Here is a 72,089-nt window from a genome sequence, read left to right on the forward strand (position 1 = left end):
AATAAATAAAGCATGCTTAATCTAGTATTCCTAGCATAGATTCCACCTATTTTATTTTTGCCATTCATCAGGAAATGTCTAGTTCTGAAAATATTCTCATAATTTTTTAGTCAAATGTATATTTAATTTATAAATGTATATTTTTATTTCTCATGTCATGCTTTGTCCCAACTCCATTGTTTATGCCCTCTTCCTAATGAGTCATCATAATAGCTGTGTTGGACAGTTTTTCATTTTATCCATTTGGGTTCTATTTCTTGCCACTTAGATACTGGTTTTGTGTCTAATTTCCTAGCTATTTCTCATCGTCAGATAGCATTCATGATAGTCTCTGTTTTTGTCCCTTCCCTTGTTTGAGTCTTTTGAGGACCCCCGAAGCTTATGTTCTTAAAGAGAATCCATTCCTGTGCCTGTCAACCTATTTATGTGGGACTTTTTGGTTAGATTTAATTAAGGATCCTTTTGATTAGATCAATTTTGACTAGATTGCTTCAGGTGGGGGTCTTTGATTGCACTATTTCAGTGAGGCATGACTCAGGGTGGGTCTCAGTCCTCTTGCTGGAGTCTTATATAAAAAGAGGAGACACAGAGAAAGAGAGTTGCCATTTTATCCTGCCATGTGAAAGAAGACTTCAGGATCATCTGCAGTCACACAGAGAAAACCCAAGAGGCTGAAAGAAGGGCTGGAGGCTAGAATCAACAGAGCAGCCAAAGTGGAAGCAGCAAAGCCTCGGTGAGAGAAAGAGATGAGCCATATGCCAGATCCCCATGGCTGAGCTTGGCGAGAAAGTAAACCTGGAGAATGAGGCAGAAACCAGCCACCATTTTATTTTGCCACATGGCAGGATTTCCAGGAACTGGCCTTTGGTGAGACAGCATATCTGATGATGTCTTTATTTGGACATTTTCAGAACCTGAGAATTGTAAGCTTTTACCCTAAAAAATTCTCATTCTAAAAGCCAACCCATATCTGGTATTTTGCATTGACAGCGTTTAGCAACCTAAAACACTTCCAACCCAGTTTTCCATAATAGTAACCAAGAGTTAGACTAAATATTTTGACTGATTTTGAAACAATTAAGAAAATGAGTCTGATTATGTGGATAATGCATTCTTTATCCTGGAATATAGAAAACTGAATAATAGGCATGTTCAGCTCAGAAATTTTCTAAGAATATTCTTACCACCCTCCATTCCCATAAAATAAAATTAACAAAATCAAGGTGAGCTTCCAATATTTATATCATGTATAACCATTTCATTGCTTTGCAGGTAAAGTCAGGCCCCATCCCATCTCAACAGCAAAACACTTCAAGTCTTTTCTCTTTTTACTAACCTCAATGATAGTCCTTCTGCTGTACCTTTTTTTCACCATCAGTTTGAGTGATCATCCAACTCTTTACAACTCAAAAATTTTTTGAGATGTATCATGATATCTTCACCAAATCCCTGTTGTCCAATCTATCCATATGGCTTTAGCAACCAATAATTACCCAAACACTCTAATGTGTTAGAAAATAAACTAGAGCTACTTGGTAAGCATCAAGGAAATTCACCCTACTACATCCTGGGCAAGATCAAAAACACTAGAGAACATGAGAGTTGAGTTGTTGTTGTTGTTGTTGTTTTTTCAAGAAGCAAAGAGGATAATAGATATTGTGTCTTCAAGATGGGGTCTCTTTGGAGGCACAGTCTTTGGTGGGGGGTTATTCTCTTTGGTGTCAATGAATATTTCTCAAGGATAAAATAATTAATAATTTCCAAGAATTGTGCTAGATGTTAAAATAGTCCTCTTTTAGGGCCTTTTAAAAAAATAATTTCCTACAAGCTATTCAAGAAGAAGCATATTTCTCTCTTAGAAGGGGCTCCTTGCTCCTAAACCTCAGAAAATATAACAAGTACCAAGGTTGAGGCTGAGAGAAAAGGAGGCATCTTACTCCACCTTCAGGTCTGCCTTCAATTACGATTTTAAAAGTGTCTCTGTAGCTAAAAGGCAGCCTGGCCCAGCTCAAAGTATTAGGGGTTCACATAGAGGTTAAAGGTCAAAGCCCAGCTGGTAATAAAGAACAGGTATTTGTCTCCTATATTTATACATCCTTTAGGATCCTAACTTAGGTATCTGCAGGCACAGGATGTGGCTGCTTGAGGATTTGAGATTTAAGCTCCTAATGCTAGTTCTTTCTTCCTTAGAAATCAAAACAAAAGTGAAACTGAATCTAGGTTGGGATAAGGGATATCATAAATAATATGCTATGAAGAAAAACAAGTTTGCCATAAGAAAGGATCCTCAGAGGTTCAACTAGCAGATGTAAGATAATGAATTTCTTCTGCTGTACATTTGTTAGCCACCACTGAACTGCAAAAGACAGGCAAAAAGATGATCAATAATGGTGAATTTACCTACCACTGTGTCCACTTAGCTAAAAAGCAAGAAAAACCAGAGGAATTCTGCAGGACTTCTGTGGCCTACAAAAAGCCATTTCACTTTCAAGATGATCTGAAAATCAATTGTTTGCAATGTAAGCTCTCTTGTTATGGGTTTCAAAAGCATTCCCTTAAAGAAACAATTTCCAATGGGGAAAATTCAACTGGATAATAAACATTTAAAATCTAGCAATCAATTCACCAATGATGATTAGAGTATGGTGAAAATGGATACTTTTTCATTAATACCTATGGGAAAATTATGTTGATATAGGGCAATTTACAATAAATATTAAGAGTTTCATATCTTTTGAACTATGACCCACTACTAGCCTTTTATTCTAAGGGAAAAAACAACGAACACACTTATGTATATTTGTATTTTTAAATTTAAAGAAATATTATTTATGTGTTTTCATTATTTTAAAAAGTACAGACTAAATATATATAATTCTAATAAGAAAAGTAAAAAAATACAGACTTGGAGAAGGATGTGAATTTATATTGGCCAAAGTGTCACTCTCCAGAAATAACCACTGTTAACATTTTCTTGCCTTTTTTCCAGATTTTCCCCAAGTAATAGAAACATAAATATATGGAAAAATAGGATACTATGCACATTCTTCCATATTACACTTTTTCCATTGTCTTTGTTATAATAAATCTTAATTGTATAGTATTACATATAAATTTATGTCATTCTATTTAGTAACTACATGGTTTTCTATTGTAAGATAATGCCAAAATATTTAAGAACTTAATGTTCTTGGACATTTAGATTGCTTTCAACTATTCATGGTAATATATAACACTGAGATGAATATCTGTGCACATACATCCATGAAAACTTATTTAATTACACCCTTAGAATAAATTCCAAGAAGTAAAATTTCTTCATAGATATTAGGGTCTTTGATAAACATTGCCAAAATATTTCCCCGGAAAATTTTACCTGTTCACAAATCCTGGGTTGGTATTTAGAAATGCCTGTTTCCCTAAAGTCATGATAGCTCTAGTGTTATTAGCTTTTTAAACTTTGTCAGTGTGATAGGTGAAAAGGACATATGATTTTAATTTATATGTCCTTTATTACTATTATATATGAACATTTTAAATGTCTGTCGTATATTTTTGCTGCAGTGAATCATATAAACATCGAGTTTAGACCATTTTTAGACATTTTGTTTGCCTTTTAAAATGATTACTGAGAGATTTTTAGATAATTTGGTTTGTCATTTTTCCTTTAACATTATGTTTATATGTATATAAGTATCTGCATCTATGTTTTTGGTATATAGCAGTTTTTAAATTCTATGCAGTTAAATCTACCAATTTCTTCCCTTGTGATTTTCTGCTTTATTTTCATGTTTAGAAAGACCCTTCTGCACAAGATTATATGTATTTATATGTATATTCACCAATATTCTTCTAGCCATTTTATGATGTAATGTTAAATATTAAATCATTAATCCATCTGGAATTTATTTAAGAATAAGGTAAGAAGTGGGATCTAATTATAGTTATCCAGTTTTTCAGCACCATTGCGGGGGTGGTGGGTGTTGGGTTTAAGCTTTTTATTCCATACCACTTTGAAATGCTATCTTTATCATATTCTAAATTTGAAGTAATTGAAAATAACACATATCCTACAGTAAAAGATAATTCAGTTCACAAGAATATTGTGCTACAATTAAATATAATATTTAGAGTGAATTATTGTGAAAAATCTTATGCTATCTTATGCTAAATGGGTAAAATCCAAGAAATTAAATTCTAAATATTATTGGGTTAGAACTACTTGTTTTCAAATAGTCAAAAATTTGAATCTTGGAAAATATGTACATATAAACAATGATTATTTGTTAAGAATATGGGGTTGGGAATTTCTCTGCTTCTTTTGGTCTATGCATTAAAATTTTTTATGAGTATGTACTCTTTTTGTAATGAGAAAAAATTTTTCTTTAAATATATGATACCTAATGGAATTGTCTGTCCTGATGCGAAACAATTAAGAAAATTGAAGTAAGGGTGAGGGAGTTTCCAGCAAATGAAAGAATTCAGGGATTTTGGTTTTCTTTATCACCACTAAGAGAATTTCCCTGATAACATACTATTGGTGAATGAGTTAGTCAGTATCTCCAATTCAGATCAGCACCACTGAACCTTCTCCCCCACCCACATTTATCCTAAGAACTCCCATTTTACTTCGTTATGGCAAGCTCCAAAGCTAGCCCAAGGTCTGAGAGGGTCAATTTGCTGTAGAAAATCAATTAGGCACCATCTCTACAGAGTACTGAAATTTCAAGGAAGTGGTAAACGAAGCTTGTATGAAATTGTTCTCAAGGGGCTTTGAAGGGGCATGCATTTTGAAGAATTGTCAGTACTGGAACGTATATTGATCTATGCTGAGCAACAATTCACTGAAATTGAGGAAGGTACTGTACAACTGAGAATGTGCTGAAGAAAAACAAAAATGTAGCTAGATCAGAGAGAAAGTACTTCTTAAAGGGGATATAGCATTCTACCCTAAACAGAAAGAGATTGTGATGAACGGCCCAATGCTATTTTGTAGAAGATTGCACTGACTGAGATGCTTTTCTTTTTCTTACTTCTTATTAACACCCTTTCTGAGCTTGGCTCTTTGTGGAAGAACAGTGAAATGGCCCACATTTCCTCCTGTTCATCAAATTCACCAGCTTCTTCACTCTCTTTCGAGAAGGACAGAGAGGTCTCTGTTTGCCCCGACCAATGGACATTCTCACTCCCAGAACTGTGTTGGCAAGTTGGCTCAGTAAACCTGAAATGTTTCCTTTGCTTTCTACATGAGTCACCCCATCCTGAACACATGGAATGGCAGGGTATGAATCTGACATTTTAAATAAATGATATCCTCAGTGATATAGAGTACAAAGTTAATTAGAATAATGATTGTTTAAAGGTGTAGATCTACAGTAATTATCAAAAAGGATTTTAAAAGGTCACTGCCTGTATCTACAAAATTAACACAGGTATTGATTGGCTCCTAATACTAGGCCATGCATAAAGGGGGAAAAATAAGAAGCATGAAACAGACTCCTGACTCCTGAGACTGTAACAACCTGGAAATAATGGAAACAAAAATCATGGAATCAGGTGGTCAGTACTGATGCTGTAATATTTGTTAAATATTTGGATTATCGTACCTGCCTTGAATATTCCAGAAACTCTGAAAAGTGCTTTTAATATCCAAGAAAGGTATCTCACTCATTGTTTTATAAGGTCTTAATACAGTCATGTCATATTCATGCTCAAAGACACACAGCTGTGAAAGTGTAGAACTATAAAATAAATCCAGGGGTTACAAGTAAAGATGGTAGATTAAATGTATACTTTCACCCCTTTCCAAGACTCCAGTGAACTGACTGGAGTAAAGGAATGTTTTAGGCATAAGCCAACCCAAAGGCTGAGAAGAAAAGTAGAGAGGACATTAGCAACAAACTTAAAGAATCTAAAAAGTGAAGGCTGAGAGAAATAAACACTAAGATTTGAGAATACTGAATCCTAAGCTGGCAGGGGCAAAACTTGATAAAAAAATTAATTGAGGCCTGCAGAATTCTGAAAAGGCTCAGGTCATGATAATGTCAGTAATCTGAGCAGGAGGTAAAAAAAGGGATTAAAAAGGAGGACTGGTTGAAATCCTGCTTAAGAATAAATCCAAGGCCACAAAGAAAGGCTTAATGAATTCAGAAAGATCGAAATCATACAAAACAATATCTCTGACCACAGTGGAGTGAAGCTGGAAATTCGCAAGGGACGGAGGCCCAGACTTCACACCACAATTTGGAAATTAAACAGCACACTATTAGAAAAAGAGTGGGTCAAAGAGGAAATCTCAAAAGAAATCAATGACTACCTTGAAACAAACGATAATGATAACATAACATACCAAAATTTATGGGATGCAGCAAAAGCAGTAATGAGAGGGAAATTTATAGCCATAAATTCACATATCAAAAAAGAAGAAAGAGCAAAAATTGAAGAACTGCACTTTTGACGGAATTAGAAAAACAACAACAAAGTAACCCAACAGGAAGAAGAAGGAAGGAAATAACAAAGATAAGAGCAGAACTAAATGAAATAGAAAATAAGAAAGCACTTGAAAAAATAAACAAGAACAAGAGCTTGTTTTTTGAGAAGATCAACAAAATTGACAAACCTTTAGCGAGACTAACAAAGAAAAAAAGAGAAAAGATGCAAATACACAAAATAAGAAATGAGAAAGGTGATATCACCACTGACCCCACAGAAATAAAGACTATCATAAGAGGATACTTTGAAAAACTATATTCCAACAAAAATGACAATTTAGAGGAAATGGACAAATTCCTAGAAACACATAAGCAGTCCATATTGATGAAAGAAGAAATTGATGATCTTAACAAACCAATCACAAGCAAAGAGATAGAATCAGTCATTAAAAATCTCCCAACTAAGAAGAGCCCAGGGCCAGACGGCTTCACAGGTGAATTCTACAAAACATTCCGGAAAGAACTAACACCAATCCTGTTGACACTATTCCAAAAAATCGAAACAGAAGGAACATTGCTGAACTCCTTCTATGATGCCAACGCTATCCTAGTACCAAAGCCAAACAAAGACACCACAAGAAAGGAAAATTACAGACCAATTTCTCTAATGAAACTAGACGCAAAAATACTTAACAAAATACTTGCTAATCGTATTCAACAACACATTAAACGAATTATACACCATGGCCAAGTGGGATTTATTCCAGGTATGCAAGGATGGTTCAACATAAGAAAATCAATCAATGTGATACACCATATAAACAGATTGAAGGAAAAAAATCACATGATTATATCTATAGATGCAGAAAAGGCATTTGACAAAATACAGCACCCCTTCTTGATAAACACATTCCAAAAGATTGGAATACAAGGAAACTTTTTGAACATGATAAAGAGTATATATGAAAAACCTACAGCCAAGATTGTTTACAATGGCGAAATCTTGAAAACCTTCCCTCTAAACTCAGGAACAAGACAAGGATGCCCATTGTCTCCACTCCTATTTAACATTGTCCTGCAAGTACTTGCTCGAGCACTGAGGCAAGAACCAGATATAAAAGGCATTCAAATTGGAAGGGAAGAAGTCAAAATTTCATTATTTTCAGATGACATGATCCTATACATAGAAAACCCTGAGAGATCTACAACAAAGCTTCTAGAACTCAAAAAGGGGTTCAGCAAAGTCGCAGGTTATAAGATCAATGTGCAAAAATCAGTAGCATTTCTGTACACCAATAATGAGCAAGATCAGGAGGAAATCAAGAAACAAATACCATTCACAATAGTAAATAAAAAAATCAAATACTTAGGAATAAATTTAACTAAAGAGGTAAAAAACTTATACACCGAGAACTATACAAGACTGTTCAAGGAAATCAAAGAAGACCTAAATAAAGGGAAGAATATTCCTTGTTCATGGATAGGAAGACTGAATATTATTAAGATGTCTATCCTACCAAAACTGATCTACACATTCAATGCAATCCCAATAAAAATCAACACAGCCTTCTTTAAGGAACTAGAAAAAATAACTATGAAATTTATTTGGAAAGGAAAGAGGCCCCGAATAGCCAAAGACATACTGAAAAAGAAAAACGAAATAGGAGGAATCACACTTCCTGACTTCAAAACATACTACAAAGCTACAGTAGTGAAAACAGTATGGTATTGGCATAAGGAGAGACACACAGACCAATGGAATCGAATTGAAAGTTCAGATATAGAACCTCATCTATATAGCCATATAATATTCAATAAAGCCATCAACTCTCCCTCTCAACTGGGAGAGAATGGCCTATTCAACAAATGGTGCCTGGAGAACTGGATAGCCATATGTAGAAGAATGAAAGAGGATTACCATCTCACACCTTATACAAAGATCAACTCAAGATGGATCAAAGACCTAAATATAAGAGCCAAGACCATAAAGATCTTGGAAAGCAGTGTAGGGAAACATCTACAGGACCTTGTAATAGGAAATGGCTTCATGAATATCACACCAAAAGCATGAGCAGCAAAAGAACAAATAGATAAATGGGACTTCCTCAAAATTAAAGCCTTCTACACCTCAAAGGAGTTTGTCAAGAAAGTAAAAAGGGAACCCACACAATGGGAGAAAATATTTGGCAACCATATATCTGATAAGAGACTTATAACTTGCATATATAAAGAACTCACATATCTTGAAAACAAAAAGATAAACAACCCATTTAAAAAAATGGAAAAAAGATTTAAACAGACACTTCTCCAAAGAAGAAATACAAATGGCTAAAAAGCACATGAAAAAATGCTCCAAATCTCTAGCTATCAGGGAAATGCAAATCAAAACTACAATGAGATACCATCTTACTCCCATAAGATTGGCAGCTATGAAAAAAAGAGAAGAATACAAATGCTGGAGAGGATGTGAAGAAAGGGAAACACTCATCCACTGCTGGTGGGAATGCAGAAGGATCCAACCATTCTGGAGGACAGTTTGGCGGTTTCTCAAAAAACTAACCATAGATTTGCCATATGACCCAGCAATACCACTGCTGGGTATATACCCAGCAGAACTGAAAACAAGGACACAAACCGATATATGTACACCAATGTTCATAGCAGCATTGTTCATTATCGCCAAAAGTTGGAATCAATCCAAATGCCCATCAACAGACGAGTGGATCAATAAAATGTGGTATATACACACAATGGAATACTACTCGGCTGTAAGAACAAATACACTATAATCACACGTGATAACATGGATGAACCTTGAGAATCTTATGTTGAGTGAAGCAACCCAGGCATTGAAGGACAAATACTACATGACCTCAATGATATGAAATAAGCAAACTGCCTCAGAGAGCTAGAGTCTGGAAAAGAGGCTTACAGGAAATCGGGGGGTGGAGGAAGGATGTGAGTTAACGTCTGAAGGGGTGGAATCTGTGATGAGCTGGCGGTAAGTATGAGCACAAAGAAGGGACAAAATGGGGGCAAGGGGTTGCCTTCGGGTGGGGCTTTGTGGGTTTGAGGGGGGCTGGGGATGGGAAGAGGGGTAATATTGTCCAAAAATTGGGGGGAGGGAGGGACAACATATGAACATGGGAGAGTGTCAGGTGTCCGTTGAGAACAAAATGTTGAGAAAATCGTATCAAAGTATAAGTAGGAGGAACACCTGGTTAGGATGCTCAGGGGGTATGGTCTGATGCGGGAAGGACTCCGGGGGAATAGCTGAAAGCTCATTTTGCCAAGGTGGGTTGTACCATTGGGAAGAGACCCAAGAAGTGAGAGTTGGGGTGGACCCACATCCTGGGGAGGACTAATGCCGTCAAATAGAGAGAACTGTATCTCTCGTGAGAAGGGATGGCTCCCAGGGCATTAGGACAGTTGAGAAAGTCAGGTCCTGAATACTGCTGCAAGTATCTCTGGACATGGCTTCTTGGGAAATGGAGATTGGCTGGCATTGTGGGCCCCACGGGGAGGGGAAAATGGATGTGCAATGGATGGAACCAAGGTAAATATGGGGGCAAGAGAGGAGTTCTGTGAGAGTACACGAGGACGAATATAAAACATGTAATATTACACCAGAAACATATAGGGGATGACAGACTAATAATGTAAACCATAAGGCAAAACATAGGATAACTAAAAAATTTAGAAAACTGTACAATCTAAAGTATGGACCACAATGTAAGCACAGATGTCACCTTGTTTGAAAGCTATTGTCTTGGAATCTGTACATCAGTTTCAGGAAATATGATATGAATAAGCTAAAAGATTATCACTGTGGAAGGGAAAAGGTTTTATGGTGGATCTGGGGAAGTACTGTATATTGTATATATGAATTTCGGTGATCTAAGACTCTTGTGAAGCTGACATTATGTTGGGATTCACTTTACAGGAAGTTTTGGATCACAGAGTGGTTCAACAATGGCAGCGGAGGAATACTGATATAGGATGTTATTGACAGGATATATATGGCTGATAGGGAGTTATACAGGGCATATGCACAGGGTATATAGTAATGTCTAGATATACTCATAGTGGAAACAATTAAAAACAACAGCTGGGGAGGTACTGGGCCCCTGCCCGGGGGGGTCACTGTCATGGACCCTGGGGGAGCAGCGGCAGTCTCCCAGGGGCAACGGCAAGAACCAGGAAGGAAGGAGGGCCCAAGAGTGGGTTCCTGATACTAATGGCTATGCTTTTGAGCCTATACACCTGCAATAAGAACAAGGCCTAGAGTAGCACTGTGCCTGGGAGTTTCCTCCTGACAGCCTTCATGTTACTCAAATGTGGCCACTCTCACAGCCAAACTCAGCATGTAGATGCAGTGCATTCCCCCCAACGTGGGACATGACACCCGGGGATGAGCCTCCCTGGCAACGAGGGATCACTACCACATACCAGCTGAAGATGCAACTAGAAAATGACCTTGAATTAAAGGTTCAATACGGATCAGCAGAATATCCCTGTCTACATATAATAACATGACTTCAAAATGCTGTTTGACCTAATGTAAGGGGGAAATGGAAAGGAAAAATGAGATTATAAGGCTATGAGTCTCTAAAAAAGAGTCTGGAGGTTGTCAGAAGGAATGCCCTTATGCACAACTGAGCAGAGTCTAAGAGACAGATAAAGTAGATACAACCCCAGGTATTGGTTCTTTTGAGGGATAAAGAGACCCACGGGTTCTATGGTCATGGCAGATAGGGTTCACTGCCATGTCAGATGGCCCCTCTTTGGAGCTGGTGTTTCTGCGTGATGAAACGGGACCCAGAGGGGATCTCTTTTCATAAGACTATCATGCTACTTTACTGGAATTGTAGTTGGTATTGGGGTTTCAGATATATTTAGGGGATTGAATCTCTGGACTGATAATAAGACACCCAGGCCCAGAGCCTCAACAGACTTCAGCTCCTACACTTTGATTTATTGGACTTACTCCACTCAGCTAACATGGAGTTGAAGAAGGTCAACCACCACACCATGGAGCCTAGAGTGCCTACAACTGAAAGCAGGAGGAGTGCATCCAATATCCATGTGGAATCTAAGCCCTTGACATAGATGTGCAATGGACACAACCAATCCAATGTCCACAGAGAAAATGTGGAATGGGTGTGGGAAGGGTAGCCATGGTGGCTGCTGGGTCTGGGGAATGGGAGGAAGAGATGAGATGTGGAGGCGTTTTCGGGACGTGGAGTTGTCCTGGGTGGTACTTCACGGACAATTACAGGACATTGTAGATCCCCCCAGGGCCCACTGGATGGAACGTGGGAGAGTGTGGGCTATGATGTGGACCATTGACTACAGGGTGCAGTGATGTTCAGAGATGTACTTACTGGGTACAATGAATGTCTCATGATGATGGGAGAGAGTGTTGCTGTGGGGGAAGGGGGGGTTGGGGGCTGTGGGGTTGATTGGGACCTCGTATTTTTTTAATGTAATTTTTAAAAATAAATAATTTTAATAAAAAATAAAAGATAAAAAAAAAAAGAATAAATCCAAGGGAAGCGGACTTGGCCCAGTGGATAGGGCGCCCGTCTACCACGTGGGAGGTCCACAGTTCAAACCCCGGGCCTCCTTGACCCATGTGGAGCTGGCCCATGTGCAGTGTGCTGATGCGTGCAAGGAGTGCCAAGCCACGCAGGGGTGTCCCCCACGTAGGGGAGCCCCACGCACAAGGAGTGCACCCCCATAAGGAGAGCCGCCCAGCGCAAAAGAAAGTGCAGCCTGCCCAGGAATGGTGCCACACACGGAAAGCTGACACAACAAGATGTCGCAACAGAAAGAAACACAGATTTCTGTGCCGCTGACAACAACAGAAGCGGACAAAGAAACAAGATGCAGCCAATAGACACAAAGAACAGACAAACCAGGGTGGGGGGGAATGGGAGAGAAATAAATAAATAAATCTTAAAAAAAAAAAAAAAAAAGCACTCCATTCTACCAGGTGACTACTCTTCCCTTGCTTTGGCAAGATTTTAACGGCGCATTTCCTGGTAATATAAATCAGAGATTCTTTGTAAGGTGACTTACAAGGTAGAATTGATGCATTGCCTTGTGAAAAAGAAAGTTAGCATGCATTTGAATACTGAAACTGCCCAGCCCAGGAGGAAAGGCTTAACATATTAACATCAAAGTATCCTCAACTGGATGGCCCAGTCAAGGCACTCTAGAGAAACTCACCATCAATAATGGCTACTTGTAAAAGTACAACCCTTTTTTTTTTTTTTTTTTTTTTTTTTTAATTTTTTTATTTTTTATTGACTTTGTAATAATATTACATTAAAAATATATATGTGAGGTCCCATTCAACCCCACCCCCCCACCCCCCCTCTCCCCCCCCCCCAACAACACTCGTTCCCATCATCATGACACATCCATTGGATTTGACAACCCTTAATCAGGCTTTTTAGTCAAATATTATCAGATGTCTGAAGAAAGTTCACATAGTCAAGGTACTTTTACATGAAATTTTAATCCCCAATGATATGTGAATATGTGTGTATTATTTGTGTGTTGTGTGTGTACTGGGTCCTGATGTAAGAATTACATTTTACTGTAGGTTACAAATGTATCTGAAATTCAGTGCTCCAGTTTGGATGAAAATAACCTGAATAAAAAAGCACACTGAAGAATCAGAGACTATGCAGGCAGAAGAAAACTAAAATTAATTATTAATAACAGATTCTTACTATTTTCAGAGATATCAGAGAAGATATTACATTAGTGAAGCAAGTTACAATTAAAAAGGAACACCAGAAAAAAAAAACAAAAAAGAACCCTTGGAAGTTAAGCAATAGCATCAAGGTGCAATAGTAACTTAAAACTCTATAGAACAAGGAAAAATAAAATAGGAGAAATTTCTCAGGAAGCAAAGCAAGACATTAGTTAGCCTTTTTTGAACACTTATTAACTTTACATATATTAAGCCATTTAATCCTCACAAGAATCCTATGAAGTAGTGTACTATTATTATTATTACCAGGTTAAAGATGAGTAATCTGAAGCATAGAGAGTTTAAATAACTTATCGTTGTTCACAGAGGTGATAAATGGTGGAACCAGGGCTTGAAACAACTTATTATAATTCTTTTTTGCAGATCAAAATTATATTATTTTTTCTGTTCTGGTCCAGATGTTCCATTTTATGAACGTACTCATTAAACATTTTGTAACTGCCTCAAATTCTTTTCAGAAAGAGAGAGACTATAAAAGTATCTAGTAAAAAATACACTGGACTAGACACCATGCTAGCCTGTGAAGATAAAATATGAATAAGGCATTATTTCAGTTGAATCACATACACCTGATGCTCTCACTGTATCTAATTCTGGAGGAAAGTAAGTTATTTTGACCATCCATATCTCACTGTACAACTCTTTGGCTATATTAGGTGCTCAGTAAATGTTTTTGGAAAGGAATTTATATTCACTTAAATCCACATTTTTAACCACTGGGTTAAGTTTGCAACAATAGCCAGAGAAGAATATTGATTACCTTGATCACCTTTCCCTCCTGCTAAAACTAGACAACACACTCTCCAAAGAGCCATGATTGTTTTTTGTGTGTGTGTTTTGTGTGTTTTTTGGGTTTTTTTTTTTTTTTGAGCCACAGGTAAATGGTGGCAAGTAGGACCACCTGACTAACAGGTGAGCCCCTCGCAGCAGTACTACATCTAGACACCTCCCACGCATCCACAGGCAGTGCTGCAGCCCTGCTGGCCTCCCTGGAGGACTGCATCCTCCTGAGCAGCAGGAAAGTGGACATAAATACTTTTTGCCCACTGGCAAACAGATTTGAGGAAGAAAAATGCTGAGCTGTCTTTTTCGTGAATGCACCTCTAGGGGAATTTCTCCCCTTCCCCTGGGACCTGAGAGTGAAGAAGCAGGAGGGGCTCTCCAAAGTCCCCCGTGGATCTCTGTCCTCCCAGGAAATCGAGTGGATTTTCCTTCCTTTCTAAGGAAATGAGAGGACTTGGGGATAAATTATACGTCCAACAACTTTTGAATGACTTTTTGGCTGAATTGAAAGTCTTCATTGTTCTGCACGCTCGTTCTCTTTCCTTGTCCTGTCTCGATGTTATTCCATTTCTCTCTGCCTGAATTTCTTCTTTCCACATCTGAACTTTTTTAAAAACTTACCCAGACTATTTTATTAGGTAGGTATTTGGAGATTAGAATGGAGGGCTTTATTTTTTAATCTACATATTTACAAATAGCTCCTTTAGCTCTCACCTATGGTTCACCTTCATAGCCTGAGCCAGATGTTGTAGTCAAAAGAGGTGTAATAATAATAATAATAAAACTGACAAGTTTTCACTTGAAGGGGACGGAGGAGATAGGTACCCATATTTATATCTTAATAAATCATAACATGCCTCTTGGTATTCTCAATTTTGCAGGCTCTCCCCAGAGCCCACTGGTGACAATCTTACCGGCCAAATGAAATAGGAAAGTAACTTATTTGAGAGGGATCCTTAGTACTCTGAAATTTTAAAAAGTATCATTATATCACACCTGTGCATGCCATTGCAAATGGCTACTGGATAAACTGATTTCTGGTTTTCACACAGCAGAGAACCTATTATTGCTATTCAAAGTGTGATCCACAGTTAGCACCAGGATGACAGGCAGCTATAAGCAGTGCAGAATCTTGGGTCCCATTCTAGACGTCGTGAACCAGAATCTGCATTTTCACAAGCTCCCCAGGTGATCTGTGTTCACATTGACTTTCGAGAAGTGCTGGCTTAGATAATTAGTGTCTGGTCCAATGTGGTCTGCTGAGGAGTCTCAGCCTTTCTCCACTGAGCTCTTGTTACTCAAACTGTTTTGGTCGTTGTGCAGCATAGGGGTCATGGGGCCTCATTATTTCCTCCTCAAGGTTACCAGGAAAAATCTTAGTTAATAGCTGCAACAATGGTTGAGCAGGGCCCTAAAAAATGCTGCATTACCACGAGCAGCAGCATCAGGGCATTTTGTTAAAATGTCAGTTTTATTGATACATATTAATAAAGCATAAATCCATCCAAAGTGTACAATCAATGGTATTCGGTATAATCTCATAGTTGTGTATTCACTACCAATCATTTTTAAAGCATTTTCATTTTTCCAATAATAATAACAATAAGCACTCATCATGTCTCAATCTCTTTTATGCTTCCCCTGCCATATATCATTGCTATTCTATTTCCATCTATCTAGTTTATTTATAGTTATATTTTGTAAAAACTGTCCTATATATGCAATATCACCTATATTCAAGTTTTACATGAGGTTTCACTATTTTATACAGTCCTACGTTACATTTTTTAGCTTTCATTCTAGTAATATACATGACCTTAGATCCTTTCAAGCACTGTTATACCCATATAATAGCTCTGCGATTTACAAACACTATGATGTGTTTTCACCATTTCTATTCATTTCCCAAGATTTACAAACAATTACTAATTCTGCACAGATTAACACTCAGCTTTCCATTCTCTACCCTCCTTCTATTCTCTGGCGATCTATATAATAATTATTAACTCATGAGTTTATACAATATATTTAGTTCATAATAGCACAATCATATAGTATTTGTCCTTTGTATCTGACTTGCTTCAGTCAACATAATGTCCTCCAGATTCATCCATGTTGTCATATGCTTCATGACTTCACTTTTTCTTACTGCTGCATAATATTCCATCAAGTATATACACCACAATCTGTTATTCCATTCATCGGTTGAAGGATACCTGGGTTGTTTCCAACATTTTGCAATCATGAATAATGCTGCTATGAACATTGGTGTGCAGATTTCTCACTGTTTTCAGTACTTCTAAGTATGTACCTAGTATTGGTATTGCTGGGTCATGTGGCAAATCCATACTCAACTTCTTTAGGAACTGTCAAACAGTCCTCCACAGTGACTGTACCATGCTACATTCCCAAAAACAGTGAATAAGCGTTCTTATCTCTCCAATCCTCTCCAAAATTTACAGTTTGCCACTTTTTTAATAGTGTCCAATCTAATAGGTGTGAAATGGTATCTCATAGTTTTGATGTACATTTCTCTAATCACTAGTGATGTTGGCCATGTTTTTGTTTGTTTCTTTACCATTTGTCTTTGGACAATTGTCTTTTCAAGTCTTTTGTCCATTTTTAATCAGGTAGTTTGCTTTTTTATTGTTGAGTTTTATGATCCCTTTATATATCATAGATATTAAATCTTTATTGGATATGTGATTGCCAAATATTTTCTCCCATTGAGTTAGCTGCCTTTTCACGATTTTGACAAAGTCCTTTAAGGTGCAAAAGTGTTCAGTTTTGAGGCGGTCCCATTTTTCTATTTTTCTTTTGTTGCTCCTGTTTTATTTGTAAGGTTTAAGAAACTACCATCTACCTCAAGATCTTAAAGATGTTTTCCTACATTTTCTTCTAGGAGTTTTATGGTTGTTGCTTTTTATATTTATCTCCTTGATCCATTTTGACTTAGTTTTTGTATAAGGTGTGAGATAGGGGTCCTCTTTTTTTTTTCATGGTTATCTAGTTCTCCCAGAACCATTTTTTGAATAGACTGTTCTGGCACAGATGGGTGGGCTTGACAGCCTTGTCAAAAATCACTTGACTATAGATGTGAGAGTTCATTTCTGTGTTCTCCATTGGGTTTCATTGTCCAATCTGTGTGTCTCTATGCCAGTACCATGCTGTTTTTACCACTGTAGCTAAGTAATATGCCTTAAAGACAGGAAGTGAAAGTCCTCCAAATTGCTCTTTTTTGAGACATTTAATGTGACACAGGACCATATTTCCATAGCAGTTTGATATTATTGATGAATTCCAAAAAGAAATATTGATTATGTTTTCCTCTGGGCATGTTAGATTATATTGGATTCATAGGTTTTCTTGATTAAGTAATTATGTAAACCTCTCTAGGCAGTAGGGTGTTGAGTTCCCACCCTTTGGTGGGTGGGGACTCACAGATAAAAGGCACGGCAAAGGAAAAAGTTGGAGGGTTTTTGATGTTGGAGTTTTGATGTTGGAGTTTGATGCTGAAACCTTAAGCTGAAACCCCAGGAAAAGAGGGACCCTGAACCCAGAGAGAAGAAAGACCCTGGAAGGGAGGAACCCAGTAAGCCTGAACCCTCACAGATGTCAGCAGCCATCTTGCTCTAACACGTGAACATAGACTTTGGAGAGGGAAGTAACTTATACTTTATGGCCTGGTATCTGTAAGCTCCTACTCCAAATAAATACTCTTTTTATAAAAAGCAACCAATTTCTGGTATTTTTCATTAGCACCCCTTTGGCTGACTAATACACCTTCCAAATAATTTGATAATAATTTCCATTTCTGAAAAAAAAGGCTTTGGGCATTTTTAATGGAATTGTGTTAAATCTGTAAATCAGTCTGGGTAGAACTGACATCTTAACTATATTCAGGCTTCCAATTCATGAACAAGGAATGTCTTTCCATTTATTTAAGTCTTCTTTTAGCAGGTTTTGTAGTTTCTGAATACAGGTTCTTTATGTCTTTGGTTAAGTTTATTACCAAATATCTGATTGGTTTAGTCACTATTATAAATAGAAACTTTTTCTGACTTTTCGGAGTGTACATCAATAGTATATTAATCTTAAATTTTGTATATTAATCTCGTACCCCTCTACCACTTTGGAGAATTTGCCTATTAGTTCTGGTGGCTTTGTTGTGGATTTCTCAGGATTTTCTAGATATAGAGTCATGTCATCAGTGAATAGTGAACGTTTTATTTTTTCCTTTTTATTTGGGTGCCTTTTATTTCTTTATCTAGCCTAATTGCTCTAGCCAGAACTTCTTGCACAATATGGAATAACAATGATGACCGTGAGCATCCTTGTCTTGTTCCTGATATCAGCAGGAAAGCTTTCAGTCTTCAGCGTTGAATACAATGCTAGTTGTGGCTTTTTCATATATACACTCTACCATATTGAGAAAGCTTCCTTCTATTCCTGTCTTTTGAGATGTTTTTATCAAGAGAGAGTGCTGTATTTTGTCAAATGCCTTTTATGCATCAATTGAGAGGATCATGTGATTTTGCTTCTTCAATTTATCAATGTGATTTATCACACTAATTTATTTTCTTGTGTTAAATGACCCTTCACACCTGCTCTAAAACCCACATGATTGTAGTATATAATTATTTTAATGTGCTATTGGAATTGGTTTTCAAGTATTTTGTTGAGATATTTTGCATCTATATTCATTGGAGATACTGATCTGTAAAATTCTTTTTCCATAGTATCTTTTTTTTCTTTTTTATTCATTGTATTTATTTATTTATTTTTATTATTTTTTAATTCATTTTTTAAAAAATATTACATTAAAAAAATATGAAGTCCCATTCAACCCCACCGCCCCCACCCCCCACTCCTCCCACAGGAACACTCTCTCTCTCATCATCATGACACATCCATTGCATTTGGTAAGTACATCTCTGGGCATCGTTGCTCCTCATGGTCAGTGGTCCACATCATAGCCCATACTCTCCCACGTTCCATCCAGTGGGCCCAGGGGGATCTACAATGTCCCGTAATTGTCCGTGAAGCACCACCCAGGACAACTCCAAGTCCCGAAAACGCATCCACATCTCATCTCTTCCTCCCATTCCCCGCACCCAGCAGCCACCATGGCCACTTTTCCCACACCAATGCCACATTTTCTCTGTGGACATTGGATTGGTTGTGTCCATTGCACTTCTATGTCAAGAGGGGGCTTAAATTCCACATGCATACTGGATGCAATCCTCCTGCTCTCAGTTGTAGGCACTCTAGGCTCCATGGTGTGGTGGTTGACATTCTTCAACTCCATGTTAGCTGAGTGGGGTAAGTCCAATAAATCAGAGTGTAGGAGTTGAAGTCTGTTGAGGTTCAGGGTGTGGCTATCATATTGTCAGTCCAGAGATTCAAATCCCCTAGATATATCTTAAACCCCAGCACCAACTACAATTCCAGTAAAGTAGCATGAAAGTCTTGTGAAAAGAGATCCCATCTGAGTCCAGTTCCATCATGCAGAAACACCAGCTCCAAAGAAGGGTCAACTGGCATGGCAGTGAACCCCATCTGCCATGACCATAGAACCCATGGGTCTCTTTAGCCCTCAAAAGAACCAATACCTGGGGTTGTATCTACTTTATCTGTCTCTGAGATTCTGCTCAGGTGTGCATAAGGACAATCCTTCTGACAACCTCCAGACTCCTTTTTGGAGACTCATAGCCATATAAACTCATTTCTCCTTTCCATTTCCCCCTTACATTAGGTCAAACAGCATTTTAAAGTCCTGTTATTATATGTAGACAGGGATATTCTGCTGATCCGTGTTGAACCTTTAATTCAAGGTCATTTTCTAGTTTCATCATCAGCTGGTCTTTGGTAGTGATCCCTCGTTGCCAGTGAGGCTCATCCCCGGTGTCATGTCCCACCCTGGGGGGAATGCACTGCATCTACATGCTGAGTTTGGCTTCGAGACTGGCCACATATGAGTAACATGAAGGCTGTCAGGAGGAAACTCCCAGACACGGTGCTGCTCTAGGCCTTATTCTTATTTCAGGCTTATAGGTTCACAAGCATAGTCATTAGTATCAGGGGCTCACTGTTGGACCCTCATTCCTTCCGGGTTCTTACCATTGCACCTGGGGGACTGCTGCTGCTCCCCTAGGGACCACGACAGAGCACCCCCGGCCAGGAACCCAGTACCCCCCTAGCTGTTGTTTTTAATTGTTTCCATTATGAGTATATCCATACATTATCATGCACCCTGGACATATGCCCTGTATAACTCCCTGTCAACCATATATCGCCTGTCAATAACATCCCACACCAGTATTCCTCCACCGCCATTGTTGAACCACTCTGTGATACAAAACTTCCCGAAAAGTGAAGCCCAATATAATGTCAGGTTCCCTTACTAGTAAAATGGAATATAGCGATGAGTTTAAAGGTTAGATCTAGAATACGTATTGATTTGGAAAAATTCTACATCCTATCTTTTTCTTTTCTTTTTTCCTATTAACTGAGCTTCTCTTCACAAGAGCCTTAGATTACAGTAATTCATATATACAATATACAGTACTCCCACACATCCACCATGAAACCTTTTCCCTTCCACAGCGATAATCTTATAACTTATTCATATCATATTTACTTAAACTGATGTACAGACTCTGAGACAATAGCTTTCAAACAAGGTGACATCTGTGCTTACATTGTGGTCCATACTTTAGGATATACAGTTTTCTAAATTTTTAGTTATCCTATGTTTTACATTATGGTTTACATTAATAGTCTGTCATCCCCTCTATGTTTTTGGTGTAATATTACATGGTTTATATCCATCCTTGTGTACTCTCGTGAAACTCCTGTCTTACCCCCACATTTACCTTGGTTCCATCCATTCAACATCCATTTTCCCCTCCCCGTGGGGCCCACAGCGACAGCCAATCTCCATTTCCCGAGGAGCCACATCCAGAGATACTTGCAACAGTGTTGAGGGCCTGACTTGCTCAACAGTCCTAATGCCCTGGGAGCCACCCTTTCTCTCTAGAGATACATTTCCCTCTATTTGATGGCATTAATCCTCCCCAGGATGTGGGTTCACCCCAACTCTCACTACTTGGGTCTCTACCCAATGGTACAACCCACCCTGGCAAAATGAGCATTCAGACATTCCCTAGGAGTTCGTCCCGCATCAGACCATCCCCTCCGAGCATCCTAAACAGGTAACCCTCCTAATTATATTTTGATACGATTTTCTCAGCATTTTACTCTCAACCAACACCTGACACTCCTATGTTTGTATGTTGTCTTTATCTGGTTTTGGTATTAGTGTGATGTTGGCTTCATAGAATGAGTTTGGTACTGTTCTTTTCTGGTCAATTTTCTGGAAGAGCTTGAACAAAATTGGTATTAGATTGACTTTGAAAGATTAGCAGAATTCACCTGTTAGGCCATATGATACTGAGCTTTTCATTTTCAGGAGGTTTTATTTTATTTGTTTATTTTTAATTTTTTAAAATATATTTTCTATTTATTTTTAAAAGAGACATAAATCACAAAAAAATGTTACATTAAAAAATATAGGAGATTCCCATATGCTCCACTCCCCACACCCCTCATTTTCCCCAATCAGCAACTTCTTTCATTAGTGTGGTACATTCATTGCATTTGATGAATACATTTTGTAGCACTGATACACAGCATGGATTATAGTTTACATTGTAGTTTACACTCTCTCCCAGTCCATTCAGTGAGTTATGGTAGGATATATAATGTCCTGCATCTGTCCCTGCAGTGTCATTCGGGACAGCTCCAAGTCCCAAAAATGCTCCATATCACAACTACTTTTCCCTCTCCCTGCATTCAGCAACTCCCGTGGCCACTGTCTCCACATTATGACTGTTCTAATCTCTTTAATTGTCATTGGTTTGTTGAGGTCTTCTATTTCTTCAAGGGTCAGTGTAGGTGGTTCATGTTTTTCTAGGAATTTGTCCATTCCTTCGACATTGTCTCATTTTTTGGTATAGTTATTCATAGTATCTTTTTATGAACTCTCTTATTTCTACATGATCAGTATTAATGTCCCTCCCTCTCATTTTCTGATTTTATTTGCATTCCCTCTTTTTTTCTTTGTTAGTCTAGCTAAGGATTTGTCAATTTTGTTGATCCTCTCAAAGAAATAACTTTTAGTTTTGTCGATTCTCTCACTTTTTTTTGTTGTTGTTCTCAATTTCATTTTAGTTCTGCTCAGTTCTTTACTATTTCTCCCCTAGTTCTTAGTTTGGGATTAGTTTGCTGTTCTTTTCAATTCCCTCCAGGTATGCAGTTAGAGCTTCACTTTTAACTCTTTTTTTCCTTTTTAACATAAGCATTGAGGGCTATAAATTTCCCTTTCAGTACTGCCTTTGTGGTGTCCCCTAGGTTTTGATACATTGTGCTCTCATTTTTATGTGACTCAAGGCATTTGCTGAGTTCTCTTGCAATTTCTTCTTTGACCCACTGATAATTTAAGTGTGTTGTTTAGTCTCTATATAATTATGAATTTTCCCTTAAAAATTATTAATTTCAAGCTTCGATTTCATTGTGATCAGATAAAGTGTTTTGTATAATTTCAATCTTTTTAAACTCAATGTCTTGTCCTATGACCCAACATATCATCTATCCTGGGGAAGGATCCATGAACACTTGAAAAGAATGGGGTGCAGAGTTCTCCAGATGTAGGTAAGGTCTAGTTCATTTATCATATTATTCACATTCTCTGTTTCTTTATTTATCCTCTGTCCAGATGTTCTATCTAATACCGAGAGCGGTATACTGAAGTCTTCAACTATTATTGTAGAGACTTTTATTTCTTCTTCAGTTTTCCAGTGTGTGCCTCATGTATCTTGAGGCACTCATATTAAGTGCTTAAATGTTTAGTATACTTATTTCTTCTTAGAGAATTGCCTCTTTAATTAATATATAATGACCTTCTTCATCCCTTATAAAAATTTTGCATTTAAAATCTATTTTTTCAATATTAGTATCACTACTCCAGCTCTTATTTGGTTACTTTTTGCATGATATATTTTTTCCAAGCTTTCAGTTTTAACCTGGTTGTGTTCTATGTCTGAGGTGACTCTCCTATAGACAGAATATAGATGGCTCATGATTTTTTATCCATTTTATCAGTGCATGTCTTTTAATTGAGGAGTTCAAGATATTAACATTAAAAGTTATTGCTGTAAAGGCATTACTTTGTCCATTTTTTCCTTTGGCTTTCTGTTTACATACCTTACTGTTGTCTATTCTTTTACCCTTTCATTTACCCTTCTTAATAATATTCATTTCTCCAAAATCATGCCCTTGTTTTTTTCCTTTCATCCTGCAGTACTCCTTTTAGTATCCCTTGTAATTCTGATCTTTTACTAACATATTCTATCAGTTTTTGTTTGCCTGTGAAGACTTCTGTGAAGACTCACCCTCATTTTTGAAGGACAGTTTTGCTGGATACAGAATTCTTGGCTGGCACTTTAAATACTAAATACATCATGCCATTTTCTTCTAACCCCTATGGTTTCTGATGAGAGGACAACACTTAATCTTATTGAGGTTCCCTTGAATATGATGCTTTGCTTTTCTCTTGCTGCTTTCAGAATTCTCTCTTTAGTTCTGATATTATTAACTTTGAATAGTAGATATCTCAGGGTAGCTCTATCATATTTATTCTGTTTGGGGTGCATTGCCCTTCTTGGATATAGATATTTATTTCTTTTATAAGGCTTGGGAAGGTTTTGGTCATTATTTCTTTGAATATTATTTCTGCCCCTTTTCTATTCCCTTCTCCTTCTTGGATACTCATTTTGCATATGTTTGTGTGCTTCTTGCTGTCATTCAATTCCCTGAGACTCTGTTCCTTTTTTACCATTATCTTCTCTTTCTGTTCTCCTGTCTTTTCCAGTTCAAATGTTCTGTCTTCAAAATCACTAATTCTGCCTTTGAGCAATTCAAATCTGCTCTTATGTGCCTCTAATATATTTTTTAACTGATAAATTTCACTATTTTTTTACTTTCATTTTTTGTCTATTTTTTATGTCTATTTTTTAATGTTACATTAAAAAAGTATGAGGTCCCCATATACCCCCCATGCCTCTCACCCCATTCCTCCCCCCATAACAACCCCCTCCATCATCATGAGCCATTCATTGCACTTGGTGAATATTCTAATATATTTTTAATCTCATTCATTATGTTTCTCATTCCCATAAGCTCTGTTAACTTTTCTTTGCTGTCTTTCAAATTGTTCTGTCTGCTCACCCAAGGTCTTCTTAATAAGCTTTATCTATTTAGTTTTTTTTTTTTCAATTCTTTGAATCAATTTAGGAAAGTTGTGTGATTATCACTGATTAATTGTCTTAAATTCTGTAACTCTTCAGGATATTTGGTTTGTTCCTTTGGCTGAACAATCTCTTCGTCTTTCCTAGTATAGCTTGTAATTTTTTGCAATGTCTAGTCTTATGAATATGTTGGTGAATTTTCTCTAATGGCCAATTGCACTCTCTTGCCTGTTGTTGTTGTTGTTGTTGTTTTTCTCAGCTCCCCTTTTATATTTGGTTCAACTTATTTTAAGTCTTTAAAATTGCACAGTTTAAGTTACCAAATTATGGCCAGGAACTCACTAATGCAGTACAGCTTTTCTCCCAAAAGTTTAGGTTAAGTGAGACCTAAAAGGAGTTTTTGTCCATGAAATTTCCAGACTGGACAACAGATGGTGATTGTTAGCACATCTTAACATGGAGGTATTTCTTTCAATATCCCACATTCCTGTGTTTTGGTCTGGCCAGAGCTGAGATTCAAAAAGGACTCTGTTGACCAAATTCACTGAAGAGAACCCCCTGTAGCAGTTTGAGATAATTTATGGAACCCTAAAAAGAGATTGTGTTTGTAAACTAATCTATTCCTCTGGGTGTGCTACCCTTTGAAGGCATTAGATTTAGCTGACTTGTATTGATTAAATTACCTGTTAAGATTGGGGCTTTGATTCGACCACATCAGAATGGCATAACTCAGATTGAGTCCCTGCCTCCTTGGTGGGCTTATATAAACCAACACTCACTCAAGAAGACACACAGGAAGAGGAGAAGACTTTGTCATTTTGTTCCTGCCATGTGACAAAAAGGAGACGTCTCAAACAGCTGAAGCCCTGGGAAGAGAGAGGAGCTATTCACCTGATAGTTTGTAGCTGAAGAGAACAAAGCAGATGAGCAGCTGAGAAGGCCTAAAAGGAAATGAACCTTATGCCAGTCTACAGCTGAGATTGGAAGAAGCTGGGACCACAGAGCTTTAAGAGGAAAAAGGAAGGAGAGACCAGGCAAAGATTGCCTACCATTTTGCTTCAATACATGGCAGCTGAATTTGGTGAGAAAGTACCTCTTATGGTATCTTGAGTTGGACCTTTAGGGCCTTGTAACTGTAAGCTTTTACCCCCAAAAAACATCCTTTATAAAAGCCAACATATTTCTGGGACTTTGCATCAGCAACCCTTTGGCTGACTAATACATCCCCCAAGTCCCCCTTCCTTTTCCCTTGTAACAGCTGACAGTGTGAGGAAGACATCTGTTCCCCTCTTAGTTAGCTTCAGTGAACCAGAGGTTTTACCCCAGCTTAATATCTAGGGGGTGGAATGGGAGCTCTTCCTAACCACCATGGGGATTTGGTAACCCATATTTGTTGTTTTGGGTTCTTCATTTCTCTGTCCATCACCCTCCTGAGAGTTGTGTAGCACTGTCCTGGTCTCCGGACCCCCAAAGCAGGTCCCTTAGACAGCTTTAGGCCCTTCCTCCATTGTTTTTGTAAGAGAGTTGAGCCCTGCCTGCCTATTCTAATGGCATCTTCACAGAACTTTCCTTGATTGTTTTATGAAGCCTTCCTGAGAATAACACAACTCAATACTCTCAATCTTCCTCCCCTGTGTACTCAATGATGGCTTTTGGAAAGCACCAAAATAACTTCAACATTAGCTCACTGGAGATGAACTGTGCTCCTTATGTCAGGGCTCCTAGATAACAAATTTCACTACTAGTGGGATTGTGTGTCACATCTCCACAGGGGAGACTTCTGCTTCTTGGCTGCCCTCTCAGAATTCACTCACTGAGCCCCAGCTCCGTGGCCAACTACCACTCTTACTTAATCAAAGTTGACAGGTGGCTAGTCAGTCCCCCAAATGTAACACTTTATAATAATTTTCTCATGGAGCTGTCAACCTCCTGGGGCTCTGCTTGGAGAAGGTAGGGCTGGAATTACATTCTAAAACTTTTCTTATTTTTATGGAACATTGGATGCAAAAATAAAATGGAAAGTTTGTTATTTTCTCAAACTGTAGGCTTAAAAGCTTAAAAGGTCCCTCCAACAAGAGCCCTGAAGCAGAAGTCCAGGTAGTGCTGTCACTCCCCAACAAGCTACTTATGTGAAACAGTTTCCCTTTCATTAAATGAATCAGTTGGAATAAAGCTATGATTACAAGCTGTTTTCATAGTGGTACTTCATTGCCTGCTTAAAGTAGAACTGGGGGAATCTAAAATGGCAGGCCTCAGAATCTCCCATCCTCATGTCAATCAGAGTATAAATATTTGTGTAAGATTTCATCTGCTGGAAGAAGGTTCTACTTCAAAAGAAAACAAAAGGGAAAATATCGGATTCCATAATCTCTAAACTCCCTATGAACTCCTTCTGTGATTCTGGTCACTAAGAAACACTAAGTATTTCTTAATTGTCCTTATTTTGAAATACTAAAGCAGAAATTACTTAGCCTGTTTTGACATTGTTAATCTATCTTTGTAAGTTACCTCTTTGTGTATAGCTGACCCATTTTAGGAATAGAAACTGTTCAGTTGTTGTTCTCAGATGCTATTTACCTGGGTACCAGGATAGTTATTTCAAATTATGGATACATTCCCTTGACAAAAATATCATTCTTATCAGTAAAGAACAAGTGTCTCTCAACTGGGAATTTTATAAAGACAAGAAGAGTTCATTGAGAATGACTGAACCCACAATAGGAAGGATGGGAAGGAGAGAAGAGTGCAAGAGAAAGAAATGCTGGACTTAGCATTACTGAGCACATATGCTTTGTAGCTTTGTGCCTGAAAGGATCTTGGGAGGTACGTATTACTATAACCTTACACACAAGAAAAGGGTAATTCAGCAAAATTAAGTACTTTTACAAAGTCCCATAACTTCTGACTTGCAGGGTCAGGATTTGAACCCAACTCTGGCTTATGCTAAAGCCCACATTCTTTCTTCTTCCCAGACATCAGTTTGTATATGTTATTAATAAGCATCACACCATTCAACCCAAAGGCTTCTCATCATTTTATGAATTCACGGTGATTTTGCTGGTTATCTTCTAGGACAGTATTTAATAGAGCTGTATTTAGGACTAACTGTTGACTCTACTTTTATTGTGAACCTGTCAGTTTTTTCTCCTAGGCACTTTCCTCACATGTTCACATTCTCTTGATACAGTCTCAGTTCTCTCATGATTTAACCAAGAACCCATATTCTTCCCATTCTCAGTTGTAACTCCAACTCATAACTTGCTCCTGTCTTTTAGACACATACAGGACTTCATCACTTGAGTGCCGTAAGGCATCTCACAGTCAAAAAATTCAAAACAAAATTCATTATGTCCCCCCAAATTTCCCCAAACTAACTTCTCTGTCATCCCCCATCTCAGTGAACAGCACCCCCATTCACCAATATAGAAACATCTAAGTCAGACTTGAATCTTGCCTTCTTCATTTTTCATATCCAGCTACTGTTAGTTCCTGACCAGGTTGCCTGTCAAATAGCTCTTTTCTCTCTTCATATCTCCATTTTCTATTGCTTGAATCTGATAATCTCCATTTTTCTCAGATTATTGTGTCGCAAGTTGACACTGCTACCGTTTTCCACCAGACTGAGGCATCCCCCAGGCCGGTGGGCTCGAACTAGTTGACCCCGGGGGAGTGAGGATGGATACGGAGACTATGCACACTCTGGGGACAGGGTTCTGGACCAAGTCTAACTTTATTACATAGGAACAGTAATTTATAGTTCAGGGCAATAGGGAAGGGGGGCTAGGTGGTATTGGGTTGGCGGGGGCGAATATATGCCCAAACAAGGAGAGGGTAAGCTATGGGGGATGGTTAGGTTGATCACGTAGGCTGAGCTTTTTCACGCCATATTGCCTGATTAGTGGGGATCAAACAAAGGGAGAGGGTTCGGAGAGGAGGAAGAAGACGTGGTGTAGCTGGACAGGGCTTGGTTGCCATTCTCTCTGACTTCGTGGTCAGCAGCCATTTTGTTCAGCTGTGTGGTTGCCTTAAAGACAGTGTGTCAGCAACTGATAAGCTATGCCTTGTCGGCTGTGCACAGGGTGCTCTTGGGCGCTTTTATTCCTCCTACATTATTGTGATAGCTTCCAGCATTCTTTCCTACCTCAAGTCTGACTTCCATTTAATTCCGTTTCTTAAAGCAAAATTGATTATATTCTATTCCTGTGAAGAACCCTTGAAATTGGTCATCACCTACTTCTTGAAATTCTCACCTCTCGTACCCTTCATACTACAAAACTTTCCTAATTCCAATTCCTGTCACAGTTCCTTTTTACTGTTATTCTTTGGCTTTATTTATTTTCTCACCTTATTTGTTCTTTTCTCTTTTTTTCTAGAATTTACCCTCTTTGTTCTTTAATCTTTTCCTTATATATCATCTTCTCCTTTTCCATGATGGCAACTTCCACCTTTATATTAATAACATCCTCATCTCTATTTCTAGCCCTGTCATCTGACCCAAGCACTAGATCCATATTTCTATCTACTTACTGTATTCATCATTTTCCCCACAAAACCCTCTCTTCTGGATTATCATTCTTTTTTAACAATGTCAAAAGTTCTTTATTCTCCAAAGCTAGGCACCTAGAAGAAAGTTTTAACCTCTTTTAATCCTTTAGTACCAAATCAATCTAGTCATCTAATACCTTCAAATATCCCTTAGGAAAGTCTTTGAAATCCATGCTTTTCTCTCATTATCTCTTCCGTTGTCTCAGTCTAGGTCTTGATGATTTCTTGCCTGAAGAGTGGCAACTGTTTTCCTGAACAGTACTCTCATGTTTATTCATTTTCCCTATTGAAGCAAATTATGCAGTTTAATTCCATTCTTTAAAAACCTCCAGTGACTCCCAGTTGTAAACAGCAAAAAAAAATCCAGTTAGTTATAGAGTGTCCTTCACAATTGTCCCATTACTGAACAAGGACCATCTGCTTCTGTCCATATTCCTTCATTAAACACCACCAACCAACACAAGAGTAGTTGCTGATAATGACAAATCAGTCTATGATAGTGATTGTGTTGTGCTGTGAGTGATTTCATAATGGGTCAATGGTTATTCTATTCCTACTTACTCTGCAGGTCCAATAAAATCTTGTGTTCCACCTCCTCTGGACTGGTAACTGAGTGGGTAAATTAAGGTAGATCCTGGTTTATAGAAACAACCATATTAGATTCAAGGGTGAGCAAGCAGGAGGCCTTAACTGTAGTCACTAAAGCAGATTTTCCAAGAGAATTCTGCACTAGAAGGTATCTGTCCCTTTCTAGCTATTTACACACACACACACACACACACACACACACACACACACACACTCTTCAGCCTGCCAGTTACTCCTGAAGAATTCAACAAAAACTTTTGTCTGAGTTCCCAGCTTGCAGCCTGCCCTACGGAATTTTGACTTGTTCATCTCACAGCCATGTGAGACAATTTTATAAAATCTCATAATTTTAGGAGGTCATTTTGGTTCTCTTTCCCTAGAGAATCCTTACTAATATATGTACTGTTTGTTCTGTCTAAAATTCTCTCCTTTCCTTTATCTATTTGTTTCCTATTCCTGCTCATTGGTCATACACAAATAAAAAACACCTTTTCCCTGGAGATTCCTACCAGCATTAGGCATGACACCATTTGACATTCTTAGTATTTTATTCCATTTAATCAAAATGGCACCATGGAATATTGTAATTGTGTCACTATGTGTCTACCTAACCCACTAAATTGAGATGTTATTAAGGACAGGAACTATATCTTATTAATTTTATGTCTTTTACCACAATTCCTGTCACATAGTTTTTAAACAAATGGTTGTTGAATGAATGACTTAGTATTCATAGCTCCATATAGTACCTCCTCTAAAAGGTTTCCCTGATTCCTTCACACAGGATTAATTCCCTATGTCGACAGTATCTTGTACATATTGAGTTTTTAAGAAATTGTACTGCAGGACCTTGTGTATGTATGTATCTTATCCACTAAATTATTAGAGTATCAAGGAAAAAATCTAGCTCTTGTTTTCTTTTCTTTCAGAATCTAATGCTACACTTAGCATGGTAGTGGTATCTGAATACATGTTTGATAAGGGAATGAACTATTTTGTTGAGATAGAAATAGCTAATATTTATCAAGTATGCATTGGATACTAAGCACTCTGCCAGGTGTCTTAAATGGAATATTTCACTAATTCTTATAGCAACTCTGTGAACAAAGATCCTATCCCCTTTTCGAAAATAAAAAGGCACTGAGGCCTAGTGAGGTTATGTAAATGTACTATTCATACACTTAACAAGTAACAAACACAAGATTCACACACTAGCAGGCTGAATCCAGAAACCTTCTCTTAGCTGCCATCACTACACTACCTTATAAGAAATCAGTATTCAATGGTCTGGGTCACTAAATGACTCAATTTTACTACTACTGGTGATTGTTGAATATGCTATGTAACTTTGTTTAAGTCACATACCATAAACTATCAGTCTCTGGAAGGCCCAGAGCACCTACTTAGTTGAATTTTTTATTAACATTTTCATAACCATTCCCTTGCCTGAATAAGTACAAAATACAAAGCACAATTGAATCATTACTTTTAAATGTAGGATCTGGTAGGTTTTTAAGGACACAATTTTGAATCTTTGTAATTATTGCTCAAAAACATTGGCAGTAAGAAATCTGGGAAATATTTTTGGATATTGAATAAACTGAAGACAGAATTAAGTGCATTCAGAGGAGATGATCCAGGATAGTGTAGGTTCTAGAAACTGTGACATAAAAGTTTATGCTGAAAAGCCATGTTTACCTTGGAAATGGAAATACTTTGTGCATGGATCAAGTTCATCATTGCCTATTAGCATCATTGGTCTACTAAATGAAACTCTTTTAGTTTCCACTTACTCGCTTGTTGATGTCTTTTATCCTCATGCCTCACTTTCATTCCTCTCCTCCCTGGCAGAATTCTAGTGTGTTTTATATGTATCTTTTTCTTGTTATGAACTCTTGTAAAATAATACAAAACGTATTATTTTGTTGTATGCCTTTTTTTTTTCTCTTCCCCTCCTCTTTCCCCACCTTGCTGATTTTTTTGCTATCTATGTCCGTTCACTGTGTGATCTTCTGTATCTATTTCAACTTTTGTCTTTTCTTCTCATCTTTCTCCTCTAGGATTCAATCCTGGGGACCTCTGATGTGGAGAGCGGTTCCCTGTCAATTGTGCCACTTCAGGTCCTGATCTCTACTGCACTTCACCTTGACACTCCCTTTTCTCTCTCTTGTGTTGCATCATCATCTTGCTGTGCTACTCACTTGAGCGGGCACTGGCTCACTGCACGGGAACTTGGCTTGGTGTGCGAGCATTTAGCCCGTAATGCAGGTACTGACTCATCACGTGAGCACTGGCTTACCACGCAGGCACTCATGTGGACATCAGCTCACCATGTGGGCACTCGGCTCATCACATGGGCACTCAGCTCACCATGCGTGAACTCACGTGGGTGCTCACCTTACCATGTGGGCACCCTGCTTGCCATCTGGACACTCAGTAGGCACTCAGCTCACCACAGGGGCACTCGGCTTGCCATGTAGGTACCCACATGGGCACTTGGGTCACCGTGTGGGCACTGGCTCACCACACAGGGATGCGTTCTCTTCCTCTTTTTCATCAGGAGGCCCAAGGAGCCTAACCTGGGTCCCCCCAATATGGTAGGTGGAGGCCTTATCACTTAAGCTACATCTGCTTCCTTGTAAATATATTTTAAATTCACATAAAAAGTATTGTATTAAACATCTCATTCCTTTCACTAACATTGTACCTTAGAAATACATTCATGTAGCTCTATGTACTAATCTGTTTCTAACTGCTGCTTAATTCTCCACAAGGTTCAAATACCGTATTTTATCTTTCCATCCTCCATGTAGTACGTCTCCAGATTTCCTCCAATTCTCTGCTATCACAAATAACTCTGGAGTGAACATCCTTTCCCCTGTCCTTTATGGGTCTGTGTAAGAATTTCTTTGAGGCATAATGCAGAAGGATGAAGATCTTCAAACAGTGTACTTAAAGAGCCATCATGTAGTCAGTCTTTGCCTGTTTGCTTTACCAATGAACCCACAACACCTAGTAAAGGAAAAGCATATAATAGTGCTCAATAAATATTTGTTGAATGAATGAATGAATGAAAACAAAATGAATGAATGTCACGATGCTTAGGTCTGACATTGTAGGGGTGGGTGATAGGGAGTAAAGAGTAAAACAAAAAACAAAAAACAAAAAAAAAAAGAAAGGATAAGGGCTATCCAGAAAGGTAGGGCAGAGTATGGAGAAAGAGAGCGACGTGAATTCTAGTTTAAATATGGTGATCATGGAAGGCCTGTGTAGGATGGTATTTGAACAGAAACCTGAATAAATTGAGAATGTGAACCTCATGAATACCAGGGTAAAAGATTTTCATAGATGGAAAGGCATATAGAGAAGCCCTGATATAGGATTATTAATGACATGTTTAAGAGACTCATAATGGTTGGGTTAAATTTAAAAACTCAGATGGAAAATAATGAAAAACATGGTCAGATCATGCAGGGAACTATAGGTTATGGTAAAGACTTTAGGTCTTTATCTGTATGATTGGAAGTCATTGGAGGGTTTGAAAAAAGAAGTCATATCATTCAACAGGTTTAAAAAGAGCCACTGTGGCTGCAAGATGAGAATAGACCATAAGGGAGGCTTATAGTGGGCGCAAAGAGATCAGTTAGGAGGCTAGAGCAATTTTTCTATGTGTGATATATCTGTGTAAGTGGTAATCATGGAGGTGTTAGTACACAAATGCATTCTGGATATGTTTTTAAACTAAAGTTAACATGGTTTGTTGTTGGAATCTATGTGAGGTGTCAAAGAAAGAACTGAGTGACAGATAACTCCAAAATTTGGGGCCTAAGCAACTGGGTGAAGAGAAATGTTATTTACTTTGATAGGGAAGATGCAGAAGGAACAGGTTTGAGGTGGGAGTTAGATAAGGAGTTTAATTTTGAATGAGTTAAGTAAAGGTGCCAAAGAGGTACCTAGATATATGAGTCAGATATATGTATACTGGGGAATGTTCTTGACCTAGTTTTATAGATTTGAAAGCCGTCATCAGCAAATATAGATGAATTTAATCTTTAGGACTGCATGAGGTTACGTATGGTGATAGTGTAAACAGAGGTGAGTAAAGTGCCCTGGGGCACTCTAAGTTTTGAGATGGCAGAAATGGAGGATTCAGCAAAAGAGACAGAAAAGGTACAACTAGCAAAGTATGAAGAAAGTTAGCACAGTATGATATCCAGGAAGTCAAGCTAGAAAAGTCAAATAAAATGAGACTTGGACCATTGGATTTGATGAAGTGCCTGCCAGTTGAAGAGTAGAATAGTGACTCACTGGGGTTTATGACACCAGGGTGTAAAAGGCAAAATGAGGTCCCTAGAGAGAAGTTTAATTTTAATCTCAGCATACGATGATATTTCTAACTGTTTCACTGTTGGATGGGCTGCCTGGTGGTGTAGTGAGTTTCTGATCAGGAGCAGAATATAGACAATTTATTGTGTCATTCTTTAATTCATTATTTTATTCTGAAATTGTGATTTAACTATTAGATCAAACTATGAAAACAATTTTCTGGGGTTTATTGTCTCTTTATTCTACAAAAGTAAGCAATGTGGGGAAGTGTATAAGATATTCTGCTTACTCAAATGTTCTGGTTGATAGGGTTCTGATTATTTCACCTTACGTGGAAAATAAGAGAGATTTGACAGGCCTCTCTTAAACCATTAAGGTAACTCAAGCTGACTCATTTTCAGGTTTGATGAGGTTAATTCCTGACTCACTTTGTGCTCTCTAGATGCCAAAGTTTCATTCTGTCAAAAGAAAGGTTTATTGTTGTAGTTTTTAAAAACCTGAGCTCAAGAACATAGTCTATCCTGACACATTAAGTAGTGAGTCAGAATTAGAGCAACTTTCAAATAGTTTGTTCACTCTTATAGAAACCACGTTTGTTGGCACCAGATTCCTTAGAAGCAGGACAGGAGATCTGAGATCCCCCTGTGGTCTGGCTCTCCAGGGTTCACTTACGTGTGTGCCAGCAATGCCTCCAGGGGTCGTGGAATAATGATGCTGTTTGCTCCCAGGATTAACCTCTTTTAGGGGACATTTTTTAGTTAATCAGAGAGGTATGCTGTCTTTCTCTCTGTGGATCCAACTCTCTACAGAATATCTTAAATATCACACCCTGCTGCTCCTAGCCAACAATACAATGATAATGAAAATAATAACAGTTCCAAAATTTTAAAATAACACTTCACATTTGCAAAGCATTTTCATAAATATTATATGGGGAAGACTTAAAAAGAATAGAATTAGTGTGTACTGTACTGATACCCAAAGTCAGGAACTTAGATCTGAATTTAGAAGATCTTTCATACATGCCTAGTCCTAAGTTTCTTCCTCTGAAGCACTGGAGACTGATTTTATAGCTCTCTAATGTGAATGGTATCTATTGATAGTGCCATTCAGTGTCATTTTATATGCCCTTTTATCTTAGATCATTGTAGATAGTCCTTTTATGATTGGGGTACAGCTAGAGAGTCTGACCTGCAATTCTTAGAATTTAAGTACCCTTGGTGATGATAGGTTGTTGGGGAGGACATCTATAGCTCTAAGCAATATTCGTGGTAGCTGGATGTCAGTGGTTCCCAGGTACATGTGAACATATTTGAATTTCTGACTGACCCATGATCTAAAGGCCTACAATGTCACCAAGTCTAACATGCAGGCAAGTTCCTCCATCTCTTCTGCTAAGTCCACCTGACTGCAGTGATTTGTTCTGGAATGTGAAACATTATGTTGTAGATGAGAAGCTTAACTAAGGGGGGATGATGAATACTGTTGAAATATGGAAGACCCCAGAGAACCTTTAACTTATGTCAACAGTTGTCATGGTTGACTCCTCAGGGCTGGGCTTGAGATATACCACCTATTTGAATGATGAATGGCATTCATAAAATCTTCTTAAGAATGTTTAAGCCAGACTGGTCTCCTGAATCCTATAGAGGTCAAAACTATAAGAAAGATGGAAGTACAGGATTTTCATGTGCCATTAAAACCTTATCTCATTTGATAGAAGTTATTGCTCAAAACAAGAACTATTGTCACTACCTTTGACTATATTTTTGTGAGTAACTGTTTTTTTTCCCTAAACAGAGTAGCAAAGGAAACACTAACACAGATAGTGATGATTTAAAGCATTTTATGTTTAGCATTGTCTTTATGGTGGTGGCGGAAGAATGCTCAAAATTGTTCTTGATTGTCAGAAATCTTGGTTTTAACCCAAGTCCACTAAGTTTCAGCTGAATAATTTATTTACCTATTTATTAAATATTTATTTAAACCAGGCCTCAGTTGTTTTTTTTTACAACTACAAATGACGACAATGGTGAGAAAAATATTTGTAGAACATTTGGTACAATGATAAGTATATAATTGATACTCAAAACTAATTCCTCTCCTTATTTTTTCCATCTTTTTATTTAGATAACTTCTTGTAGAAATCCAATAACGGAAAAATAATAGTCACAGGAGGACCAAGAGGATGCAAAGAAAAATTATTTATAACAAAATTTCACATTCAGAATGTCTGTTGAAAGGAAGTAAACTTAAACATTATCTGATCTAACTACTTGATCACTACAAGGATGCCTATTTATCAAAATCTGCTCATTTGAAACTATGTACCTAAGCAGTCAGATCCTAAACCACAGAGGAAAAGGACTAACATGGATTAGCCTCATGAAAATGAGATGTATTCTAGAACAATCCTGCTCCAAGCTCACTTCTCACTGCCTGTTCACTATGTACCTGACATGAAATGATAAAACAATTGCAAAGATTTGGCTTTTATAAGCTATATAGCAGTCTATAAAGCTCTTTTTATTTGTGTTTTTTCAGAAAATATTCACAAGAGGTATATGGAGTAGTCAAGAGAAATAGTGTCAATATTCCCATTTAAAATGAATAAATCCTGTCTCAAAGATTTGAGTTATTTAGCCAGGTATAAGTGTTAGAACCAGGACCCAAATTCAGGTCTAACTGATATTCAATTATAATCTTTTTCACTTTGTTGATTTGCATTAGAGTTAGTTAAATCCCTTAAGGCTTTTTTCCCACATGAATTGCTATTATGTTAGCTTTCCTTCATTCAGAATTTATGCAATATAATTTTGAACCTAAGTGTAAAATTTAATGTGTATCCCCTCTAAATATCATGTTGATAGTGTTGAATATCTTTGTAGTCTATGAATCTCTTTGATTCTTTGTCCAAAATATTTTTTATCCTTCCCAGTTTTTTCTCATCTACAAATCTGACAAGCATCTGCTAAACCTCTACCCAGAAATTGAAAGTGTTATCTGATAGTACATAATAAGTGAAAATAATTCTGTGGTGTGTCATTTAATAAATGTTTTAAGTGTGACACCATCTTTTAATCCACATGGAATATGGATCAGTAATTAAATCATGGGCTTTAGAGTCAAGAGACCCAGGATTTTAATCCTGGATCCAGCATCATGAGACAGTCATTGCATTTGGTGAATACATCTCTGAGCATTGTTGCACCTCATGGTCAATGGTCCACATCATAGCCCACACTCTCCCACGTTCCATTCACTGGGCCATGGGAGGACATACAATGTCCGGTAATTGTCCCTGCAGCACCACCCGAAAACACCTCCACATCTCATCTCTTCCTCCCATTCCCCACACCCAGCAGCCTCCCATTCTCCACACCAATGCCACATTTTCTTCGATTACTAATCACAATAGTTCATGAATAGAATGTCAGTAAGTCCACTCTCATCCATATTCTATTCCTCCATCCTGTGGACCTTGGATTGGTTGTGTCCACTCCACATCTATATCAAGAGGGGGCTTAGAGTCCACGCATAAAGCTTTTCCGAGGAATAAATGAAATGATGCTATAGTCCATAGCATCATGACTATCACATAATCAGCTTTTAACAAATATTATGTATTTGTTTATTTTTATTAGAAAAGTTATAGGTTTACAGAAAAAGCATGCAGCTAGGACAGAGATCTGCTATCCCCACCCCCATTATGTGCATTTTGCGTTAGTGTGATACCTTTATTACAATTGATGAGAGAATATTATTATAATTAAACTATTAACTATAGTCCATAGTTTACATTAAGGCTTATTGACTGTGTTGTACAGTACTACAGTTGGTTGTTGTGTTTGTTTCTAATTTTTCTTCCAGTAACATATGCCATCTAAAATTTTCTCTTTTAACCACATTCATATATATAATTCAGTGGTGCTAATTATATTTCTGATATTGTGTACCATCACCATCATCCATTACCAAAACTTTGCCATCAGTATTATTAAAGTCTTATTACCTTAACTGCCAATAATTTTACAGATGGTCTAGTTTTGAATTCAAGTAACCATACTATATCATAACAAGTATTTCATTCCATAATACTGGTAAACCTGGAGATAGGTCTCCTGACCCCTTCAAGAAAGACCTTGCTGCCCAGCTGCAGGGAGACCAGTCAGGAGATTGCAGATCTCTCCAGCTTTCAGCTCCTCTAGGGTCTGCCTCAGTTACAGAGCCACCTTTCTCTAGATCATACCCTTCCTGGGACAGCCCGCATGAAGACAGAGAAAGTGAAGAACAGGGGATTATAAAGGCCAGGCCATTTTGGCCCAATGTGAGACAACTCTGACAGACAAGCCCATTCTCCAGAGCTCCTGACAACTTGGCTTAAGCATTGTAGGGACTGTATCACAGTTTGACTTCTCTGTTTGCTCAGTCCTGCTTTCTCTCTTTGTCTTTCATCTATATAGATTTCTACTTCTTGTACCTCAAGCTCCATTTCAGTATCTGCTCCTTGAGAACCTCCCCTGTAACAAAGAGTATTGCTGAATGTGAAGTTGGAATCAAGTTACAGTATATTGTGTCCATTATACAGTTCAGTTCTCCCCATCAAAATAAGCAAAGATACCAAGAAAAAATAGTTTTGTTTAACTTTATTTCTGCTTAAGAATCTCCACCCTGTTTGGTTACCTGTGAGTTATTACCTGTGAGTTATCACTTTCTTTTCTAAGAGCTTACATTGTAATTTTTTAACAAAGCATAACCCTTCTTATAATCATCCCCTCCTTCCATCCTTCCTCTCCCTGCTCAGGTTTAGACCTTTGTCTTCTGTGAGAGGTGGCCTCAAAAATGGCCTCCAAAGATTCCCACATCCCCCCATTACTGCTCTTGTATGATGTCCTCCCCTTATTATACCTAATGATTTGCTTCAGTGATCAGAACCTGGCAAGATTGGAGGGACATCACTTCCAAGATTAGGTGACAAAAAGATTGTGATTTCTCTTGGGGAGCCTCTCATGCTCACTAACTCTGAGGGAAACCTGCAGCCACGCTGTGAGTTGTCATATGGAGAAGCTCACTTGTCAAGTAACTGATATCTCCAGCCAGCAGTCACAAAGGGTATGAGGCTTGCAAAAGCCATACAAGTGAACTTGGTAGCAGATCCTCCCTGTGTTGAGTCTTGAGATGACTACAGCCCCCACTTCTACCTTGATTATAGCCTCATTAGAAACCTTGAGCCAGAGACATCAAATGAAGAATCTTGATCCAGAGAAACTGTAAGAAAATAAATGTTTGGTGTTTTAAACTACTGAATTTGGGGGTAATGTGTTATCCAGCAATAGACAATTAATAATTTAACTCTTACCACACTATTGCATTAGCCTTCTAACAACTCTGCCCATAGACTGTCCCTAGCCCATCCTTCATATAATGTCAGAATCATTTTGACACTCAGAATGTTATTTTCCAAATTAAAAATCAAAACAAAATGTAATTACTTCTTGGCTCTTGATGAAAGCCCAGAGTCTTAGCATAGTATTTAAGGGTATGCAGAATCTGATCTCAGTCTATTTTTCATTATGTCCTTTAGGAACCCTTCTGTGCTTCGACTAAACCAAAACAACTTCCCATTCTTTCCCTTTCATTCTATATTCTCATATTAAAATTCTCATGCTACATTCTCATATTTCTCACTCATCAAGGAAAATTTCAAATGCCACCATCCTAACAAATGGTCCCCAATCAACTCCAATGAATGAACTTCCTTTCCATTCTGAGCTTCTCCACCCATTAATTGTATCGCAAACACATCCCTATTTTAGTCTGCCTTATATTATTATAATCTAGAATTTCCATATGTGTTTGCCCATGTGAAGACCAACTCTGTATCTAATCATCTTTTTACCTCCATTTTTCCCATAGGGAAATTTGCTCCTGCTAGGTGCTCACTACTAGATTGAGCAAACTAATTCCAAAATTATCTTGGGAATAGATCTGTCTGCCTATGGTCTATTCTTTGCTCTCTGAAATAAAGTGCTATAATATTTCATGGCTCAGCCATATTATACTAAATTTGAGCTCCTTGTCCCCCTACTTACCATAAGAGGATTTAGTATTCTCTCCCCACTCAGCCTAGGGGTCAGGGAAGGTCAATGGAAAGAAGAGAGGAATATAGATCAAAAAAGTGGAAGGAAGACCACAGGAAAGAAAGAAGATTTTTATTAATCCAAATCGTTTTCAGAACAGTGGTAGGAGAAAATTAGATCTTATATAAGGTAGAACTGGGGACATATATTATCAGGGTCAAGTCTTTTAACTTTGGGTCCTTTGGCTTCAATTTCTTGAACTGGAAAATGAAAACAATAATATCTGCCATATAAGTTTGTGAATGTTAAATGAGATAACCTGGTTAAGACGTTTCACCATGATATTTGTTTTTTTCATGTCACTTCCCTGCATGGTACTGGAACTTCATTTCATTTCCAGTTGCTTCAAATCCTGGTCAATAAAAAAAAGGAGCTTCATCAATAAGCAAGAAATAAAAGAGAAGAAAAGAAAATTTGGAGATAGGGTGGGGAGAAGAAGGAGGAGCAGAGAAAGAGAAAAGAGAGAAATAATAAAGAGTTTACAGATATGTAACGTTATTTATTCATTTTACTTCTCCCCACAGAACATTGCAATTCTTCATTAATACAGAGAATGATCTTATTTACAATTACATGTAAAGAAGTTGTACAAGGTAAGAAAGTTGTAAAGTCTTTGTTATCTCCTGTTACAATTTCAGAAAAACCTCTGTTAAAAATAAATCTGGAGTAGTGGGTTCAGTTGTGCCAGCTACTTCCTTGACCTTGTGGAGACCTTAAACCATTGTAGAAAACATCATATCATTCAGTTTCTTTACTGCAATTTTCAAGCTTTATACTATAAGTGAATCCCAGAATAATACTGCAAGTGCATTTTTCTCACTTTATATTTGTTCCTCAAATCAGGATCCAAAACCCTGATAATTCACTCACTTAAATCATGACTTACTTTCTTGGCCTTAGGGAACAAATATAAACTGAGAATTGACTATTGTATAGTTTTAGGCTCCAAATAATCCTAATCCAATTTTTCTAGTACATACCATGTTTTAGTCTTGAATTTCTTCTCTTTTTAAACTGTTTTTTCCATCATAAAATAGAATTCTGTTTAAATGGCATATTCCACACTTTCTAAAAATAGAAAATGCAGAGAAATATGCTATTTGAAGGATAATAAAGTAGACATTTTTTAAAATGCAGTTTTACTGCCATAATCATGAAATCTTCAAGATGATCATGGGAAAATATATTCTATCTCATAAATGAAATAACATACTTATTCCTTTTTATGGATGACAAGATTAAACAATTTATAAACCAGAAACAGATATTTCTTGGAGATCTTTAGAAAGGAGCTGTAGCTTCCAAAGCTAAACCCATTACATTTCATTAAGAGACTTCATAAATGGATGCCATCTTATCTCAAAAAAAAAACCTAAAGCTGTCAGTCAGTTTTCTAAGCTCCCCCTGACACCACCAAAACTCATAGGCAAGAGAAGCTAGGCTAAGATGGACCAGTCAGAGGAAAGCCAGTGAGTTCTGGGGTCTAAGAAGAAACTCTACAACTGTATGGGAGGCAAGGGAATAGCACTGACATTATAGAAGAAACAAATAACTTCTAGTAAGCCACATGCTTCATGACTTCCTTTCTTCTTACCATTACATAATGGTCCATCGTGTGTATACTCCATAATTTGCTTATACATTTATCACTTGAGGGACACCTGGATTCTTTCCAACTTTAGCTATCGTGAATAACGCTGCTATGAACATCAGTGTGCAGATATCTGTTTGTGTTACTGTTCTCAGATATCTTGGGTATTTACCTATTGATGGTATTGCTGAGTCTCATGGCAAGTCTATATTCAACTTCCTTACGAACTGCCAAACAGTCCTCCACACTGGCCGTACCATTCTACATTCCCACCAACAGTGAATAATCATTCCTATCTCTCCACATCCTCGCCAACATTTAGAGTTTTCTGGTTTTTTAATAACAGCCAGTCTAATAGGTGTGAAATGATAATTCATTGTAGTTTTGATTTGCATTTCCATAATTGCTACTGCTGTTTAACATTTTTTGCTGTGTTTCTTCACCATTTGTGGTTTCTCTTTGGACAGTTTTCTTTTCAAGTCTTTAGCCCATTTTTTATTCGAATTCTTTGTAGTTTTATTGTTGAGTTGTATGATCTCCTTGTATATCATGGATATTAAACCCTTATCAGATATGTGATTGCCAAATATTTTCTCCCATTGAGTCAGTTGCATGTTCACCCTTTCGACAAAGTTCATTTGAGGTGCAAAAGTGTTGAATTTTGAGGAAGACCCATTTATCTATTTTTTTCTTTTGTTCCTCCTGCTTTGGGCATTACTGCCCAAAAGGTTTAAGAAACTATAGTCTACCACAAGATCTTGAGGATGTTTTCCTACCTTTTCCTCTAGGAGTTTTACGGTTGTTACTTTTTATATTTAGGTCCTTGATCCATGTTGAGTTAATTTTTGTATAAGGTATGAGCTAGGGGTCTTCTTTCTTTCTTTCTTTCTTTTGGATATGGCTATCCGGTTCTTCCAGCACCATTTGTAGAATAGACTGTTCTAGCACAGCTGGGTAAGCTTAAAACAGCCTTGTGAAAAATATCTTGACTGTAGATGTGAGGATCAATTTCTGAGTTCTCAATTTGGTTCCAGTGGTCAATCTGCCTGTCCTTATGCCAGCACATGCTGTTTTTACAACTATAGCTAAGTAATATGTTTAAAGTCAGGAATCGAGAGTCCTCCAACTTCATTCTTCTTTTTAAAGACATTTTTGGTTATTCGGGCCCCTTACCTTTTCAAATAAATTTGATTATTGGCTTCTCAATTTCTGAAAAAAAGGCTGTTAGGATTTTTATTGGAATTACTTTGAATCTGTAAATCAGTTTGGGTAGAATTGACATCTTAGCGATAGTTAGACTTCCAATCCATGAACATGGAATGTCCTTCCATTTACTTAAATCTTCTTTGGCTTTTTTTTAGCAATGTTTTATAATTTTATGAATACAGGTCTCTTACGGCCTTGGTTAAGTTCATTCCTAAATATTTGATTATTTTAGTTGCTATTATATTATAAATGGATTTTTTTTTCTGATTTTCTTCTCACATTGCACATCAGTAGTGTATAGAAATGCTATTGATTTTTGTGTATTCACCTTGTATCCTGCTAATTTTCTAAACTTGTTTATTAATTCTAATAGCTTTGTTGTGGATTTTTCAGGATTTTCTAGATATAGGGTGACATCATCAGCAAATAGTTAAAATTTTACTTCTTCCTTTCCTATTTGGGTGCCTTTTATTTCTTTGTCTAGTCTAATTGCTCTAGCTAGTGCGTCTAGCACATTATTTAATAATAATGATGACAGTGGGCATTCTTGTCTTGTTCCTGATCTCAGTGGGAAAGCTTTGTCTTTCACCATTGAGCACCATGGTTTTTCATAGGTGCATTTTACCATATTGAAAAATCTTCCTTCTTTTCCTACCTTTATAAGTGTTTATATCAGAAAAGGTGCTGTATTTTGTCAAATGCATTTTCTGCATCAATTGAGAGGATCATATGACTTTCTCCTTTAATTTATCAATGTGGTTTATTACACAAATTGATTTTCTTGTGGTGATTCCCTCTTGCATATCTGGGATAAAACCCACTTGATCATGGTTTATAATGTTTTAATGTGCTTTTGGATTTTTTTTTAAAGATTTATTTATTTATTTATTTCTCTCCCCTTTCCCCCCTCCCTGGTTGTCTGTTCTCTGTATCTGTTCGCTGCATCTTCTTTGTCTGCTTCTGTTGTTGTCAGTGGCATGGGAATCTGTGTTTCTTTTTGGTGCGTCATCTTGTTGTGTCATTTCTCCATGTGGGCAGCCCCATTCCTAGGCAGTCTGCACTTTCTTTGGCACTGGGCAGCTCTCCCTATGCAGGAGACACCCCTCCGTGGCAGGGCACTCCTTGCGCGCATCAGCACTGTGCATGGGCCAGCTCTGGCCTGGGGTTTGAACTGCAGACCTCCCATGTGGTAGATGGACACCCTAACCACTGGGCCAAGTCCACTGCCTGTGCTTTTGGATTTTGTTTGCAAGTGTTTTGTTGAGGACTTTTGTATCTATATTCTTTAGAATTATTGGTCTATAAGTTTCTTTTTTTATAGTATCTTTATCTGGTTTTGGTATTAGGGTGATGTTGGCTTCCTAGAATGAGTTTTGTAGCATTCTTTCCTGTTCAATTTTTTGGAAGAGCTTGAGCAAGATCAGTATTAGTTCATCTTTGAATGATTGGTAGAATTCACCTGTGAAGTCATCTGGTCCTGGGCTTTTTATCTTTGAGAGGTTTTTGATGCCTGTTTCAATCTCTTCACTTGTGATTGGTTTGTTGAGGACTTCTATTTCTTCTAGGGTCAGTGTAGGTAGTTCATGTGTTTCCAGGAATTTGTCCATCTCATCTACATTTTCTTTTCTTTTTTTCACATACAGTTATTCATAGTATACTCTTATGATCCTTCTTATTTCTACAGAGTCAGTGGTAATGTCACCCCTCTCATTTCTGATTTTATTTATTTGTGTCTTCTCTCTTTTTTCTTTGTCAGTAGCTAAGCATTTGTTGATTTTGTTGATCTTCTCAAAGAATCAACTTTTGCTTTTGTTGGTTCTCTCTATTGTTTTCTGTTCTCAATTTCATTTATTACTACTCTGATCTTTACTATTTCTTTCCTTTGTCTTGGTTTGGGATTAGTTTGCTGTTCTTTTTCTAGTTTTTACAGGTGTGCAGTTAGATCATCAATTTTAACTCCTTCTTCTTTTTTAATGTAAGCATTGAGAGCTATAAATTTCCCTCTCTTCAGGATATTTGATTTTTTCCTTTGACTGGGACATCTCTTCCTGTTTCCCAGTATGGCTTGTAATTTTTGGCTGATGTCTAGGCATCTGATATGTTGGGAATTTATTCTAATGTCCAATTTCGCTCTTGCTTATTCTTATTATTTTTTTCACAGCTCTTTAATATTTTGTTAAACTTTTCCTAAGTCTTTAAAGTTTCCCAGCTTAAGTTACCAAAATCATGCCAAGAACTCACTAACAGGGTACGCACTTTCTCCCAGGGATTGGGTAAAGTGACCTCTAAGGCAATTTGGCCATGTCATTTTCAAACCAGCCAGTAGATGGTGCTGGTTAGCATACCTTTCCAGAGAGGTGTCTCTCTTGGTTTTCAACTGGCCAGAGTTGAAATTCAAAGTACTCTCCACTGGCTGAATTCACTGAAAAGCCCCCTGATTCCCTCTCCCTTTTCCCTTGTCACAGCTGGCAGGGAGGAAGAAGTTGGTTCTCCTTTCAGTCAGCTGCAATGGGCCAGGGATTTTACCCCCACTGAATATCTTGGCGGGGGAGAGGAGCCCTTCCCCGCAGCTGGGAGGTTTAGTAAATCACAGTTTGTTGTTTTGGCTCTTCATCTCTCTCCTTCACCCTTCTGGGTGTTGTGAAACACTGTTCTGGTCTGCTGACCCCCAAAGCAGGTCCCTTGGGCAGCTTTTGGCTCTTTCTCCATTGTTCTTGTGAGAACACTGAGCCTTATCTGCCTAATCTGATGCCATGTTCCCACAATCTGAGCTCAATTCAAGCTATCTTGACTGCATTCTCTTCCATGTCAGGCATGAGATAAAGATCATTGTTTCTTTAATTTTTATTCCTGACTCATATCCTTTCCTTATAGGAGAGGAATGTAAATCTTACAGTAGGACTGATATTCAGAAGATATGTATAATAGGGACATACCTGTTATTAAAATATTGAAATAACCCCCATGGTTATTGTAGCCCCATCCCTAGGAACCCTAGAACTTCTCACATGCCAGCACCTAACAGGTTAATGCCTGACACTAGAGTATACACCCAGGACCCTGCTTCAGTGCCCTGTGACTGGTATCCTTTTTGAATGATTAGTTCTTGGCTTTAATAGTTGCTAAATTAATTAAATATTAATCTTTCTTAAAGAGACACAGAAGGTAAAGGAAATGAATTAAGTGAGTGGGTCTAATAAAATAGGAAGTGATCAGAAATGTGGAAAACAGGAGAAAGCACAACCTTTAAAAAGGAGCTGTAAGTAGCTGTGGAAGATTGTTACCATGTTGTTACCATGTGATACAGTTGTCAACCTTATTTCTCAATACCAGAAATCATGACTTCAAAGAGAAACCTCCCAATTTCTTCATGTTAGCAACTAATTCAGATGTTTGCAAAACACTGTGTGGGCCAAACTAAACTAGATGTGGCCAATGGACCATGAGTTTGCCATCTCTGCTCTAGACCTCATAGAGTTTCCATGGTGTTATCAGAGCTTCTTCATCTATAATCCTTGAAACCAACCAGAGGGGAAAATACAGCTCTCTGAATTATATAATTAAAAGTAACTTTTCAAATTGGAACTTTGGAATAACCAAGTGAAACCGAAAAGTTATGTCAACCTCTTTTTTTAATATTTTAGGTTTCACCAAGCATTATCAACTAAATTATCTCAAATTTTCCTCACAGGAAAGGTAGGTATTCTTATGCATTTTTACAGATGAGGAAAATGGGTCCAGAAAGATTAAGGAACATCATATAGGAGAACTGCATCTTGAGTTGAGCACCAATGTATTGTGCCTCCAAAGCCTTCTTTAAATTGTCTACTTTACCCTCAACTTTACTGATATTCCAGGCAGGAATAATCACCCTTTGGACACTATTTCTCATACTCATTTGAAATTATCTTTTTATACATCTAAATCACTTTTTAAGGAAAAAAATTTATTTGAGATAGATAGGATCATTGTTCCCAATTCTTTCCTCACTCCTTTAATAAGGTTATACATCAAGCCTTTCCCATGTGATCTTGTAAGTCACTTATAAGTCACTTCCTATGTGGTCCTTAAATTCTGTAGCCAGAGTGTATTTCCCTGGCCAATACTTATTGTGCCCAGATAAATGAATTTCTTTAGCAAATGGAATATGGGCAGAAGTGATTTTTGCCAGTTTCTAGCTGAGGGCTTAAGAGACATCATGTTTTCACTCTCTCTTGAGTTCTTCAAACCTCTATAAGAAGAGTATGCCCCAGTTTCCACTGATTCGGATTCATACCCAGATGGAGACATGTGGTATAGACCTAAAACAGATCTGCAGCCTGAAGTCAACCGACCTAACACAGCCAAGATCAGCAGAACCCACATGGCCCATATATCCATGAGTGAGAAAAATAAATATTTTTGGTTTTTAGCTATTGAGATTTTAGAGGTTTGTTTGTCATGCAGCATTACTGCCACAATCTCTGGTTATTACATTGTTTTATTCATCTTAGTGAAAATAGTAAGTTCCATGCTTAGATTATTGTCAATTAATCTGAACAATAGAGAAAATTCCAGAAACAGCCCAAGAAGGAGAATATATGCTTTTGGATAAGGGTGTTTTTGTATCTTCTCAGCTGGTAATCCTAAAGACAATTAGAAAAGTTTCCAAGAAAAGAAAATAGGAAGACACATACATGTTTCTATAGGATTATCATGAAATTAAGATGTATAATGATTGGCGTTCGTTGGAAATCATGGACTCCAAGCATTGTTACTGATCCTCAATCAGGTTGATCAATATTAAGGAAACATTTTAGTTCCCTAATTTGGGAAAAATGTTTTTGTTTTTTATACTAGGTGAATTATTCCCACCTTTAATTGATTGAAACCATTTTACTTCTTTTAATCTTAACAGATACCATGAACTGGGATGCCAACTGTGTCTCTGAGGATCTGAGGGAAAACCATCATAGTTGGTCTAATTGTTTTTAACCTCGGGGAAGCTTTAGCAATAAAATTCAGATGCCTGGGACTGTCTTCCAGAAATTCTGACTTAATTAGTCTGGGTAGGTCTGGGGCAAAGATACAGTATAAAATCTTCCCAGGTGATTCTAATAGGCAGCCTGGGTTGAAAGCTGCTTTCCTTACATGGAATAGGAGATTGTCAATTTTAAAAAGTCAATACAAAAATCCTCACCAACAAGTTTAAAAGATTTTTTAAAAGTTCCAAATAACTATCTTGACTAATAAAATGAGGAGTTGAGTATGTCACCTTTACAATTAACACATTCTTTGAAATTAACTATCAAACAGAGTAATTAACGTATCTTGCTCATCCTGGCAAGAACTGATCCTGACAGCTGAAGGTCAACATCTCTATTATTTCTCATTCTCAATCATTGACTTAAGACAAGAAATGATTTTTTTATTTGGAATTTCTTGAGTCCCTCATTAGCAAAGAGCAACAGGAAACTGTGGGATTTCAAGTGTTGCTTTGCATTTGCAAGCTATTTCCTGGCTTTTGGAATATGGTAAAATGATTTCCCTTGGTTTCAAAATATTTATCAGCTATTATGAATATCAGGCCCTAAGAGAGTCACAATGACATTTTGATCCACCCAATATTAAAAAGTTCAATGAGGTCAGTACATATTATAGGGAGTTCTAGCTAAATGATATCTGTCATGTAGTCTAAGTGCCTGTCATCAACTTTTCAAGACTTTGAATACAGTGGAATACATATAATGCTAAACATTTACTGATCACAATTTAGCAGAATTAGATATGGAAGATGTGGTGTTGCAGGCTGATCAGTAAGTGCTGTGCATACATCAGAGCCCAGTTTCTATTGTTATTTTCAGATATGTCTACCCCGCCTCCATTCCCAAAACTCAGGTAGTAAATCCTCCAAATTGCTCTCTCTCTCTTTCTCTCTCTTCCCCCTCCCTTCTGTCTCTCTCACTGTCTCTCTCTCTCCCATCCCTCTCTTTCTCTGTCTCCCTGTATCTCTGTCTCTCAAAACTGTCATCACTATCTAGCTTTCACAGAATTTCTGCCACTGACATCATGTCTGTCCCCATTCCAATCCATTTTCCACATTGCCTGCAGGCTTAGCTTAGTAAGCTTAAATATTATAAGGCACTGCCATACAGAAAAAAATGTCTTGGTTTCTTAGGTCAGACAGCACCATTCCAAAATCTATAGCTTTGAATACGTGGTCAATTAAAATATGCATTCACCTTATCTCTCCAATATTATCTCTTTCTACTACATGGATCCAGTAGTCATCACCAGGGCCAGCTTCATGGATGTGCATCCTGTGCAGTCACACCTGTCTAGAAGGGTTCCTTGCCTGGTTTAATGCTCAGCTATTAAGCCAAGAAATTATTATTAATTGTATCTGTAAACTTGTGTTTTGTAAGTAAAGTCCAATGGAACATGTGTGAGCAGAAGAAATAAACACAACACATGCATAATGTAACTAATAACATCTTCAAAGGTTTCTATTTACAAATGCATTTAAACCCACAGGACAAAGTGTTGGGACATGAACAAGCCTTTTTTTGGAGGACATTGTCCAATCATCAACAATGACATAGAAGGAAAGGAAGAGATAGGGAGAAATATAATACATTTTCCTTTCAGTGCTTTTTATCTCATTCATAAGCCAAAAGTTAATTGAGTTTTATGCAACAGTCCATTGTTATAGCAAGAACAAAACATATGTGCATGTATGAGTTATGAAGTAAGAGTTCTTTTTTTTAATTTGGTGATTCTGCATGTGAGTTAAATTCTCCTATATTTGCATTTAAAACTGGTATTGCCCAGTATAAAGACAAATGGCAAAATTCTTGGTGATAAACATTTTTTTTTAATTTTTCTTTACTTAGAATGACATTATATAGAAAATTTAAGCCTCACAACAAATCAAAAGAGAGACTATAAAGAAATGAAAAACTTTTATTTCATACATTTAATAGCATTTTTCTTTCTCTTTATTATTTTTTTTACTTTTAAAGATACTTAGATTATATAAATGTTACATTAGAAAAGGTAGGGGATCCCCATATGCCCCATTCCCCACCCTTCCCACATTTTCCCACATCAACAACATACTTCATCGGTGCAGTACATTTGTTACAATTGGTGAACCCACATTGGAGCATTGTTGTTAAATGTGAATTATAGTTTACATTACACTTTAAACTCTTTCTTGCACAATTATGCAAGTTATGACAAAATATATAATGGCCTGTATCTGTCATTGCAACATCATTCTGGGCAATTCCAATGTCCTGAAAATGCCCCATATTACACCTATTTTTCCCCTCTCCCTCACCTCAGAACCTCCAGTGGCCACTGCCTCCACATCAATGATGAAAGTTTTTCTATTGCTAGAATAAAAATAGCCTATAGTGGTGTAGTAGTGTCAGAATGTCTCCAGGCCCCTCAGGAGCCCTGCTATTTGAGGCAGTATTCACTGTGTCAGTCAATGAGATCCTGCTAAGATGTGCATAAGCATAACATCAGGAAAGACACCCCAACTTACTTAGAAGTCTCTTGTCCATATAAACTCATTTGTGTTTACTTTGTCTCCATTTTGGTCAAGGTCCTTTTCCAGATGCATTGCTACTTAATGCTTGGTAGTAATTCCTCAATGCCAGGGAAGCTCATCCCTGGGAGTCATGTCCCATGCTAGGGAGAAGGTAATTCACTTATATGCTGAGTTTGGATTACAGAGAGGCCACATTTGAACAACAGGGAGGCTCTCTGGAGGTAACTCTTAGGCAACCTATAATACCAGGCTAAGTTTCAATTTCTGTGGGAAGCCCTGCAAAGCAGGGTCCCCAGAAACCTGCAAAGCAGGCTCCAAAGTTCACAGGAAGAATGTAGATAAAGAAGGAGGTGCCCCTGGGCAAGGTTATCTGCTGAACAAAATACACTAAGTGTGGATATGAATTCCAGGAAAACTGTTATTAGAGGGCTATTGAAAAGAAGAATAACTATTATATTTGTAGTGACCTAGAAACAAAAGCTTCCCATGAAGCTGCTGAATGTGCTGATGTCACTTAAGGTATAAAATAATGTGCATGATTAAACTGGGTGCCTGAGGTAGCTGTCGCACTCCTACAGTCTTCACAGCTCACTTGGTCCCCGCCATTTTGTGTCTTACATTTCTTCACTCTCCCACCTCCCCCTCCTCCGGACTGTGCAGACCCTGTTCTGCTTCACCTGCACCACTTGGGTCATGGAAAGTGGTGCCCAAACAGCGACCCAAGACACGGGGAAATTTCAAGGAGTTTGGATGCAACAGGTGAGAAGGTCTTATCCCAGAGGTTGTCAGCTGCAGTGAAACCAGTAAAAGGGATAGATGCATTGGCCACAGCCAGTATTCTAGAGGTATACGCGGGGCCATTCACCAGGTGTAAAACGTGGGGAATCGTACTTCTTGACACAATTTGTATGTTCAAATGTTGAAGGTACTGTTGTCTGACTGATGTTCTAAGGTAACTACTCAACAGCTAGAACAATTTTTAGATTTTGTCCAGTAGACCTGTCCTTAGTTTCCAGAGGAAGACAATTGTGAGTCTACCCCTGCCACCATACAATAGCAGCTGTCACAATTGTCTTTGGAGGATCAACAAGTGTTGAAGAAAGCCACCCCTGTCAGTCAACAGTGCCTTCCCCCTAACACGGGTTCACCTCCCCAGTGTCTCCTGTAGCTGTTGCCAGCACCCCCCCCCCAATTATATCTCCTTTACAGGCCAGTCACCAGTGCAACTGGATGCAGGGCTAGAATGATTCTAAATTTACTCTTTTTCCTGTCATAGAACACCCTAACCTTAATAATCCTGCCCAATATGCATGTCTGCATGAACCCATTTCTTTTAAGTTGTTAAAAGAATTGAAATCTGCTTGTGGCACATATGGGCCCACTGCCCCGTTCACTTTATCTAGTAGAATCACTAGGTCAAGATCCTCTTTGTCCCAAAGATTGGATGGTTTTGGCTAAAGCTTGCTTGACAGGGGGCAATTATCTTTTATGGAAAAGTAATTGGTTTGAATAATGCAGTGTTCAGAACGTAATCGGGCTCACATTGCTAAAACCTTGAACATGCTTACAGGCACTGGAGCCTATGAGCCTTTGCAACAAATACAACATCCTGCACAGGCAAAAGTGCTAAATAAAACCTTTGTTAGTAAAATCATGCTTGTAAGAAAACTCTCTGTTAAAGTGTTAACTAAGATAAGGAAAATATTCTGGCAGTAACAGTGCAAACCCCCTGCTGCCTACATGATAATGTGGCTATGGGCTAGTGGGGGCTGACAGAATTAAACTGCTGGAAGAGGAGGAAAATATGGCAACATTGGTGTTCTGTTTTATTTCCATGCTAATTCTGATTGGGCCTATTTGACCAAATTAATAAAATTAGTACAAAAATTTTTATCAAGGTATTAAAAGGAATTTTCAGTTTTCAATCAATAGCTTACTCCTGAATTTCAAGTCTAAAGGTAGTCTTAAAGAGTAGTAATCCAAAAAATGTGCATTAACTGTCTGTCTAAACTGCTAAATAATAGCTTAACTGCATTTATGCTGCTCAAGTTATCTTAACTGGTTGCTGATTACTAATAAAAATGTTTCCAAGAACAAGCTTGCATGTTACAGGTAACATGATTCTAGAAGAAATCTTAAAAACAGTAAAATCTTAGATGTGAAATGATGGAGAACTAAAAACAACTATACCAAAAAAGTAAGAATTATGAGTCAAATTGTGAAGTTTATGTTTCTGTTGGTGTGTTGTAATTGTTTTGTGTTTGTTTGTTCAATGTCAGTGTATATTTTGATACCTCCAGATAGTAATATAAATTGATAAATAAAAATTTCTAAAAGAGCTCTATTCAAATGACAAAAATTAAATAAGCACTTATATTAATACATAAGTTTCAATGTTAGTAACATCTCTACAATGATAAAAAGTATGTTTTGATTAAATAAATTACTGTAAGTCTCTTCATACACAATAGTTCTTGCCTAAATTGAAATGAATAGTTTATTTTTCTTCACAGGATAAAATGAAAGATATAAAACTTAAATGAATATTGAAAAAGTTAGAAGGTTTGTGGGAGTACTGATTGAAATTTGATGGCTTTTTCACAAAATTGTGTTTTGTTCTGAAAAAAGATGGCTAGTTTTCATAAAATCAGAATGAACATATGCAGGATGGAACTTAAATGCATGTGGCAAATTATATAAGGTGTTGTGGTAACTTTGGGTAAAAAACTGTGTTCTGTGAAGTTGAAATTTGTCTTAAAATAAAATATTATAGTCTACATAGTTATAAATAATTATAAGAAGTTTATGGAAGAATTGTTTGAATAAAAGTGTTTAAATGGCTAATTCCAAAAAGTTATTATTAAACGTAAACTGAATTCATAATAATAACAAAAAGTAATTTTATAACAGAAAAGCATGTTGGCAGCCAGCCTCCCCTGCTAATTTGTTTCTAAAAGACTATTTCTACTACTGCATGCTACTAACTATTTAAAGTGAAGAAATGTTATATTTGCTTCTAACCAAAATGAATCATTATTTTAACAAATTTGTTTAGTGTTAAAAGTACTTGTATGTTGTCATAAGTTTGCTTGGAGACAGTTTCCAAAATCATTTTGGCAACTTATATATGTAAGATGTGTAAGACAAAATGATTCATTATTAAGAAAGAGTAAAATGTGGGACAATACCTGAATGAATACAGCAAGTGCAGAAGGTTTGTAGAAAAGGAATTTTTATGGTTAAAGTTGAGTAAAATTTGATAGGTCTATCTATACAGTTTTAAAAGGTTTAATAGCAAATAGTATACTAATACAAAATTAAATTTTGTTATTTCTCAAAATTTCCCAAGTCCTTAGTCTGTTTTAGTAGAAGTTTATAAAGAGTTCTCTCCTAAATAATCAGTATACAAAAAAAAAAAAGGCTGTTGTATCAAAATAACTTCTTGTAATTTAACATTATCATTTTCTTGGTTTTCTAAGAAAAAACAAACCTTGTCACTTTTGGAGGAATGTACTTTTCAAACGTGCTTTCTCAAAGTCAGATTCTGAAAAGTATCTTTTTATTTCAAACTATTACAAAAGACTTGTTCTTTTACTTTGAAAAAATTAAAGTAATAAGTTAGTTAAGTTCCTTTAATATGTTATAAGTTAAATGGAAAGTATTTAATAGTGTTATATGTGTTAAAAGGATTCTTTAACCCTCTGTTAATTAAAGTTGTATGAGTAAAGGGTTCATGTAAATGCTCAGAGAGTGTATAAAATTCCTGAAAATTTAATAATGTTCACCACAACATTAGATAAAAGTATAATGTGGTTAATCATGGTTTTAATTATTATTAAAAATAGTATGTGTCACCAAAACAACCTCTTATTGTAAATTAAAGTAACATCACTGCTGTATGCAGCAGTCCCAAATATTGCTAGTTTGTTACAAGAAATTAATATCCAGTTATATTATTATCACTTTGTTTTAAAACTTGCTAAGACTTTCTTTAGTATCTTCTTAGGCAAGTCAAGCCAGCCCACATTCTCCTACCTGTAGAAAAGCCAACAATGGACTTTTGCAGCACTTCCCCAAGGCTGTGTGCATAGCCCAACCGGTTGATCTGTCTTGACCTGGTGGCAAAAAAACTGAGAAGAGGCAAAATAATTCCACCAAAAAGGTGAACATTCTGAGTACCAAACCTTGTGGTGCCTAGCCCAGTAGTTCTGGCTGCCTGTTACCTACCAACAACTCATAAATATCACCCTTGAGTGTTCTTTATGCTCACTTCAATGACTGTGACATTGATCCCCTCCTGCTCTTCAAAGGGATGAGTGCTCTAAAGCACGCTACAAACCCTCAGGGGAGTAATACACTAAGAAGCCACCTGAGCTGTATTCAATACTTTACAAAAACAAAAAAAGGGGAAATGCGGAGTTATGACCAGAGGTTAAAATACTGCATTGAGACCTGTGGTAATTGATAGCTGCCACGCATTATATTAACTTTACAAATCCTGGAACTTGAAACTTGTAGCTTGAGTCTGCTTATGGACTTTGGGCCTCTGTGCCCTCTTCTTATGTTATTAAAGCAGGAACTGTTAATATTACAAAAGTAGAAGGGTATTTTTATGTACATTGTTTGCATTGTAATTTAATTAACTGTGTTAATACTGCTAATTGGGATGATGATCTTTTGATAGTTCATCAGCCTACTTTTGTTATGCTTCCCACATGCTTAATCACCCCCTGGCTAATCGGATGCACCTACAGCGTCATCCTCAATATGCTTTTTTTTGTGTTAGCCCCATATTATTCAATGGTACAATATGGAATTGGACTGCTGTCTGTTTCCATTTATAAGGGATTTGGAATCATGAAAATATTAGTATAAATTTATAGAGTCTACATGATGAGATTCTGTCCCTCCAATTGACTCATCTAGCTACCTTAAATCTTAAAGCTGTTACCAATGATCTGTTAAGTCCTTGGGACCTCCTCCATCACAGCTTTTTGGTATCTGTTAGCCCTCACCTGCCTTTTGCTACTTCTCTGATGCTTATTGCCCATAGTGTGGGCATGTTTACTACATCAAACAAACTGCATGCAAACTTAAAGCACCCAAATACATTTAACTCAAAAGGCCTTGTGGCATAATAAGATGTGAACAGCCTCCATGAAAAAGAACTGCTTAGGACAAAGATGCTGTCCTTGCTGGCTGGTAGTCAATGATGGGTAAGAACCTCAGAGGGGGCCAACCTAAGATAGTCACAGTCATAGCTGGCAGCCTTTTTCTCATTATATAACAGAAAAGGGGGATATGTGGGAAGCCCTGTAAAGCAGGGTCCCCAGAAACCTGCAAAGCAGGTTCCAAAGTTCACAGGAAGAATGTAGATAAAGAAGGAGTTGCCCCTGGGCAAGGTTATCTGCTGAACATAATATGCTAAGTGTGGATATGAATTCCAGGAAAACTGTTATTAGAGGGCTATTGAAAAGAAGAATAACTATTATATTTGTAGTGACCTAGAAACAAAAGCTTCCCATGAAGCTGCTGAATGTGCTGATGTCACTTAAGGTATAAAATAATGTGCATGATTAAACTGGGTGCCTGAGGTAGCTGTCGCACTCCTACAGTCTTCACAGCTCACCTGGTACTCGCTATTTTGTGTCTTACATTTCTTCACTTTCCCACCTCCCCTTCCTCGGGACTGCGCGGACTCTGTTCAGCTGTGACTGAACTGCATGGGTTCAGAAAATTTCAAAAGAAAAAGTTCATAAGTACAGTCATCAATATCAAGAGCTCATTAATGGTCCATCCTCCTTCACTAGTCACTGTCCCTGTACTCATGGGATTCTTGCTGTCCCAATTAGAGGATGTAGCAGAACTCTCTAGGGTAGGAATTGGATATTTTTTTGGTTATTGTGCAGACGGAGATCTGCACTTCAAAATGCCCAACATCAAAATGCCCCATGAACATTTGAACTCATTCATATGCCTTGTAGATATTCCCCAGGTGAACCTCCTCCCATGCATCTCCCATCACTGATGCCCCACACAAATGATCTTCCCCTGCCACAGTTGTACCCCTTCTGTGACCCAAAACTTCTTCAAAGATGAAGCCAACAAAATAACCAAACAGAACAAAATTAATAAGAAAATGAAATACTATGATGGTTTTAGAAAATGACAAAATACAAAAATAAAATAAAATAATTTGAAAAAATAAAATTTTAATAAAAAATTAATTTTGGCATTATGTCTTTCATCACTGTAAGATCTGTTTTCTTATATGTACAGTGATATTGTTGTAGATGTCAAGAGAGGTTCAATTATTTGCATAAGGAAAGGCCAGGACTCAGTAATAATTTTGGGAAGGAAAAGACAATTTATTTATGACAGGCTGAGCTCAGGAACTTCTTGTTCAAAACCTGAGCCCTGAATAAGATTTTCAAGTTCTTTTTATACAGAGGAAGAGTTAAATAGTCCTTTATTTTGGTGCTCAATAAGCTAAAATTAACATATATCCTCCACATTCTAGGTAAGCTTCTAGCATGGACTTCATACATTCTAGGTAAGCTTTTAGCATGAACTTCATATATTCCATGTAAGCTTTTAACACATTTGGTCTGAATTATCTCTGAATATTTAAAGTTTACAGAATTTGCTTTGCTAAATTGTTTTTCTGGACTGGAGTTGTTGCCATGTTTACCAAGGGTAGGGCTGCAGCTCACACAGCTCAGGTTATCTACGAAGAGATGAACAGTCCCCACCCATAGCCTACATCATTTTCCCCCTTTTTGCCAGTTTAACTTGCTAAGCTTTGGCATAATTATTGTTGGAGTTATGAGGTGGATGGCTGTTTGTTGTTTTCACTGATTACTCCACTTATCAATTTTTCAGTGAGGGCCTAAAGACAAAGTTCCTTGGTAACATCCAGGGTTTATCCTGTTTTCAGAAGAAGTTCTCTTCCTGGACAGTAGAATCCTAGGGGTGGGCCCCTCCTAGCAGCCATCCTGGGGGTTACTGGTGCTTACATGGATTTCTTGCCATGCAACAGATCCATCTATTAATTTTATTTTACCCTTAGAGAGTTTACACCTTTAATCTTAAAGGGGTGCTGAAGAGAGATGATTTCTTTCCTGTAACTACTTCCTGCTGGCCATGGGTTGTAGTCCTTATCTAACAAGGTGTAAAAACTTTATTTTATTTTGACTGGAGGAAGATGGATCTGGCATTTTGTATGAAGCTGGATGAAGTTTTCATACGGCTAATAAGATGTTCATTCTGAAAGAAACAAATTTAATTAGAATTTTGGAATACCTGTTTTTCAAAAGAGGACATTGGATTACAGAAGTAGACAAGGTTAGGTGCCTATAAAGATGGCAGCCTTTTTAAAAGTTGGTGGGGAACAATATATATATATATTTATATATTTTTTAAGTTATTTATTTTCAGGGAGAAATTGTAATAGATAGCAGTATTAGCTACTTAGCTTTGTTTTGAAGACATCTTCCAGGCTGTTTAATGATTGGCACTCATGTGCTTCCTCAGGTGCTTCTGGTGAACTAGCAACTTTTGGGCAGTTGGTTTTATCCAGGATTGGTGCACCAAGTTGGAAATTCTTTTAGTTTCTAGGTGTGGGAGTGATCAGAGCTACAGAATAAAGTTTTTTTTACATTTTGGTTTTAATTGAATAATTTCTGGTAATTTTGACTGTTTAATAACCTGGCTGTTTACAAAGTGAATTCATCTGCAATTCAGCACCAAAACAAAAGACTCCAGCTAAACCTTTTCACTGTTTAACTTTACACCCAGACCAAGCTTCACTAGAAAGCCAATTCATTTTCCTATAACTAAGATTTTCTAAATCCGGACCAATTTTCAGGATGTTAGGACTTGAACCTATAAACATCCTTTCCTATTATAATCAAGCCTTCACTACCTCAGTGGAGGCAAGAGCAGAACCAAATACCAACACACAGTTAACCGAACCCAAACACCAGGCTTTTTTTCCCCCTTTTTTTCTTTTCTTTCAGACTTGGAAGAGACAGCTTCCCCCCAATTTCTGGAGGTAATGGGTCTCCTGGAAGTTAATCAGACTCCCCTTCCTGTCAATTAAAGCCAGGGTTTTCCTGACACTATGCTCCCTGGGGGAGTCTTAACTTTTCCATGTTTGGAGTCTTTTCTCATTCCCAGAATTCTTTTTCAGACCTTCCATTTCCCTCAATTTTTGTCAGGAGGATTTGGTGGAACCCACATCTTTTCTGGACTAAATGTAGTCCAGGGGCACCCAGATTTGGGGTCCACCTGAGTCCTCCTGGCTACCTCAGGGATCTGGAAGGGGTAGTAAAATGCTACCTTCTCTGGCCTTCATTTGCAAATCCCAGAAGAACCCCCAGATGTTGTAGACATTGAGAGAGGTTCAATTATTTGCATATGGAAAGTTCAGGACTCAGTAATAATTTGGGGAAAGAAAAGACAATTTATTTATGACAGGCTGGGCTTGGGACCTTCCTGTTTAAAACCCAAGCCCCGAATAAGATTTTTGAGTTCTTTTTATATAGAGGAAGAGGTAAATGGTCCTTTGTTTTGGTGCTCGATAAGTTCAAATTAACACATATCCTCCAAATTCTAGGTAAGCTTTTAGCATGGACTTCATACATCCCATGAAAGCTTTTAACACATTTGGTTTGCATTCTCCCTGAATATTTAAAGTTTATAGAGTTTGCATTGCTACATTGTTTTTCTGGGACTGGAGTTGTTGCCATAGTTACCAAGGGCAGGGCTGCAGCTCACACAGCTCAGGTTATCTACAAAGAGATGAACACCCCCCACTCATAGCCTACATCAATATTTTCTTCCATTTATTCCTCCAGTGTCCTGTGTTTTTTTTTTTTTTCCATTTTATCTTCAAAGAAGCTTTAGGTTACAGAAAAGTCGTGTACAGAATATAGGGGATTCCCATATACCCAACATCCTTTCCCTTTTCCCCTTTCTGCCATTAATAACATTTTACAGGTGGATGGTACATTTGTTTCAATTGATGTACAAATATCGAAGCATTGCTACTAATCATGGTCAGTGGTTTTATATTACAGTTTACATTCTGGGTCATACACTTCTATAAATTTTGACAAAATTTAACATGGCCTGTATCCATATTGCAAGATCATGTAGAACAATTCCAATGACCCCAAAATGCCCCATGTTCCAACCGCTATTTCTCCCTCCCCCTCCCCATGGCAACCATAAAGCTTCACTCCTTGGAAAACAAGATTCATAGTTACTTGCAACAACATTAAGGGCTTGACATTCTGGCCTGTCTTCCTATATTAGGCAATGTCTATGCTCTCAAAAGACTCCTGCCCTTCTATTTGAGAACATAGCAGGACTTCCCAGGAAGAGAGTCTAACATCTTCCTGTTCCTTGTGTGGGTCTCCACCCACTGATACAATGCACTATGACAGGAGGAACACTCACATACTCTCTAGAAGTCTGCTCCAGATGCATCCGGTCACACATGCCTCCTATATCCAACACCCTAAACCAATAACCCTTCCCTGCCATATTTGCAAAAAAAAAAAAAAAAAAAGCCGCAGTGTTGTAGTTTCAAACACATACTCACAAATCCCCAGAGTTCATCTGTTCCCTCTCCCAACCCTCCCCCCAATTCCATGGACAGCACAACCTCCCCATCCTACACCCCTCACAGGCCAGCACCGCCAAAACCAATAGCATCACTGCACTACTGTCATGCCCATCCACTGCACAACTACACCTTTCCACCTTATCATAGGTTTTGCCCATATGGGCATTGGCTCACAAACTTCTTCTCCCTTTCTGTCTCCTACAAATCTATCTTCCAGACTCTAGTTCAGTGAGCCTGCTCAATTTGCTCTCTTTTAACAATGTGCTCTGCATTTTCTTTTTGTCAATAAACCCTACAATTCAATAGTCAGACTTAACTTTATTTCACCAAAATATTAAGCCCCTCATAGCACATCCATTCTTCTACCTGCATTGCTTTTTTCTAAACTTGAGAACTCCTACTTATTCAACAACTAATGCAAATATCACCTTATCTGAGAATCTTTTCCCATAGCCCTAGGACAAAAAAGGATACTCTTTTTAGTTCTGCCTTTCCACAATAGTCTGAGAATTTAAAGGCAGGGTCTTGGAATTATTACAATTTCAACCACATAATAAGTTGGTATTCAATAAAAACTATTGGTCAAGGTCTTTTTCGAAATGCTTTGCTGGTTGGCACTTGTTAATAGATCTTGACCAAAAGGGGGACCAATTAAGTACAAAAGAGTTTTTATGACTAAGAGATTCCATAATGAGTCGGAAAGTCATTCCAAAGGTTACACTTATGTCTCCAGCAGATCTCACTATCACAGTAAACAAAGCCTCAAAAAGATAAGAAACTTAAAACTTTGGTCTACTCATATGCAGGTTGAGCCCTGAATCTCAGCAGAGTTGCAGTCAACACTTACTCTCCAGTTCATCAGAATTGCCTAGGACAACTGACATCACAAAATGATGGCTATAGAAAACCACCATCCCAAAAAGCAAAGAATATTTACAACTGCAAGCATAACAATTCCTTCAATCTGCCCCATAAGATCTAAGCCCCTTTCAATCTTAAGTGGAGCAGACATCACCATCCCAAATTCCTCAAGACTGAAGAATGAACAAACATAAGCAGGGAATGCAACCATGGGCCAAAGTAGACTTATTATTATTATTGTAATGGAAGATCTTATAGCATCAATGTAAAGATAGTGATTACCAGAGGTTCTGAGTGGAGAGGGAGGGAAGAATGGGTAGAACATAGGACTTTTTTAGGGCATTGGAATTGTTCTGCATGATATTGCAATGACAGATACAGGCCATTATATGTTTTGTCAAAACCTACAAAATTGTGAAGGACAACCTGTAAACTACAATGTAAACTATAGTCCATGGTTAATTGCAGTGCTTCAGTATGTATTCAATTGTAACAAATGTACCACACTAATGAAAGATGTTCATTGATGGGGGAAAATGTGGGGGGAGATATGGGGTATATGGGAATCCCTTATATTTTCCTGTAACTTTTCTCTAATCTAAATTTTTTTTAAAAAGTTAAAAAATAAAAACTATTGAGTGAAATTATTAAGGGAAATGGGGTAGAAAAGGGTTTTATATTCCATAATTTTCCATAGAACCCTACACTCATCTAGAGGTGGCATTGGCTCTGCTTTTATCACTTGGTCTCACCTGGTTGTCTAATGAAAATACTTGTAATTTAAAATGTTTCTGCTTGCTGAGTCAAGGCTTTTTTCCCTTTTCCTTTGGAGCTGAGAGTGTGACTGATATAGCCAAAGGTGATTTTATTTTCAGCCATTAAACTATGTTAATTTCATGAACTACAGAGAGAGCAGCTTATGTAAATGAATATGATTTTGCCTGCACACAGTTCCCTAATATTAATAGATCAGTAATTCATGATCTATAGCCTTCCCAATAGGTATGATTCAGAAGGTCAAGGTTATATACTTTTTCCTGAAAAGAGAGTCATGTTAATATGCAGATAACTTCTCAGAGGCAGGTCACATTCTAAATGGCTTCTTCTACTGCATGAAAAGCCAATGAACCATAGAGGAAAAATGAAAAGAAAATCCAAACGTCTCTGTGTAATCCCACAGAATTCAGAGTGGGCACAAGGATACTACCTGCTGAACTTGACCTGAAACTATAATCCATTCAAAAACATACAAGATATATTTACCCTAATATATAATACTTCTGAAAATGGAAATGCAGTTTTTCACAGTAAAGGATGCTGATGGTATTTCTTTTGCTCATGAGAAGCCTTAATAGTTTCCATGCATCAATGGTTTACACAAGTTATGAATCTTTCCTGCTAGTATTTGGGCAGTATATAATAAGAAATATATTCATGAAGAGCAACAGGAAAGATCACATAAAATAAGTATTTATCATTTATGAGTTGTACACATCCTCCTTTGTTTATGCTATTTTTCCTAGAAAGGATGCTGTTGACTCAGTGTCCTGAAATGTCAGTTTTGGGTTGTTTCTCCAGAAGCAGAGATGGGGCAAATGCCCTGTGTTTTAATCTGTTGTCCCTTAAAACTAAACTGTGAATGCATGACATTATTATTACATGAAGGAGCATTTTGAGATCATAAATGGATTTATTTTTCACCTATGAAATGCCTGGGTATCCATTTTGGGATGGCCCTTTTGATTTCAACCTACCTAGGGGGCTATCCTGACAAGTCAAGAATATCAAACCCTGACTCATGTCAAATATGAAAGTAGGAGTTCTTAAAATTGAATGAAAAGAAAGGATAGATCGTTCACAAAGGTATTCTCTCTAGCCAGGGTAGAGAGTATGAGAGAAAGTAAGAAAATGTGAATGAGCAAACCACACGCAAGGAATCCACATATAATCAATATGAGATTCTTGTCAATTATCTTCTCATGATATATTTTGTATGTTTAACTGCTTTCCATCTCCATTGCCAATACCATAATACAGGTCACCATTGAATGGCCTCTTCATTTCTTAAATATCCCCTTCACAACCTTACCTCCAGACATCCTCCTTTCAATCAGTTTTCCACACTACAAAGTAATGTTTTTAGTGCAGGGTTTTTTTTTAAAGATTTATTTTATTTATTTATCCCCCTCCCCTTGCTGCTTGCTTGCTGTCTGCTCTCTGTGTCCATTCGTTGCACATTCTTCTGTGTCTGCTTGTCTCCCTTTGTTGCATCATCTTGCTGCACTAGCTCTCCGCAGGTACGAGCTATCAGCTGTCCACAGGCACAGGCTGTCAGCTCTCGCAGGCGCGGGCCAACTTGCCTTCACAAGGAGGCCTTGGAAGCTAACCCAGGGCCTTCCACATGGTAGACAAGAGTCCAATTGATTGAGCCACATCTGTTTCCCTTTAGTGCAGTTTTGATCTATTAACTTCACTTCTTCAATCTCTGAAGTGATTTATCCTTCTTAAAGTCCAAAACCCTAAACATGGCTTAGGAGGCCCTTCTAGCTCCTAGTACTGCTTACATCTCCAGTACAGCTCCCACATCTTTTCTCAGTCTTGTCTTTCTTCTCTAAACTTTAGTCATTCTAAACTGTGACCCCAAATCATCCATCATTTTCTCCATCATGATTTGACTAACACCTACTGAGGAGACAATACTCACTTAAAAATGATTACAGAACAGAGAATTTCCTGACCTCCAAATTAAATCCCCAGGATACATGTGCCATGGTGCCTTATCTTTCTCCTTTCAAAATACTTATCACAATTAGGTTTACTCATTCGTTGTTCATATTTTCTACTTTCTTTAAGACCCATGAGGATAGCTATACATAGGGCTTATATAATACTTAGTAGCTGTTTCTAGTAGTATCTGATATAGGACAGGTGCATAATAAATGTTTGATAAATGTGTTGGAAGAATTAAAGTAAGACAATCTGAATATTTTTAATCTTCAACTAAATGGAGACAAGGTTATATGTGCTAGTTGGGGAATTACTAGGGAGCCTTAAATACCAAACTATAGAATTTAGACTTGATTCAGTAGGTTACTACAGTAATCTAGTTATGGCAATAACTTATAATCTAAACATATTGGTTAGGAAACAGGCAGAGGAAATGAAAAGAAAAGGAAATTGTCATAGCTTTGCGTATGTGACCTGGCTGTGGTAATTTTAATTCCTTGCACCACTTCTATTTAATTGGTATAAGAACATGAGAGTCCTGCAACTGAATACTGCGGTCCAGTAAGCAGTGTTTAAGTGGTGGCTAAAACTATAGGTTTTAATGAGCTCAACCAGGAAATGCACATGGCAAAGATTTGAGAATCAAACATTTCATTTTCCTCCCTGATTAATTCCCCTTATTTTTCTTCTATCTGTTAATATTGGTATTATTTTTACTGTCATATTCTTCCTTATGCTCTATATTTCTAGTCAGTCTTCAGGTCAGCCAGTAATACAAATAGCTTCAACTCTTTCTAATAACCAATGATTCTCAAATATTTTCCTTTAAGCGTCTGACTATCAGACCTAAGTATTCAGCTTCCTACTTAATATCTCCATTCAGATATTCCACAATCACCTTAAAACCAGTGTGTCCCAAACTGTACTTATTACCTTTATTGGAAGTGAGGAAGATAAAGATGGTGAAATATTAATGTTTGTGTTTAATAGTTTATATAAAATTCATTAGAATTGCTTGTCTTTTTAATATTTAGCATTAAGTATTATTTTCGTTGTGTACTAACAAGACAGAAGGACAGGATAATGCACTTCAAACCAAATTCTATCTATGATCACAACACCTAAGGGACAAGCTCATGGTTCAGGATATATTTGGGCAGTTGAACAGCTGCAGGAAAAGTACTACCATTAAATGCCTTGAAATCGTTGATGGCTCCATAGGAACTACAAGGCAACATTTGTGGTATAGGCAGGTATTTGTGATGGGAATACCTTCTGGTATCATGGGAGAAAGTGGATTAAAGTAGATAAAATAGCATTAACTTTCTGAGCACTCTCTCATTTATTCTCTCTCACAGTATCCTTCTTTTATCCTCTTCTGTCCAATCTTTCCTACTTTTGTCTTCTGTAAACTCTCTTGTCCACTCTCTCCCATGTACACTTCTGAGTCTCCTCTTGTCCAAAATACTCCATGGGGAGGGCTCCTATCACTGTGGTGATGGCATGGAATCTCCATTAAACTTTCAACTTGAGTTCAAATTCATCATCTCTTCTAGCATCAGTCTCAAGATGGGGCCAGTCATCTTCTCCCACAAATTCTATTTTCTTGTATCCTAATCTTAAGGAATGACTCTTTTTCCATTAAGTCCAGAAACCCAAAAGACATCTTAAACACCTCCTCTCTTCACTCCTGATCCATCCAGCCAGTCACAAAACCATGTTAATTCTACTTCCTAAATAGTTTTCCACTCTCATTATCCCAGTCTGGAATACCATAATATCTCATTTGCAAAATATCTGTAGCCTTCTAAATGTTCTCCCTGCATCAAATCTCCTTCTACCTCTGACCCCATCCATTCTACTCATCTTATCCTCAACTATTTTGGCATCAAAGTGACTTTTCTAAAATTCAAATCTTACCAGATTACTCACTTGCTAAAATTTTTCATTTACTCTTATAGTCTTCAGTAGAACGAACTAACTCTTGGCTGGCACCTAAGGCCATTATAAGCTAACTCCAGCACAAGTCCTCTCTAGATTCATAGACCACCTCTATCATGTCCTACCCCCACACTCCTGACATACTAGGGACTGTGTTTTACTCATTCTTGAGTTACTTGGGCTAAAATTTTGAAGTGTGGTATATTTCTTATTTTGAAAATTAATCATAGGACCTAAGATAAAGGGGTCTCAGAATAAAAAGGGAAAGAATTTTCAATGAGCTTAACTTCAACCAAATATCTGACTCTATCAACAGAATAGCTCAAAGATAAGAAAATGTTGCATGTGTATTTGTTTTGCCTTGTTTTATTTTTCAGTGAAAAAGTTGAGAAGCTTTTTAAATTTGAACAGTTAAAGATGACTGACCTGTGAAATACTGGCACATTCTGTCATTAATTCTACTTCAAATTCTGACTTCAAATGAAAGAGAAGAAGGAAGGTTAAAAAGTATAAACACAGTATTTACTCTAAAATACTAATTGAAAAATAACATTTCTTCTAAACTGAATTTGGAATGAAAAAAAAAACGCAGTTGAAAGCCTAAAAGAATTCCTTAAAATAAATAAATTTGAATGTAAATTTAATAACCTACATAAGCCTACATTATTCTTAAATAGTGTGCAAATGAAGGCATCAATTTTCTTCATTAATGAATTGAAAATATTAAAAGTGATTGTTCTTGCTATTGAAAGGTGCTGGATGGTCAGATGCTGATATAAGTATTTTTTTAAAACTCTTAGCTTTTCAAAAAAGTGTATGGAATTCTGTGAGAATACCATTGCCTTTCATGTATTTAATATTTTCAAATATCTTCAATTCTTTCACTGGCTTGATAAAATTATGGTGTACCTGTGTCTGTGGAGATGTGTTTGTCAATTTTACTTCCCCATTTCAAAAATTCTAATTTCCTTCTATACAACATCCGTATCTTTTTCATGCTATATAACTTCCACAGAGCTCATACAATATAATGAATACCCACAGCAATTGCAATCTGGCTTCAGCATGGAATAGATAATACCCTCATTACATACTTGTCAAATGAATGAAGCACTTTGCTTTTTTTTATTAGAGAAGTTTATAGGGTTCCTATATACCACTTTATTATTAACACCTTGCAGTGGTATGGTACATTTGCTGTAAGTTATGAAAGCACATTTTTATAATTGTAATATTAACTATAGACCATGACATAATTGAAGGTTCTATATTTGTGTTATACAGTTTCATGGATTTTTTATTCTAGCAACATGTATACAACCTAATATTTCCCATTTTAATCACATAAAATACATAATTCAGTGCTGATAATTACATTCATAATTTTGTGCTACCATCACCATCATCTATTACAAAAACTTTTGCATCATTTCAAATTAGAAACTCTGTACATTTTAAGCCTTAACTCCCTATTCCCTACTCCCACCCCATCTCTAGGTAATCTGTATTCTAGATTCTGACTCTGTAAGATTACTTATTCTATTTATTTCATGTCAGTGAGATCATACAATATTTGTCCTTTTCTGTCTTGCTTCTTTCATTAAACATTAAGTCATCAAGTTTCATCATGTTGTTGAATGTATCTCATTTGTTCTATGAACGAATAATATTCCATTGTGTGTATATACCACATTTTATTTATCCTTTCATCAGTTGATGGACAATTGAGTTGCTTCCATTTTTGGCACTAGTAAATAAAGGAGCTTTGAACACCATTCTGCAAGTATCTGTTCAAGTCCCTGCTTCCAATTTTGGTGAGTAAAGATCTAAAAGATGGATTACTAGGCTATCTAGTAATTCTACACTTAACTTTGTGAGGAATTGCCAAACTGTCTCCCACAGTGACTACAACAGTTTACATGCCCACCAGGATTGAATGGGTGTTCCTAATTCTCCACATCCAACACTTACTATTTTCCAATTTTTTAGTAGTATTCATTTTAGTGGGTATGAAATGGTATCACATTATGGTTTTGATTTGCATTTCCCTAGTGGCAAATAATACTGAGCATCTTTCATTTGCTTTTTGCCCATTCATTTATCTTCTTAGAGAAATAGCTATTCAAGTCTTTTGCCCATTTTTAATTGGGTTGTTTTAAGTTTTATTGTTGAGTTGCAGGACTTTATATATTCTGAATATTGAACCCTTTGTGGATATGTGATTTCCCAATGTTTCATCCCATTATGTAGGTTGTTGTTTACTCTCATGATAAAGTCCACTGATAAACAAAAAGTTTTAATTTTGATGAGGTCTCATTTATCCATATTTTCCTTTTGTTGCTTGTGCTTTGGATGTAAATTCTAAGGAAACATTACCTAACACAAGTTACTAAAGATGTTCCCCTACATTCTCTTCCAGGAATTTCATAGATCTGACTTTTACATATAGGTATTTGATCTCTTTTGAGTTGATGTTTGTGTATGGTATTTTGCTCATATAAATCCAGTTTTCTCGAAACCATTGGTTGGTGACACTATTCTTTCCCCGTTGACCAGACTTGGCACCATTGTCAAAAATTAATCAGATGTAAACAGTAGGGTTGATTTCAGTTAAATTCCATTGTTCTATGACTGTCCTTTTGCCTGGACAATGTTGTTTTGACTACTGTGGCTTTATAATAAATTTTAAGATTGGGAAATATGAGTGCTTCAACTTCATACTTTTTTTCAAAATGACTTTGCTTATTCTTGGTCTCTTACCCTTCCATATAAATTTGATGATAGTGCTTCCATTTCTGCAAAAAGGTTATTAGAATTTTGATTGAGCTTGTATTGAATCTGTAAATCACTTTGGGTAGAAATTTTATCTTAATATTTAGTCTTCCAATTCATGAACACAGACTGTTTTCCTATTTATTTAGGTCTTCTTTGACTACTTTTAGGAATATTTTGTACTTTCATGCATACAATTACTTTACATCCTAGGTTAGATTTATTCCCAAATATTTGATTATTTTAGTTGCTATTGTAAGTGGAATTTTTTCTAGATCTTTGGTATGCTCTTTAGTAGTAAAGAAACACTACTAATTTTTGTATGTTGATCTTGTACCCTGCAACTTTGCTGATTTAATATTTTAGTTCCACTAGCTTTTTTTGTGAATTTTTCAGAATTTTCTTTTATATAGGATCATTTACAATTAGGGAAAGCTTTACTTCTTCTTTTCCAATTTGGAAATTCCTTTTTTATCTAATTGCATTTGTGAATAACAGTGGTGACTGTGGGCATCCACGTCTTGTTTTTGATCTTAGAGGAAAGCTTTCAGTCTTTCACCAAGAGGTATGATATTAGCTGTGAGTTTTTAATATATGCTCTTTTCAAGTTGTGAAAGTTTCCTCCTATTCCTAATTTTCTAAATATCTTTATCAAGAAGTGGTGCTGGATTTCGACAAATGGCTTTTCGGCCTCAATCAAGATTATCATGTGCTTTTTTTCCCCCTTTGTTCTATTAACGTGGTATGTTACATTATTGATTTTATTATGTCGAGCCACTCTTGCATATGTGGGATGAATCCCACTTGATCATGATCTATAATTTTTTTGATAAACTATTGGATTTTGCTTGCTAGTATTTGGTTGGGGATTTTTGTTTCTATATTCATAAGCAATATTGACTTGTAGATTCTTTTCTTCTGGTATCTTTAACTGACTATGGTATGAGTGTGACGTTAGCCTCATATAATGAGTTAGGACATATTCTCTCCTTTTCTATTTTTGGAAGACTTTGAGCAGGATATGTCTTAATTCTTTTGGAATGTTTAGCAAAATTCCCCTGTTAAGGCATGTTTTCTTGGGTTTTTCTTTGTTGGGAGGTTTTTGATTACTGCTTCAACTTCTTTAAAATTATTAGTTTGTTGAGATCCTCTATTTGTTGTTGAGTCACTGCAGGTAGTTTGTGCATTTCTAGGAATTTATCCATTTCATCTAGGTTATGCAATTTGTTGGCATACAGCTGTTTTAGCATACTCTTATAGTCCTTTTTATTTCAGTGGGGTTAATAGCAATGCCCCCTTTTCATTTCTGATTTTTGTTGTTTTGTCCTCTTTTTCTTTGTCAGTTTAGCTAAGGGTTTGTCAATTACTGATCTTTTCAAAGAATCAACTATTGGTTTTGTTGATTCTCTCTATTGTTTTCTTGTTCTCTCATTTAACTCCATTCCAATCTTTGTTATTTTCTTCTTTATGCTTGTTTTGGGTTTAGTCTGCTCTGTTTTTCTAGATTCTCTAGTTTTAAGGCAAGGTGTCTGATTTAAGATCTTTCTCCTTTTTTAATGTAAGCATTTAGAGCTATAAACTTCCCTCTCAGCCTGTCTTGTTGCATCCCATAAGTTTGGGTATATTGTGGTTTCATTTTCATTTACCTCAAGATATTTCCTAATTTCTTTGTGATTTCTTCTTAAACCCAGGGTTGTTTAAAAGTACATTTTTTATTTCCACATGTTTGTGAATTTTCCATTTCTCTATTACTGATGTCTTGCTTCATCCCACTGTGATTGAGAAGATACCTTGTAAGATTTCTTTTTTGTAATTTATTGAGTCTGGTTTTGTAACCCAACATTTGGTCTATCCTGGAGAATTATCCATGTGCCCTAAAGAAGAATATGTATTTTGCTGCTCTTGGCTGAAGTGTTCTATAAATGTCTGTTAGGTCTAACTGGTTTACATTATCATTCAAGTCTTCGTTTCCTTATTGGTCTTCTTTCTAGATGTCCTATAAATTGTTGAAAGTGGTGTATAGAAATCACCTACTATTATATTAATGTAGAACCATCTATTTCACCCTTCAAATCTGTCAAGATTTGTTTCATATATTTGGGAGCTCTGCTATTTAGTGCACTATATTTATAATTGTTATATCTTCTTGTTGAATCGACCATTTTACCTGTATATAGTGACCCTCTTTTTCCCTCAAAAGTTTTTAATTTAAATTCTATTTTTTCTGATATTAATATAGGTGCCCCAGCTCTCTTTTAGTTGCTACTTGCATGGTTTATTTATTTTTTCATCTTTTCACTTTCAACCTACTTATGTCTTTGAATTTCAGGTTAGTCTCTTGTAAACCAGCATAGGGTTGGATCATGCTTTTTCATTCACTCTTCCAATCTCTGCTTTTTGCCCAGGAGTTTAATCCTTTCACCTTTAAAGTAACCATTGATAATGCAGGATTTTCTTCTCCCATTTTTCTATTCTGTGTTTGTAAATCTTATACCTTTTTTGACCCTTATTTCTTCCATTAACACCCACTTACATAATTTTTTGGCTTTTTGTATTATATTATTACAATGATTACACTAGATCCTTCTAATTTATTTCTGAATATATATTTCATGTATTTTCCTTTGGTAACCATGAGGTTAAAACTTAGCATCCTACATCTATAACAATCATATTTTATTTGGCACTAACTTATCTTCAATAATCTACACATATGCTATTTTTATTCCCTTCTGTCCTCCCATCTTTTTTTGCACTTGTAACAAATTATATCTTCGATCATTCTATGTCCAAAACCATTAATTTATCATATTTCTTATGAACTTTCATTTTAGCAACTCTATGAGGCAGGAAGTAGAGTTATATACACAATACAATACATTGACCAAATATATAATTACCCATATGTTTACCTTTACTGGAGGTCATTATTTCTTTATGCTGCTTTGATCTACTGTGTAACATCCTTTCCTTTGAGTGTTAAGAATTATCTTTAGCAGTGCTTGTAGGGAAGGCCTATTGATGATAAATTCCCTCAGTTTTTGTTTCACTGGGAATGTCTTAATCTCTCCCTCATTTTTGAAATAAAGTTTTTCAGCATGATTTTTGATGATAAATCAACACTTAATCTTATTGAATTTCCTTGTATTATAAGCCATTGCTTTACTCTTGCAGCTTTTAGAATTCTCCCTGGTCCTTGTCATTGGACAATTTGATTACTATGGGTCTGGGTAGGGTTCTCCTTGAATTTATACTCTTTTGGGTTAATAAGACTTGTTGAATATGTATATTTATGTCTTTTATTAAATTATGAATGTTTTCTGACATTATTTCTTTCAATATTCCTTCTTACCCTTTTCTCTTTATTTTCCTTCTGACACACAATGTGTATAGTGGTATGCTTTTGATTTCACACAGGTCTCTTAGGCTCTGTTCTTTCTTTTTTATTCCTTTATCTTTCTGATCCTCATTCTGAATTATTTCAGTTGCTTTGTGTTCTAATCCACTGATGCTTTCTTCTTCCAATTCCAATTGAAATACTCTAGGGAATTTTTCATTTCAGTTATTGTTTTCTTCAACAATGGAGAGATTCCCATATTGCTCATTCATTGTTGTACTTATATCCTTTGGTTCTTTCTCCAAGTTTTCCTTTATCTCCTTAAGCATGTTGAGAATTATTATTTTAAAGTTTCTGCCCAGTAATTCCAAAGTCTGGTACTTTTTGTTCATGGTTTCTGGATTTTTATCTTGCTCCTTTGGATGGGCCATCATTTCCTGGTTCTTTGTCTTATAATCTTTTGTTGTACACTGTACATTTTAATATTTTAAAGTTTTAGCTCTAGAATTTAGTTTCAGGGATGTCCCTAAATTTGAATTTAGCTAGTGGTATGAGAGAGACTTTTTTGAATGCCAGGAGCTA

This window comes from Dasypus novemcinctus, chromosome 9, assembly GCF_030445035.2.
Source record: "Dasypus novemcinctus isolate mDasNov1 chromosome 9, mDasNov1.1.hap2, whole genome shotgun sequence".
Taxonomy (NCBI): Eukaryota; Metazoa; Chordata; class Mammalia; order Cingulata; family Dasypodidae; genus Dasypus; species Dasypus novemcinctus.